Source organism: Elgaria multicarinata, chromosome 3, assembly GCF_023053635.1.
Source record: "Elgaria multicarinata webbii isolate HBS135686 ecotype San Diego chromosome 3, rElgMul1.1.pri, whole genome shotgun sequence".
Lineage (NCBI taxonomy): Eukaryota > Metazoa > Chordata > Lepidosauria > Squamata > Anguidae > Elgaria > Elgaria multicarinata.
The window spans coordinates 35,414,841-35,479,346 of NC_086173.1; the positions used below are offsets into that span (position 1 = coordinate 35,414,841).

General features: G+C 42.9%; 3 protein-coding genes across 3 annotated transcripts; 2 read left to right on the forward strand and 1 right to left on the reverse strand.

Annotated features, from left to right (window-relative positions):
* Window positions 1-1,766: 1,766 nt before the first annotated feature.
* On the reverse strand, window positions 1,767-6,469 carry C3H17orf67 (chromosome 3 C17orf67 homolog). The gene is made up of 3 exons (XM_063119910.1): window positions 6,411-6,469; window positions 5,348-5,448; window positions 1,767-1,890 (listed from the first exon to the last, which is right to left on the reverse strand). The coding sequence occupies exons 1-3, from the start codon at window positions 6,457-6,459 to the stop codon at window positions 1,774-1,776; spliced, it is 267 nt and encodes an 88-aa protein (XP_062975980.1). The 5' UTR covers window positions 6,460-6,469; the 3' UTR covers window positions 1,767-1,773.
* Window positions 6,470-11,355: 4,886 nt separating this feature from the next.
* Window positions 11,356-31,988, forward strand: DGKE (diacylglycerol kinase epsilon). Its single transcript, XM_063123165.1, has 11 exons — window positions 11,356-12,347; window positions 17,081-17,240; window positions 18,473-18,592; window positions 22,007-22,150; window positions 22,739-22,896; window positions 25,068-25,119; window positions 26,678-26,791; window positions 28,106-28,177; window positions 28,906-29,033; window positions 29,481-29,592; window positions 31,308-31,988. The coding sequence occupies exons 1-11, from the start codon at window positions 11,887-11,889 to the stop codon at window positions 31,497-31,499; spliced, it is 1,713 nt and encodes a 570-aa protein (XP_062979235.1). The 5' UTR covers window positions 11,356-11,886; the 3' UTR covers window positions 31,500-31,988.
* Window positions 31,989-49,125: 17,137 nt separating this feature from the next.
* On the forward strand, window positions 49,126-60,025 carry LOC134396632 (meteorin-like protein). The gene is made up of 4 exons (XM_063123166.1): window positions 49,126-49,234; window positions 51,660-52,069; window positions 53,366-53,425; window positions 59,441-60,025. Exons 1-4 carry the CDS (start codon window positions 49,131-49,133, stop codon window positions 59,758-59,760), a joined length of 894 nt encoding a protein of 297 aa, XP_062979236.1. The 5' UTR covers window positions 49,126-49,130; the 3' UTR covers window positions 59,761-60,025.
* The last annotated feature ends 4,481 nt before the right edge of the window (window positions 60,026-64,506 follow it).

Consider the following 64,506-nt stretch of genomic DNA (forward strand, 5'->3'; position numbering starts at 1 on the left):
AACAGCAGCCCCTTGTGAAGTCTATTCCAACCAGTAAAATGTTTAGGCAGACTTACCTATGTTGTTCCCTTGTACTTCCTTGCCCCCTTCCACATAAATTGCAGACACTGGTAGTTGCAATAAACATAGAGAAAAATATAGAGAGGTCTGCCTCTCTATATAGAGAGGGGGATGAAAGCTCCACGTGAAGCTGCTGTTTTTAGGTTTAGTGGTGCCCTTAGTTTTAGAATAAGAGGAAAGTGATGCAAAGTTAAGCTTTTTCCACAGACAGGAGTGGTAGAAAACAGGGAGGGAGGAATCATGAAAGCTACAATTCTATTCACACTTACTTAGGAGTAAGTTTTATTCAAATGTGTGGGATTCACTTCTAAATGAATCAGGCATCAGGTCAGCTTATACATGCAAAACAGGAATGGCAAGATGGATGGATCCCATCCTATGCATGAATTTCCCCTGAAATTGAGTGGCACTCAGTCCCAAGTAAGCGTGCATAGATTGCAGGCTGAAGGAATTGTTCCGGATGCAGAAAGTCAATTTCCATGGAGTTGGATCCAGATTTAGCCAGAGTAAACCAATCATGAGTAACTGAAGTCCCATCATTTTCCATGGGTCTACTTCAAGTATGATTAATAGCTTCATCCCACCAGCATTATACTGTGCAATCACTGCGAATTGCGTGCAAAGGACTCCGAAGTTTCCCAGCTTATAATCTGCTTTTATTGTGAAGTACTCCCATGCATCCTGCTTTAATTGTGCTTCTTAGCCAAAAGAAGCATTGTATTTTAGTACCCCTTTAAGAAGGAATCTTTTGTTGTTCTCTGAGCGGCTACTGGGGGCACAAGAGAATGATTCGATATTTTTAAACTTCAAATTAAACAAATGCTTACATCTGCGTAAGTTTTAAAGATAAAGAAAAGACATCAAAATTGGCACAGTAATAGATATTAAGGTGGACTTTCAGAATACCAAATTTGAATTGGATTAGGCCATCCGTTGATTTTTTATGGTTTTTTACATTTCCCCCCTTAAACCCTTTTCCTGGTATGTGAAGAATCTTAGGAGTGCCGCCGCCCAGAATGTGATTTAGCTAACAACAACAACAACAGCTTTATGCTATGGGGATAATTCGAGGGAAACGAGATGATGCTCTAAATCTGAATTCAACCTGAAGTCACTAGAAGCCACATCTATATCACTCTGGTTTCCCATTCTTATGCAGAAATTGACTTGCCCATGGTTCAGAGGACTACAACCCTACTTTTTAAACAACAACATTATCAAGAATTTCTAAACAATCTCCATATACATGTCTACTCAGAAGTAATCCTTATTGTTTTAAATGGGGCTAAACACCCAGGTAGGTTACATCCTAAGGCCAGGAAGATTACTCAAATGTATGCCAAGCTATTTTACAGACATTAAGCTCTTATCAATACTCATTATTACAAAGAAAGCTCAGCTAAATTGCTAAAATTGCAGGGTAGTATCGATTCTCCCAAAATCTTTGATGCATTAGTTGCATAGAAAGTCTTGTCTCATTTCATGTAGGTTGTTCTCTTTTTCCCTTTTTTCTGCACGCAGAAGGATGATCTGAGATGGGAAGAAGTATTAGAAGATGTTATATATACATGTATATATTAATTAATTAAGAAGCCCACTCCATTGCAGAAGTCATAAAAAATAGATTTCTTCTTTGAAAGAAATAAAACACACACACACACACAAACAGAGAGAGAGAGAGACTTACTGTCAGTGGAGAAAGAAAGTCAGCCATTACACCGGGTAAACTAAATCCCTGTTGCAATGTGGATAGCAGTGCGGATTCAACCAGTGCTCAAGAAACTGTTCTTCAGATCTCTGCTCCAGCCGTTGGAGGTAAAGCAAATGCTCCTGTTAAAAGAATTTGTATGTATTTATTTAAATGCTCACCCATGTGACACTGCCCTCCCTCAGGCCTTATAGTAATCTATCGGTATAATCTACGTTACCCGTTGGACTAACCCTCTATACTTATAGCAAATTCATTCTCTAAGTGTACATCTTTATGTCGCCAAAGTGTCACCCACTACTCCATTGGCACCAGGTTTGAGAGACCCTGGGAAAGGTGGTTCTCCAGTGTCACTCGGGGTGGGGGGCCCTCCAAGATAAGCGTAGTATGTCGTAGCTGGCAGCATTTGAGATTAATACCAATCACCTTTTTATTTAAAGGCATTTTTTTTTACTAGGATGGTGGTTTGCTTCACAGTGCTGAATTGAGTGCCACACTCCTAGGAAAAAGAAGAGGGAAAAGGGATGTCTGCAACCATTATCAGCCCATGTGGTTTGATTTGCTCTACCATACCAGCTGCCAGAGTTGTGCTTCAGGTTCCAGAACCAAATTAGGCTGGTTCAGACAGACTCAGGAGATGTCCAAATTGAAGCAGTGCTCTTCTGAAGTGCACTGAATCAGAATCTGAACGCTCCTGAAGATAAAGAACTCGGAAGGACACAGAGACACAAACAGTGTGGCTCCAAAAATGAATGCATTTCTCTCCAGGTTCTCGATGGACTTTTCTACATGAGGCTGTTAATCTGCTGCATCTACTTTCAGTTTTGTCACAGAATTGAGATCCAAGCACTACACGAGGAGTGTTTTCTTGCCTGTTTTTCCACTACATAACCTCTAGGTCGCACTGTGGTATAGCGGAATAGCACAAATACACAAGCGGAAGCAGCGTTTTCTTTTGCCTCTCAGAAATAATTCCCCACTTTCCCTGCTCTAAAAAAAACAACTGTTTACAAACAGAAGCAAAACTGGAGGATCACAATATTGTCTAAAGAATCCTCAATCAACCATGAGTAAAGGAATCACTGGGAGGGAGTGGGTATAGCTTTCTGACTGGTGACTATAACTTTGAATCTAAGTGATTAGTTTTACCAGGACTCTCCAATCCCAGTGCTTTGGAGGAAGGATGTTGAAGTAATAGATCGCAGGTCTTTGCTATTTTTCTCCCCCAAGAGAAAGAATGTTAAAAGAAGCTTGGTGGAGTTTGTGGGACCTGGAAGGATGCATCAGCTGAATTGCTTTGGTTGTCATTGATGTTTTGGTTGTTTTATGGGGTGGTGGTATTTTAGTAGATAACTGTTTTTTTCTGTTTTAGATGTGTGCTTTAATTTTGTTGTAAGATGCTTTTAGTTTGGGGGGGGGAGTTGATAAAGGTATCCAAGATATCTTAATAACAACAAGAATTATAAAGTTATTTGTTGCACTAGAGCTGTCAGAGTTAGTTTCATTAAGTTGTGAAAACAAGGGGTGAGGAGCAAAGCCATACAGTCTAATGACTGCATGGAAATGCCACCATAAACATTCATTATTATTATTATTATTTATTTATATAGCACCATCAATGTACATGGTGCTGTACAGATAACACAGTAAATAGCAGGACCTAGGCTTACAATCTAATAAGTTGTAGTAAACAATAAAGAGGGAAGGAGAATGCGAACAGGCACAGGGAAGTGTAAACAGGCACCGGGTAGGGTGAAGCTAAACAGTATAGAGTCAGAACAAACTCAATGTGCCTTAGTTTGAGGGAGGGTTGCAGTATGCTTTCGAGGGAGCTAAGAGCAGGGCAACTTCTTTTTTAAAAAATTGTGGTGGGGATGGGGGGTTTCAGGCCTGTCTCAGGGATCTGTGCCAAGAGCCCCAGATGGAGACCTTGCTGTAAGTGCATGAGGAAACGCTCCTGTTCTCAGTGCTGAAGGAAAGGCAATCTATTAGTAAACATAGAATCATAGAATAGCAGAGTTGGTAGGGGCCTACAAGGCCATCCAAACAGGGGTGCTTTTCTTTATTGTATAACATGAGGCCCTTATTTCTTCTTTAAAAGGGGGCGTGGCCAAAGAATGGAGATGATGGTGCTAAATGCGTGTGGTCAAATCAGAAGAGGTGGAACTGCAGAAAGACCGAGGATACCCTGCAAGAGAGTCATGTTCATTTTCAGGTAGTGCATTTATTACACACACAGTTAGTCTAGGGTGGATAATAGCAAACCAGGGTGGATAAAAATCAATGATTTTTTTTAAAAAAAATAAAAATTGATTTTTTTATTTAAATTGGATTTTTTTATTATTTAAATTGGATTTTTTATTATTTAAATTGGATTTTTTTTATTTAAATCGGATTTTTTAAATAAAATCCTTTTTGAGGAAAAATCTATCTAACAATAGTTTTCTATTTAAGTTACATTATAGTCCAAAGGTTATTCATCATGAAATAAGGATTAGTTTTTAATTATGTAGCATGAGGCTGTATATTCATGCAATGTTTACATTTTTTGATAAATGAATTCCATTAATCTATTCAGGTAATGATTATTTTTCTCCTTCCAATAGAGTACAGCAAAAAAGTTGTCCAAATATGAATGATTAACCTATTAAACTGGAGATAGTTCACCTCGCAATAATTTTATAATTATCTATCTATGATGTGTTTCTAATAGTATAACCAAATCAGTATTTTTGATATAACTGTAAAACTAATCTGAGAAGTTGTTATTCTAAAAACGAAACCTTCATCTGGTTGTAAATATTAAGATTATACCAGCAAGAATGAGTCTTTGGTAACTCTGAGTTGTGTAAAATATGTATTAAGCTTATAGTGAGGAAGAGTGCACTTGGGGGGGGGGGGGAGTCACATGATTAAATTGAGTCTTCCTGAGTAGTGATTTAAATTGTGATTTAAATCAAATCCACCCTGTAGCAAACTAATGGAATATATGAAAATAGGTGAAGGTAGGCAGCAGATGAAGTGCTTCGTGGGGAAGGAATCCTGGTCTCCTTTGTTCATTTCCTGAAAATGTGATATAGCAACCTCTTATATACTATTATTATTAAATAAATTGAGGATTTATTATATATATATGCTTCTGTCATTCACTTTGTACATGAATGCACACATTAAAGTATTCCATAAAATTATCACTGCCTACTGATGAAATATGTATTTCTTGCAGTGCAGTTTTGTGCATGTCTACTCAGAAGCAAGGAAGGCGCACTGTGCCTTAGCTAAAAACTGAGCCCTCCTATTAGAATGGGGAAGCAGGAGTGACAATTATTGATTTCCAAATTTGTGAAAGGGTTGAGAGGAGGTTTTACAGAATATACAGGTATATTCAATTATGCTATCACAGAAATGATCAAACTAAGATTATTTGGGAGAAATGTTCACATGCTTAACTATAGATGTTTTGAACTTATTTGAATGGAAGCTTAAAATCTCCCATACTGTAAGATAACAGTCAGCAAAACCGAACAATAAAACACCACAAATACGTATATTACTTAATTGGAATTTTTTAAAAATCACCCTCATTGGTTCATCGGGGAAACCAGCTTTTCTTGGTCTGTCTTCACGACGGGTTCTCAAAAGCTGTTTGGCTTGTTTTTCTGGTAGTATTGGCGAGGCATCTTTTTAAAAAGTAAAATGAACAAAGGTAGTTAAGCTTGCAGGTATAGCATAAAGTGTTTGGAAGGGGGGTGTGTGTGTGTGTGTGTGTGTAAAACAATATACAAAGTGTTCTTTCATTACATCGCCTTCACAAGAGGATATTACATTCCAAGAGGCATAAATAGAATCTGAAACCATTTTTAATAATAAATTAAAGCTTGTTTATAAGTTGGATAGGTTAAAGTAAACGAACCTATACAGAACACACCTCTTTTCAAAATGACTAAAATATAACAACACCATCTACTTATGTTCAGATTGACTCTTTTTCCATTGGGTACAATCCACTAGGGTTCCCCCACCCCCCTGTGTAAGCCCCAATTGGAAGGATTGCTTTAGCACAGCTCTTTCATTTCAACAGGGTTCTTGCAAGATCATATCCCAGTAGTTGATGTCCTTCATCTCTAAGGATGCTATGCAAGATAAAGCCCTTCATAACGCTTTTGCTTTGATAACATTATCAAGCCAAGGACTTCGCATGGAATATTGAACAGAGCCATAATCAAATGACAGCAGCAGAAAAGGCAAGTTTATAACATAAAAGGACCCTGTCCAACCATATGTGGAAGTACGTTCACTAAATCCAAAGGCACTTACTTCCAGGTAAGAGTACATAGGATTGAGCCCATGTAGCATGAACCTAAGCATATTTACTTCAATTGAATTCAATAGCAAACAAGTTCTAGTCTAGGAAATGAATGTAAGAGAGCAGCCAGTGCTTTGCTAATTGATCAATGACCCTACTATGTAGATGTTGAATCTTTTGGGATAGATTACTTTATGCAGAGGCTCAGTCAGATCCATTGAGAAAAATAATAATAATAATCCAAAATAGCACGAGCTAATTTGCTGTCTACAGAGAGCTCCAGCAGATAGAATACATACATATTAACACCCACCCCAAGCTTATAATAGTACCTACCTACGAAAATGATTAGAAGGGTCAGAACAAGAACAAAAGCTGTCTTCATTTTTATTCTGCTGTCTCTTGGTCTGCTCTTCCAAAGTGAATTATACCGAGGGAGGTATTAGCCTATTTGAGAGGCAGCTACGTCAGTCACAGATGTTTGTTTATTCTTCGATTACTATGACTTAAGAGTATGGTTTGGAGGACATCTGGTCCTGGGTTTTGAATATGGCTATTGTGGACTTCAACATTCTTTTAGTGCTAATGTATTCCTTGGGAAAGGAAACAGAAAGGCTTCTTTGCAGCATTACGCTTTGATTTTTTTAAAGGAAGTAAACAAGGAGGCAGAAAAAAGGTGCTAAGTACAAGTTGTGCTGCCTGAAGTGTGTGTGCATTTGTCTAGTTCGAAGAGAGCTCAAGCAACACAGAACATTTGCACCAGAATCATTATAAAGCAATCGATCCCAAAGAAGAAGAGTTCTATTCCAAAACAGGATGGACAACAATATTCATGCCTCTTTCTTTCTAATCATGTTTCACGACACTGATTTGACTTCTGTCTCCTTGTATTTATTTATTTATTATTTTATTTATTACATTTCTATACCGCCCAATAGCCGGAGCTCTCTGGGCAGTGTAGTGAAACCAAGCTCCAGATTTTCTAATAGAGAGGTTCATGGGAAGTCATGGCTGTCCCCCATTCATCCTAGAGCTGTTGGGGATGTTGGCATGTGTACAAAATATTTATTTCTCCTAGGGTGGCCAGATTCAGAGCCAGGGAACATTCATATGTCTTTAAGGGTGCAATCCTATGCATGTTTAGACAGGAAAAAAGGTCCTATAATAACTCCCAGTATTCCCCAACCAGCCATGTTTGCTGTCTAAACAAGCATGGAACTGCACCCTAAATCTTCCAATATGGCAGGTGATAAGCCACAGCTTTCCCTGACCATTCCTTCGCCAGCCCTGTCATCCATCCCTTCCCCAACCTGCTGAAATTGGTCAGGGCCCAGGGATGCCCCCAACAAGAAGGCAACAGGGTGCATGACAAGGCCAGGAAAGAAATGGGCTGGAAAAGCCACAGTTGCCTGATGCCCTGCCACATCGGGAGTGGGATTGGCCACTTGTGCATCACCAACAGAAGAGGAAATGCATCACCAAAAAACAGTGGTGCCACTAGGGAATTTTAGGCCCTGGACTTACAGGGTGCCAGCTTTAGATAGCCATTTGCATCACTTCAGTTGTGAAGCACACAATTTACATTTCTGTTCTCTGCTCTCTATCACTGTTCCATGGTTTATGATGGGAATTGCACTCCAACACATCTGGAGGGTGTGAGGTTGGGACAGGTTGCCCTAGATCCTTTAATGCTGAAAAAAATGGGACCGAGACTGGGATGTAAGTAATAATATAATAATAAAATCTCTTATGGGTCTTGTGGGTCTTGTAACCTCAAATTCAGTGCTTAAATTACAGGAGAGAGAAACCTCCCCCTTACCTTTTATGACAGCCCCTCCAGCTACTCTTTTTAAATGGACACAAGGGAACATGCTTTGGCTTAAAGGGAGGGGGAGTCAGGGGTTGGTCCTGTGGGTTTCATTGACTGGGTTTAGACAACACGCTAACCTACGTTCAGTAGTTGAGTGTGGGTTGTTGAACCGTGGGTTATCTTGATGTCTGAATCCTGAACATTTTCCACAGAGTGGCTTGTGAACCACATAATGTGGCTTATTTTTCTTTAACAAGCCCCCTTGAGGACCCATGGGGAGTCTCCTTACTTTTTCCTTATAATTCAAACACTGCTCGTTTCTCCTTCTTTTAAGGAACACCCAATTAGTTTCATCCCCTCCTCTCTGTGGGGAAAGCCAGCTGGGCATTTACATGGTTACAGATGATCATTTTGTTATTTTTCCTTTAAAAATGTCTTTTCCTTTTCTGCAAGAAAAGGTTGCTTTTTCCCAAGTAAATGTGTTTAGCATCAGGGCAGCAAAATAACTTCATTTTCCTCCAGTAGTCATGATGGTGCTGTGATTTAAGTGAGCATGAAATGCAAAACTATGCATGCTCAGTGTGATCAGGGTGGCAAACAGAGTTATTGGGAGGGGTTGCTCTGTTTGAGAAATGTAGAAGCAGTTGTGAAGCATGGCATGGTGGAGGTAAGGGGATGAAGAGAAATATTAATTCTGTGTTTCTCAACTGAAGTAATACATTTGACTAAGCCTTTCTACATGAGGATTTTATTGTGTGCTTGTGATTGCTTGCTTACAGTAGTTTATGGGTCTTTTATATTATGACATCATCATCCAGGGCCTCTCCCATGCTTTGCAAACATTGTTGTGTCACACACACCCCACTAAGAAGGAAAGTCTGGTATTATTTTAAAAGGACAGAATGAGAGCCTTCTGTAATTGCACAATTCTACTGTACCATACCACCATCTAGTGGCTATATAATGAAACATATAAAAAGGCAGAGAAAGAAGAAAAAAAACCCAGATGAAAGAATGTGTAAATGAGCTAATCTTAATCCTGCATATAACCTGGAAGCAGAAGCAGAAGGTGTGGATAGAAGTTTAATGTAAAAATGTAAAGGGCCCCTCTATAAGACCATTATGTCCAAAAATTACCTTGCTGTACCACTGACAAGGGCAGGATCTACAGTACTACTTATAGCGGTTATGACAACTGTTCAGGCCCAGGACACATTATATATACCATTTGCATACTGTTTTAAAAGTGTTATATCCTGCTTGGTGTAGATCAGCCCAAGTAAAGTATCTCTTAAGCAAGAATATAATGCCTTTGCCCATCACTGAGCAACCCCAGTTTGTCCCACGTGCTTGGAATTAGAGCAGTGCTTCCTCCACAGATAGGTGGGCAGGACCCCCAGGCCTAACCTCTAGCACTTCCCTTTAAAAGAATAAGCATTGTCTCTAAATCCCTTGACAACATAGTTTATAGAAGGGGTGGGCAAAAGGTAGATTGGGATCCAATGGTGATTTGCACTAGATCAGCAAGCATTTCTGACACCCAGTGATTTAACAATAGGACAAACAAAAGGTCTCCCACCACCACCACCACACGCACACGCACACGCACACACACACACACTCTCCTTGTGATGCTAAAATAAAGAAAGCTTGTGGAGGAAAGGAATAGATGTGTCTATGAAAGGATTTGTGGCTGAGTTCCAGCTCTGGTACAGGGAGAAAAATAATAATCTTGGGCTGAGCATGTGGTCAGAAGCAACTTAGTCCTTAATTCTCTGTGATTGGTTGTTCACGCAATGGATTTTTGGGACTGCCCACAAATGGCCAAATAAAATAAAATTATGCTAGCACTCTGGACACTGGACATGATTGTGCCCATTCATTTTCACCACCTGCTGAGGATTGCATGCAGCCCATGGCTGCATAGCCATAAATAAACATGGTTATTCAAAAGCATACATTTATTTTTCAGTACATACATTTATGAAATTGTTATATTAGCCCCGCTGAACTCAATATGACTTATTCTGAGTAGACATGCATAGGATTTTACTGTAAGGGTGTGAGATGGGAAGTCCCCAAATGAAATCTCATGATCCCACTGAGGCAAGCCTCCAATCTAAGTATAGTGATAATAATGCTAATCTGCCTTACGGATTGTTGTAAAGATGACTAAAATAGTGTAGGTAAAATGTTTTCGGCGCTATACAAACAGTAAAATTTCAAAAGGCCAAGTCAACACACTGTGCAAGCTTCCGAGTTCTCCATAACTCTCCATCAGGCAAGATTGGAATCAAAGCAAAAAAAAAATGGGGCGGGGGAGGGGAGAAGGAAAATAAGGGGGTGAATAGTAAGACTGCAGCTTCATTGAACACAGAGAGGGGCGGTTCCACTCAGTTTCTGGGACTTCCTTCCGAGTAAGCTTGCAGAGGTTCGAGGGGCTTATAATAACTATGGTTTATCCTTGCACCGTATTCCCTGACTCTCAGCCTTTTCTCAGTGCCTAATCTCCCGCCGCCGCCGCCGCCAGCATCCTTTATCCAGCCCCTTTGCTATTGGCGGCTGACGATTGGTTGCCCGTTTCCTAGCAACCCTCATCAGCAGCCTCCCTCCTGCCACGCCTACTCCTTCCTCTCCGGATCAGAGAGCTCAGCTCCTTCTGCCACTTCCGCTTCCGCCAATCATCTGACGCCGAGTGCGATGGCTCCTGCAGCCGGCCGGGTAGGGCTTGTGGGTGTGAGACCTTGTGTGGCCTGGGAAAGGGATCTAGGGTGGGAACCGGTGCTGAGGGACAGCAACACGAGGAGGAGGAAGAACAGGAATTGTTGCTGCTGGCGAATGCCCAAAAATGACCGATTAGAGCCGGGCCAAGTAACCATCCCAGGCTTGGAGGGAGAAGAGGGTGGTTGCTTCACCGTGTGTTGAGGGGAGTTTAATATAAAGGAAAAGCAAAACGATGGTGGGGAGGCCTAGAGACTATATGGGGTTCTGGGCTGAGTGAGGAGCAAAGCTAAATGGAGGCAGGTTGGAGGAGTGGTGCCTGCAATTGTTTCAGAGTCGTGTGTGTTTTTTTCTCAAGATAACTTGTTTTTATTTCAGATGTCTGAATCTGGAGCTGCTACAAAACCCTGATCCGCCATGCACAAACTTAAATTGAAAGATGGAGGGAACCCCACCCTTTGTTCCATCCTGGTTTTTGAGTGTGAAGGGTCCTCATTAATTGGCCCTTAATTAGTCCTCATTAACTGGGCCTGAGCTTGTGTGTGCATAGAGTAAGAAACAAGGTGATATAATATATAGCAAAGAGAGTAAGAAACAAGGTAGCATTTCTAGCAAGGAGAGGGAATGTGCTTTATACTTGTTTTTTTGCAATTGGGAATGGATTGGATTTTTACTGGGTGTTTGCTAAAACAGAGGACTGTAGCTCAGTGGTAGACCACCTGCTTTGCATGCAGAAGGTCTCAGGTTTGATCACTGGCATCTCCAGGTAGGGCTGGAAAAAAATATGCCTGAAACCCTGGAGAGCTCTGCCAGTCAGTGTTGATGGTGCTAGGCTAGATAGACCAATGGTGTGACTTGATATAAAGCAGCTTCCTATGTTGGTATATCAGATGAGCTATAGGAAAAAAACCCAAGGTGTAGTAAATTGATTAATAAATCAGGAAATGGAGGTCTGTCCACACTACTGGGGTTATAGGGACTAGTGGCTAACTTCTGCTTTGAGGGGAAAGATATACTTGGTTTCAGGAAACAGATGTTTAAGCATTTTTTTAGGGGTGCCACAAATAAAAGGAAAAAGTGAGGCTTGGAGGAGACGAGCAAGGTGGAAAAAACTGATGATAAAGTCGTGTCAACTATTGAAATGAACGTCTGTTCTGACTCATTTTGCTATTGAGCCAAGCTGTTGAGAGAATGTAATTATAATAGTAGCAGCATTAGACATTAGTGCCCTCGGATGTGATTTAATTCGACAGCTAGAGAGGAGATATTACATCAGTTAGGATGGAAGGGGTTCAAAGCAGCAAACCCATATCCTCTTCAGGACTGTTTCCAGAATGGAGCCTGGCCTTCTGGACTCTTTGCTCGGTGATCGTGCCTGTGCTGATCACCTTGTGGTGCAGTTTTCGTCGATCTCGGAGGCAAGGACTGGTCCAGGATATCTTGCGTAAGAGCAAGCACGATTGGCAGGACACCGACCTCTTTAGCCAGCCCACCTATTGCTGCATCTGCTCTCAGCACATCCTTCAGGGAGCCTTCTGCAACTGCTGTGGGCTGTGTGTCGATGAAGAGTGCCTGAAGAAGGCAGACCGTCGTTTCCTCTGCAAGGAGATCATAATGAGGGGTGAAGGTGGGATCCGGACCTCTATGGTACACCACTGGATCCGAGGCAATGTCCCGCTGTGCAGCTACTGTGTCGTATGCAAACAGCAATGTGGCACCCAGCCTAAGCTGTGCGATTACAGGTAATGCCAGAAGTACAAATGTGACGGTAATGTCGAGAGAGCACAATGCTGGGGATAATAGGTTTGTTCCCTTTGGTGAGACTTGACCACTGTAGTGTGCCTTTCCTTAAATGCTGTAGTTGTTGCATCTTATCACCTAACTTGTGTGAATTGTCAGACATACACTATACATATTCTCAGTCTACACGGGGTTCCTCTAGCTTTCCATGCATAAGACTTGGAGTCTTGTACTAATACAGAAGGCATGTTTACCACAGCATCATAAAACCCTTTATTTCAGATGACATCTAGTGGTTGGAGTTGAGCCAGGTTGAGGAATGAGGATTTATTTAGTATGCTTTATCTGACTTTATTGAACCATTTTATGTATGCTTCTCAGCTTGCTGTTCCCTGGTCTTGGAGGTAGGTTATGCTAGAACTTTGAATACACTACTAAAACCTAGGCCTCTTTCTGACAGGTCCCATTGGTGATAGCTCTCTAGCTTAATTTAGTGTTCACAGCAAATAGGCAAGTGTGACCTTTTACTTTGCCCTGAAACTGGCAGAACTAGAGAGACTGAATGTTGTGTTGCACCCTGTAACATTTCCTTGGGATGACTGAGAGCAAAAGCCAGTTGTAATTGCAAAAATTATTTCTTCCCAGGACCAGTGTGCTGGAATGTAGTGAGCAGGTGGGGAGGTTACTATATTTTAGTCATTGTACAGAGGAGGAAATTTGTGCACATATATATATATATATATATATATATATATATATCTTGTCCTGTTGGCAGAAGAAAAGCTTGTCCACAATTTCCTGCTGTCTTCCTTTGCCATCTCTCTCTCTCTCTTTCTCTTTTTGTTGTCTGTTTCTTTTTAAATACATACATTGCCTTATTCTGCAGGGATGGTGTTTCTCCCGCCACCCCCGCCCCATTTTGCATACATCTACTCTGTGCACTGGAAATCTTTTTAATCACTTCTGCAGCTTTTCAGGTTTTCATAGGCATTGCCCACCCACTTTCAAACATCTTTTAGAGATAAGGCCTAGAAACTAACTAACTTACTTACTTACTTACTTACTTAATGCATTTATATACCACCCCATAGCTGAAGCTCTCTGGGCGGTTAAAAAAGAAAGATACCTGGAGTTTTTTTAAAAAGATACCTGGTTTAATTCTATGAAGAGTACCACCTATTGGGGGCTCCAGCATGGTGTTCCTGGGCACCACTGTGCATGTGAACACTTCCCTTGGTACCTGATAGTCTCTTTGCTTGATTTCTTGCTGCTCCTGATTTTAAAATTGTTTTTAGATATATTTCTTTTAAAAATGGGAGACTGGCATGCTGCAAAGCAAAGCGCCATCTTTCAGCATCATCTTTATTTCCATTAATGCCTCTCAGCCCCATATGAGCTTTGTTTTGAAGAATTTATTTATTTATTTATTTAAGGATTTTTATGCTGCCATTCAGCCAAAAAAGGCTCTCACGGCAGCTTACAAAAGTATTTCTTGACAGTCCCTGCCCACAGGCTTACAATCTAAAAGACATGACACAAAAGGAAAGGGGATTGGGAGGGAGGAGGAGGAGGGGGGAAAGGAAAGCAAATTCAGGCACTACAATCTTAGTTGCAAACTTCAGCAGTTACAGGTGACAGCAGGAGGGAGGGGGCTCTCAGCTGGAGCTGGACCCAGGCACGGTGGAGAGGTGCCTGGCCACCCTTCCTCCCTCACTGGATGCCCCGCCACCCAGAAAAAAGTGATGAGCTGCAGGGTTTTAAGGAGTGTCTTGGGGGCTAAAGGGAATGGAGACCTAGAGGGACTGGGCCAGAGCAACGGGGGTGTTTTGCCTGTTGTTTTCTTTGGTATGGTCTTCATATGTTAGCTGGCTGGTAGTTTGTTTTCTCGTGTGTGTGTTTGTTTGTGTGTGTGTGTTTTGCCTGGGTTTTGTGTATGTACATGTTTCTCTGAGCATCACCAGTTTGCTTACTATGAAACTGATTCCTTTTTATTTGATTTGTACGGCTCAAACCCCATTTCTGTTTGTACTCAGGTTCTTCACCAAGTTACTTGTCTCTGAGCCTTATTAATTTGTCTTCTATGAAACAGGTGTTGGAGCAAAAAACTGGGTTCAAAAGAACAATTTTGTGTGCTCAAATCCCACCTCTGCCTTTTTGGGTGTGTTACTTTGGCAATGGATGCTTGATGATTGGCCACATCTAGTATGGCAGCCATTTTAGTTGTAAACTGCCCAGAGAGCATAGGCTGTTGGGCAGTATAAATATGATGATGATGATGATGATGATGATGATGATGATGATAATAATAATATACATTTTGTGAGACCACCAATGACATACTCTCAAAATTCCAAATGTGCTGACCAGACCAATAAGATTAGAATCACTGCGTACATACTGCCCTGGTGGTTCTTCACATTTTAAAAGTGGAAAATAGAATTGAGACTTTCTAGCAGGTTTTTTTAAAAAAATATAGCAATTCGCAGAACAGGCAGAAATGTTTTTTTAATGAGTTGTGTATACCCTGTAGTTATTGAAGCTTTTAATCTGGGGCTTGTCATTGTCCATTCATCCAACCCAACAGTGAGGACTATAAACATTCTTTCCTTTTTGAACAAAAGCTTGGGTCTTTTTCTGGGTTCTAGCAGGAAGCTGTAAGGCCCAGAAAGGTACCATGTTCACCTGGTGGACTGTACATTGCCCGTCTGTGGCTTGGAGGGCAAAGCGCTTATAGGATTTGCTTCTCTTGGATTTTTGAATGCTTCCCCCCCCCTTCCGCTTCAGTTTTTAGCCAAGCTGGAGTTAACAGTTTCTTCTTTAATAGTGGAGTCTATTCAGTGTGAATTAAGGACCTCATTCACTCTTCTCCTGTCTGAATCCCAAATATATAGCATTTCGCAATCTTTTAATATTAATAAGTTTGTAGCAAAGTACGCAATGTGCCTTTTCCAGCAAGAACACCCAAGACATGAATACGTGTTTTCCCCTTCATGTGGGAGCGTATTTATTGCTAAGCATATTTATTACAAGGTGACAACAGCCTGCATTGCTCCCTAGTCGTAGTTGATAACTGCATTTCTTTGTTGTTGGTCTTGGCTGTTCTTTAGGGGATGAGAATAATCCATCTATACTAGTGCTGTGCTGAAAATTTAGATTAATCCATTTTCGGTATTTTGTTGTTGGGGGGGGAATGAAACTCTGGAGAAAGAAGCTGGGAGAAATGAGAATTTTGGAGAATTTTCTCCTGGAGGGGCAGGGGTTTCTACATAACTTTTTAAATGTAGAAAGTTCTGATGTGTTTTTAAAAAAACCAACACCAGCAATTGCAGGAGCCCAGGAGTTCTTCCTGAATGCCATTTGGAGGAGAGGTCACATGGTCTCCCGTAGGCATTCATGAAGAACTACTAGGCTCCTCCCAAGTGCCTGGCATTTGTTTTTGCTTTTAATTAGAAGAGCCCTAAACAACCAGCTACACTTTGAAAAGGTATGTGGAAATGCTGTCCTGCCTCTCCAAAATTCTCTCCCTTGCTGTGAAAGGGGCAAAAAATCCAATAAAAACAGAATAGAACTTCAACCACACGCTGAAATTTCCCCACCCTTTCCCAACTAGCCCAAAGAGACAGATCAGCCTTTCCAATCTGGACTCCTAAGTCCCACCATCCCCGATCATTGGCTGATGGAAGTTATAGTCCAAAACATCTGGCATGCACCACGTTGGACAAGGCTGGAATCGGTCTTGCAATGCTTCCCAAAGTGGAAATGGGCTCCAAAATGGAGTAGCCACGGCTGGGAATGCTTCTCTACCTGCCCTTGCTGGCTCAACCTGACACACTGATGGTATCCTTAACCCAGGATCCTCAGAAATGGTAATAGGGAAGCTGGAAGCAAGGGTGTCCAAGTTGATTTCTCCCAGCACTTGGTGATCTCTTCAGGATCGATAGTATGGACTGGACTTCTGCTTTTCTGTTGTAATCAGCACCATAAATTAGGCCCAGGGCATGAGGGGGATGATCTCGTGATATGATGATCGCGAGATCCTCCCCTTCAGTCTACACGCAGTGTGTAACGTCCCGGGAGGATGGAGGACGTCGCGCCCGCCTTTTTTAAAAAAACAAACAAACACAGGAGCTGGAGCGTATGAGTGCTCCAGTGAAAAAGTGAGGGGGAAAAAAAAGCCCCGACCCTGCTCCCCACTCCACTGGGCAAGGAGTGCTTGAAGTGTCCTGTGCCTGCTTCCCAGCTCCTCGCTGTTACTCGTGATGAGCTGGGAAGAAACCGGGACGGCTGCCCACATGTTCCATGGTCTCGGGATGATCCTGAGACCACAGGAAAAGCCAGGATTAAAGGCATCTATCCTGGGGCAAGGGAGGGATCATCCCTCCTTGTCCCCGGGATCCCTTGTGCATCATGTGGATGCACAGGGATGATCCCGGGGCAATCCCTAGGATATCACTTCATCTAGACATGCCCCCAGAAGAGGATTTAGAGAGGTATAAGAAGTTCTGGGAAAGGAGAGAATCTTTTTATCCTCCAAAACCCATGTGACTATTCATGAGCTGAGAGAAGTAAAGAGGCAGGAGGCCGCAAGAGTTTCTTCCTTAATGGCACCAATATGCTGGCTGTAGCCCCACCTGTTCTTCTTGTGACACCTATTGAAAATGTGAAAATGCACAGCAATTGTCCCGCAATGAAACAAAGCCATGAGATCCGCTGAACTCAGTCTTCTTCTATTCAGATGCGTTTGGTGTCAGCAAACTGTGCATGATGAGTGTATGCAGAGCTCTCTGAAGAATGAGCAGTGTGAACTTGGAGAATTTCGCAGCCTCATTATCCCTCCATCTTACTTATTCAACGTCAGTCAGATGCGTAAGGACAAAAGAACGGACTACAGCAAGGTAAGCCCTGCTTCGTTCGTTCGGTCACGATGAATATAGAAACACTCAGAGTGGGTTGCCTGAGGACTCCTTGAGCTTTGCTACGGTGAGCGTGGTTAGCTGTGGCGCTGCTCTCATGTCACTCCATGCCCCGAATGATGGCACTTGAACAGAGGAGGAGAGACCAGAAACGTGTGTGTCCTTGGGGTGCTTGTGGCCAACGGAGGAGAGACCCGAAGGAAGCAAAAAGCCTTCAGCAAAGGGGCCTTGTAGGTATATACACCAGTACAATATATATAACCGCTAGGGGCAGTGCCTTTTCCTTTCATGCGAAAGCGATGGGTGCAAATGTATAATGCTGAAGGTTTTTTTTGTATTTGTTTTAAAACAAGGTGGTGTACAACCAATTGTCATAGTCCAATTTCAATAATAGTGTTAATAAAACAACAGATAAAATGCATACAACCACACTAGATCGTCACCCATTTTAAAATGCTTGGGCAGGAAAATAAGATGATATTCTATTTTTCTTGGTGTCGAAAAGATTGAAAGGGTTCTACCCTTAAAGGTGGCCTAAAAATAATTTTAAATAAATATATGTAGTCACCTTGTGAGCCTCTTTAGGGAGGGAATTCCATAACAGGAGTACCATTGCTGAGAAAGCCCTCACCTTTGTAATTGAGTAACATACCTCCGATAAAGTTGGCACCAGAAGAAGGGCCTCAGAAGAAGTCCTTGAAGTGCAGGAATGTTGGTAGGTTAAGGCCTTGGTAAGTTGCTACAGAGGCAATTGAGAATATGAATTCATTGCAAGATGAAGCAACGAAAGAGCTTATCGCTAATGAGTAGAAAAGGTACGGGCCAGGCTTTATTATGACATTAAAAACAAAGGGCCAGCTCTTGTGACTTTCAAAGTATTTGACATGATGCAAGTAACACCAGGTAAATTCATCACACCAAAATTACTGGTGGGAAAATCATTGCTGACCCTGTACAAACAAAAGTGGGTCATATGTGAATCAGCTCTTATGCCTTGCATAGGACTGGAAAATTAGTGGTTTATGCAAATGGAAAAGCCATTTGCTTCTCTGTAGCAATTCTTTTCGGACTGATTGCGAGGTTACAACCTTCCTTTCTAATTTGATAGGGAGTTCCCCAACAGTGGAATGAAGTTTGATGCATTTTCTCTGCTTTATCATACAGGTGTACATATAAAAACGTGTTTGTTGTTTTTGGTATTTTTTTTTCTGCAGCTAGCTTCCTCCTGTGGGAAAAATTGGACTCCAATAATAATCCTGGCTAATATGCGGAGTGGAAACAATATGGGGGAAACATTGATGGGGCAATTTAAGACCTTGCTAAACCCAATTCAGGTAACTGCGTTGATTCAGTGGAATTGCAAGCAAGGTGATCATGTTGCCTGAGTAAGAAGTGGAACATATTTTAACATAGCTTACGGCACCCTGCTAAGGGGTTTTAAACACACTTACTAAAGAGTAAGCCCTGCTGAATACAGTGGTTACTACTTCTGAGTAAGCATGCATAGGATTGCACTGTAAGGGAGCCACGATGGTGTAGAGCAATGGTTCCCAAAGTGGGCGATACTGTCTCCTTGGGGGCGGTGGGATTACATAGGGGGGTGTTAAGAGGCAAGGGGGCAGCAGGGGGGCGCTAAGAGGCAAAAGGGCGGCAGGGGGGCGCTTGAGGTCTTTTCCAAGAAGCACCTCTCCAGAAGGTCTTAAAACCCAGGGACGTTTTTATGGGAGAAGGTAGTTTGGTCCCAAGCCATATAGGGGAAGAATCCACACATGTATTAATACTGTTTAAGAAGAGTACTTTTAATGGTGAATTGAAATGTTTCAAAAGCACCAAAACGCTAATGAAGAGACATACCCTACTTGGTGTGCCCTGCCATGCCGGCTGCAAAACAGAGGCGTTCACTCTCTTTTCCCTCCCTCGGCAAGCCTGTGGTGGGTGCTTCAGATTTTGAATAAATATTCAACTAATTGTTACTGTTTTGAATTTTATTGTTATTATCTTCCTTAGTGGGTCATTGAAAACTGCTATTCTGAATAATGATTTTTCTAGTGTAGGGTAGGGGGCACTGGGCTTGAGTTTGTGGAACCAAGGGGGCAGTGACCTGAAAAAGTTTGGGAACCACTGAGTTAGAGTGTCAGACTAGGACTGGTTTCAAGTCCCCACTCAGCCATTAAACTCACTGGCTGATCTTGGGTCACTAGATAAGCTGAATCTACCTCACAGGGTTGTTGCGCTATTGAAGGGGAGCGGGCCCGAGAGCCTGGGAGAAAGGGCATGATAAGAATGTAGTAGTAATAACTGTGGCCTGGCTGCTTGAGAAAGCACCGTCACCTCACTTTCAGTACTCAGCTGGAAGTTTGGGTGTTCAGCCTAATCAGTGTGCTTGTGCCGTCTTCCAGTCATGGTGCTGCAGCTTTGGAAATAAACTTGTAAGAGTGATAAGCCTAGAAAACTTTTAGGAGGCAGCTTGCTGTACATGTGAGAATTTAGAGCAGTCTTCCTCAACCTGGGGCGCTCCAGATGTGTTGGACTGCATCTCCCAGAATGCCCCAGCCAGCAGAGCTGGCTGGGGCATTCTGGGAGTTGTAGTCCAACACATCTGGAGTGCCCCAGGTTGAGGAAGGCTGCACTAGAGGGACCCTTGGCCTGATCCAACAGGGCTCTTCCTATGCTCTTAGGTTCTTATGATGCTAAGCATTCTGGGAGTTGTAGTCCAACACATCTGGAGTGCCCCAGGTTGAGGAAGGCTGCACTAGAGGGACCCTTGGCCTGATCCAACAGGGCTCTTCCTATGCTCTTAGGTTCTTATGATGCTAAGCATTCTGGGAGTTGTAGTCCAACACATCTGGAGTGCCCCAGGTTGAGGAAGGCTGCACTAGAGGGACCCTTGGCCTGATCCAACAGGGCTCTTCCTATGCTCTTAGGTTCTTATGATGCTAAGCATTCTGGGAGTTGAAGTCCAACACATCTCGAGTGCCCCAGGTTGAGGAAGGCTGATTTAGAAGAACACAGAAGGAAGGAGAGCTCTAATATCAGAAAATAAAGCCTAGGACTGCACTGTAAAAAAAAAATTAAAAGGAGGGGAAATATTTAGGGTTAAATGAAAATAAAAATCTTGGTGTAATGGCAAACAGCACAACAGACTGTTTGGGGGTGGAGGAATGTCCCTGGTTGCATAAGAGCCTGTTCTTCTTCACAGATAGTAAATGACCAAAAGCAAAACAAAACTCCCCCTCTTCCCCCAAACTAGTAGTTATTTGCAACAAAGCTGTGTGGGGTTTTGGAAGTGAAGGATTTACATCTCCTCCTGCCCCCCTTTAACTTAAGCCAGGGTTTGCTAGAAGCAGTTTGTTCAAATAAAAATGTGTAAAGCAAGAAAATCTCTGTTCATTAATGAAGTGTCGTTTTTTTCACAAGCCAAGGAACCCTAAGTCACTGTGCCTACCCCTCCAACTTCATTAAAAAGCTGTTTCTATGCTAGACTGTTTTCTCTTAAGGCTGCTGCATTTGCTAAAGGAACTGCAGGTGGCTTAAACAGCTAATCGGATTGTTTTCTTACGCCTCTGCTTCAGGACAAGGAGGAGGATGGGGTGGGGTGGGGAGTGAACGGCTTTCCAAAGACGACTACCTTCGCCGAGTGTACACACCAACTGAGTCATTGTCTTAATTTACCAAGTCTTGTCTGGACGGGGCTGTGATGTGGGCATAGGGGTGGCCATTGCCTATCACTTGCGTTCAGGAGCAAGACGATGGCACCCTTGGCTCAGACAGGCCCTGCCATTTTGTCAGCTTCTGTTTCCAGTTGTTTTGGAACCTGTATGCTCCCTTACCGGTCAGCCTGTCCCCAACAGGGTTTAACAAAGTGCCGCAAAGCCACAAATCTACCCCCCTGCCCTACAGAAAGCTCACAGCATATGGTTTTAACACTTGCAAGTTGGATACTATGCTGTTGTTTTTATAATAAAAAAAATCCCTTGATTATGGTGCAGTTGGAGCAAATGTTTTGCATCTTTAAATTTGCAGTAAACTGCCCATGTGAACATTTCGTTGGAAATGTTATTGAGGAGAAGAAAGAGGTGCTGTTCCCTCCCCTCCTCTCTCCTTCATTGTCTGTTTTAGTTCTTTTCGCAATATTTTCTAAAATATTCAACTCGCTTTTGGAAATACTTGCAGCCTTCTCCTCCTGTTTTGTCACTTGAGTTTTAACCGGGGGACGGCACAGGATGCTGTGATAGAAGCCCGCTGTTCTGTAAGTTTCCTGTTTGGCTTTTGAGTTCTCTTCCTCTGAATATCAAAACAGTGCTTAAATGTAGACGAGCCAAGTTTCTGAAATTCTCCGTGCAAACTGACTGCATTTTAAATAGGCTGAAAGAATAACACATCTGATGCGTTCAGTAATATATTTTTCTCTGTTTCTCTGTCACGTCTGTGCAAGAGAAGCAGAGGAGCATCACTGCATAGGTGTAGATCAGGGGTGGGGAACCTGTGGCCTTCCAGATGTTGTTGGACTCCAGCTCCCATCATGCCAAGCCACCACGGTCAGTGGTTGGGGATGATGGGAGTTGTAGTCCAAGCCATCCGCAGGAGCACACGTTCCCCTCACCTGATGTAGATTCTGCTGAGGCCTTATTTATATCATAGCATTAGTGTGCTCTCTTGCGCATCCCGTGTGCCATTTGTTCTGTGAAGTGAAATGACTCCCGTTTTATGAATCAGCTCTTCTTCTTTTTTTAAAAAAAACTCTCTAGGTGTTTGAACTGACCAAAACAACACCTGCAAAAGCACTCCAGCTTTGCACTTGGCTGCCTTGCAATTCTGCTAGAGTGCTCATCTGTGGTGGTGATGGCACTGTGGGCTGGGTCTTGGATGCAATTGATGACATGAAGATAAAGGTATAGTGTTCCTTCTTTTCAGTGCAGTCCACAGGTTCACTTCTCCAGTATTTTCTTTGCATTCCATCTGAGAAAACCATGCAGGGACCTTACCATATGCTTTCAGATTAAATTAAGTTTCCTACTTTTTAAGCACCTCCATGCCTACTTTTTCCTTTTTCTCAGGAGTACCATTTTAACTTTTATTTGCATCTAACAGTACATAAGAAGGAAATGACACCCCTTCCTTTGTACTTTCTGTCATCAGTATTCTAAAATCCATATTAGTCTAATACCTTTATTAGATCAACCAAAAGGTCACCAAAAATGTGCAAGCTTTCAAGGTCTCCAGAGCTCTTCATCAGGCACGATGTTGCAAAAAGCAGGGTGGAGGGGGTGGGGAGATGACGATGTTCTCATTAGTATTTAGCTTTGCCATCTGCTCTCATTAGTCTCCTAGCTGTACCATTTAGAATTAGCCATTGAAACAGATTTTCAGTTAATGGTACTTAAGCCTCCTTTTAAATTTTGGGATTAAATGTGGGGAGACAGGGAGGAGGCAGCTACATACAATCGAGAGCCTTAACATTGAGTATTTCTGTATGGCAGGGGCAAGAGCGATACATCCCACAGGTGGCAATCTTACCCTTGGGAACAGGTAATGACCTGTCTAATACCCTGGGCTGGGGTGCCGGCTATGCTGGAGAGGTCCCAGTGGAGCAGATTCTGCGTAATGTCATGGATGCTGATGGAATCAAGCTGGACAGGTGAGCTACAAAGCCAAAGGTGTTTCCCCTCTAACCTCTATAAAATATTACCATCGGAAACTGAACTTTTGTGCATTGAGTTTTGACATCTGCCCTCAACTCCGTGCGTTACTAAAGCATGGCTCTACTTCATTGTCTGCATGAATTGTATCAGGCTATAACTGCTGTTATGCTGTTGATAATTTTTAATTTAGTGAAAAGAAGAAGAAGATTAAACAGGAAAAAAATTAGCGATTCTGATTTTAGCAGCAGAAAGGGTAAAGGGGGTCACGTAGGAAGCAGCTGCACATGGAAGCAAAGCTCATAATGATTAGAGATCAAGGAGCCCTTTAGTAAGCAGCTTTGGAGAAACCAAACAGTTTGGTTTTAATCCAAACCCATGATGGCACAAGTGTAGTATTGCCAACTCATACAACAAGAGCAGGATCTTCATGTTTTTAGGTGCTCTGGGGCCGCAACATAGGTTGTCTGTATTTCTTTATACCACCACGACCACCACCTCCTCCTCCTCCTCCTTCTTAAATCACTTATACACAACAAGGCCTTCAAAATGACTTTCGCTCATTACTATAAAAGAATCGTCACAATTCAAATCTACCTCAAAGTATATAAACACTTTTTAAAAAATGAAACAATTAAAATGGTAAGCAACACAATTGCCGCGCAGCACTAGATTATGTCGGTCTACATCAATTTACACGTCAGTCCTTTGCGCCAAAGGACTTCCAACCCACTCCAGGTACCAAATTTAAATCAAATGAATGAAACAAATGTCTTTTTCAACCTCCTAAAGCAAAAGGGTCTCCTTGGGGAGGGAGTTCCATGAGGAGGGAGCCACAACCAAGAAAGCCCTGCTCCGGAGCAGCCATACACCTAACCCGTGAAGACAAAAGCACTCAGAAGAAGGCCTTGTCAGATTACTCAAGCATGTGGCATTCCCTTGTGCACTCTGGGCACAAGGCATTTGGGGCTTTAACAGTTGAGAGCAGCACCTTGAATTGTGCTTGGAAACTTTGACAGGATGGTAGCCTTATTAATATCATTCCCAGTTTTGTGCTATCCTGACTGCAGAGGACAACTTGTCACTCTGGCTGCGCTAAAGCCAGGGCAAGAGCAAGAAGTTGTTTTTTCAAATCTCAGGAACCAGCATGAATTTCTGACACCAGGGAGCGGGGGGAGACCTGGCTTACCTACATACATGAGATGCAATATCACTGCCACAGCCTGTCAGTCAGAGGTGTCAGTGGGACAGCACACCAGCTCCCTTGCAGCTGTTGCAATGCCAGGGTTGGAAAAGGTCAAGGGCTGTGCCACAGTTCATTCTCCATTACTTGTGCAAACTTCTTGAAGTGGCAGTGATTCTCATATGAGTTTCTGAGCAGAGTCAGTTCCAGGAGGAAAAATGGCTGTGCCTGTGAAAGCAAGGAGGGGAAGTTCCCAGGCACCAGCTGTATATTTTCAGTTGTCATGAGGACATCCAGGATTCTTCCAGTTCAAGGGGAGAGTAACTTGGCCTATGGTGCAAGGGCTAAAGCTTTCCAATTCAAAGAAGTCAGAAGGACACTTGAGTAGCCGGGTGCATTGTCAGGAGTGGGCATAAAGGAGAGCTCCAGATGTTTGGGACTTCAGTTCCCAGCATCCCCAACCATTGGCCATGCTGGCCGGGGCTTCTGGGAGTTGACGTCCATAACATCTTGAGATCTACGTTCTGCGCACCCCTGCATTAAGTGATGCTCCCTTTAGTTCTGCTTTTGTAGCATCTGGAGGTTGGAGGCTGAATAGTCTTCAAGCAATGTTGTGGCAAAATACGGTATTGCCCCACATATTGCATTGGTGGAGTCTCTGCAAAATTGGGCATCACACATAAATATGGTCTTTCCTGGCTCTTCAAGGGGCTGATATGCAGATTCTGTCCACTTCTCCAAGTTTGGACTTACTTCCTGCGAAGAAAAGCTAGCTACCCCACTCACGTGCAGTCAGAGTTTACCCAGGAAGTCCTGAAGCTTATGTTTTCTTCAGCTGCCATGCTCCCTAATATCCAATTTTAAAATGTGACTGATTTTGTAGTGCCAGCTTCAAGATGAAGGTCAAAGTGGTAGGACTGAGTTTGAAAAGCTGGTTGTGTGCAGTGTCGTTTCTATGCCAATCTGTGTCTTTTTGGTTTCATTTAGGTGGAAGGTACAGGTAATAAATAAAGGATACTACAATTTAAGAAAACTCAAGGTACAATTTTGAAATGTATGAGTTTATATAATCAGTAGAAATGGTTTTCACTCTGGGTTGTGCAGAAATTAGACCCTGGTCAACAGTGGACCACTGGACACCATCTGGTGCTCCATCTTGAGCCTGCTGGGATTCCTGCAAAGGATGCTGGGCTTGGTGGCCCCTGGACCCAGCAAAGAACTTCTTAAGCAAGCAGTGCATACATGGGAACCCTGAATACACCTAATTGGGCTGTGGGGGGAGGGAGGGAGGGAGGTGGTGGATTGTGCACCACTCCCAAACTGACTGACGTTAGCCAGGGCAGGGTCACAGACTTACTTTTTCTCTGTTGCTGGTATGTGTTCAATTTTCCCTCCCATTGAAACCAACGGGAGAGGAAAGGCCTGTGCCAGCCTGCATCAGGCCCATGCAGAGAGCCCGATCCTGGGGCCTCCCAAAAGATGTAAGGGACTTTGGATCTAGAAGAATAAAGACCATCTCTGACCTGACCCCAGAACTTGGATATCCAGGGTGGATATGGCCCCATCAACAGAGAAGCACTTCTGCCCCATCTTAACCCCACTAGTCAGCGGATTTGGGGGTTAAGGTGCGATAAAATTCCGTCTTAGTCAATAGATTCTCTTTCCATCCTGGAAGCTTTTTTTTTTCTTTTCTTTTTTAAAAGCCCGAATACCACAGGGTCTCTTAAAACAGAATTCCTGATCACAAAGGGGTATTGCTTCAAAAGCTTAGAACTTGAACAACTGCTCCCTGGTCTAAGTACCTCAGGCTTAGTTCTTACACACGGCAACAAGAAGCAGTGGTAAGCCTGTATCTGGACTGTACCATTTCACACGGCAAGTGGAAATGCGTATGACAAAGTACTCCTCCATATATATATATTTTTAAAAATCCTGTACTCATATAAAACTAGACTTCAAGGAGAAAGTTAGGCTTGAACCCTTCAGCCTACTTAGATCAGAAGTTGGGATGAAATTACTTTAATAACTGAATGTCTAGGAATGGAATTCCTTTCACGGAGGGACGTTCCATTATTTAAGCAGTCTTCACCTGCAGACTGAAGTGGTACAGTGTAGATACACGTTTACAACTTCATATGTTGCGCATGCATACGGCTTCCCAAGACTCTAGTTTCACCGTCTATTTTATGGGAGGGTGGAACACAGAGATCTACCAGGTGGCTGTGATGCTCTCCTGGTAGAGATCAGAGGCTATATCAGTGCACTGTCCCAGCAGTCCCTGGATTGCACAAGTTAAGCTCCAGTTTTACCATTGGACTGTTTCGTGTTGTGCAACCAGATCCGATTCATTTTTCCTTGGAAGTAAGTCTCCCTATGTTCAGTGGGACTTATTTTCAAGTAACCATGTATAAAATTAACATTTTAATAGCATTTTTTTTAAAAAAAATGCTTTCTGTGTGATTTAGTATTTGTGCAAAGATGGCTCCTTAAAGAGACCTAGCCTGGCATGATGGCAGAATGTATAAACACGTTTTGTTGTTTAACTTCGTTGCATTTTGCAGGAGTTTTTTAAGGCCGTTGCTCCCTCTTTTTTGCAGGTCTTCACAATGAACAACTATTTTTCTATAGGGCCAGATGCTCTCATGGCTTTAAACTTTCACACCCATCGCGAGAAGTCTCCCTCTTTGTTTTCCAGTAGGATTATTAATAAGGTATGTTGGGCAACACCAGAGCTTGCTGGATCCGGGTTGGGTCACTGTTGGGGAAATATTTTTGTCTTTTCCTCTAAGTTACACCTAATTACAAATGAGTAAAACTGGCTCAGTTATGCATGGGCCCAAGCCATAGCTTGTGCCTGTAATTAAAATTAATACTGAAATTAAGCCATTTTATGGGGAGAGAATAAGAGTTTGAGCTATGCAGTGTGCTGCCAGTCTTGCTTCGTATCATACTAGCTGGTAGTCCAAAACCCGGCACGTTTCTGATCTACTGCCCAAATCCATGTTGGTGGCAGTCATTAGGGCCTTATTTATATGTGGCGTAGAGGATGTTTTAAGGTAGTGCAAATGAACTCCTGAACTGTAGACTTCTCATTCATTTCGTTGTGCTGAGGTTTTAGGATTACATTTCAGTCCATGTGGATTTCGGTCATGCATGTAAATCCATTGGGCCCAATTCATCAAGATTGTGGTGACGCCTATGCTCTGGCAGTAGTTTGCGGAGAGCAAGATCTGTTCCTAAACCTCAGGGCTTAGAAAGGGCTGTCCTATTAACAGCCAAAACAAAGAGCCACAGCAATATGTCTGCCGTCTAAATTTGCCCTTCTCATGAAAATAATTCCTATTGTCAGTCAGGACTAAAGCTTAACTCTGTTGTTAGGGCTTTGTTTCCTGTCTGTAGTGACAGTTTGTTTACACAAGCCAGGGGGGATAGGAGGGTTGGGGGGCTATAGGGGTGCACCATGCCATCCCTGGGGGTGCCAGTGGACATAGCTTCCCTCAGACAGGGTGGGCCCACTGTGTCCAACCTGTGTGAAGCCAGGTCCATTCACTTGTATTTTAAAAAGTGATTATGGGCAGGAATGGTGCTCTCCACTGTTTTACCAATGATTTTAGAATGGGTGTGGAATATAGTAATTTTTCAAGGATACTGATATATGTAAGGTAACAGTAACCCTATACTGAGGATTTGAAATTGGGTGGGTATTTCCACGGTTTTTTTCAGTATTCTGTTTTTTAAACATAATAATATTACGTTTATTCTTTTATCTCCATATCATCTTATGTTTTACTCCACTGTGTCCAGTTTTTTCTCTTTCACAACAGTCTCCTCCCTCTTATTCTCATTCTCAGCAATTCTATATACACCAGTTGCTGGGGAACATGGGTGGGAGGGTTCTGTTGCTCTGTCCTTCTTGTGGGTCCTTGATGGTTGGCCACTGTGTGAACAGAGTGGTGGGGTAGATGGATCCAGAGTGGTGGGGTAGATGGGTTCTTCTTCTTATGTTCTTTTTTTTTTTTTAATAGGCAGTTTATTTTTTCTACGGAACCAAAGATTGCTTAGTGCAGGAATGCAAGGATTTGAACAAAAAGATTGAGGTAAGAGGGTTGTGTTTCCTCTTGCTGTAGTTCATGTCTTTTCCTCGTGGGGATCATGCTGCTCTTTGCAAGGGAGCAGAGTCCGAAATAGAATGCAGCTGGGGGTTATTAAATCAGTGCATGCAGAGGTGCCAAAATATTGGCCTCCGGAGCCGATGGGAGTTAAAAGGATGCGGTGGGCCATCTGAAAGAGGAGTGTGCAGCTGCTCTAGTCAACAGTAATGAGATGCTTTGCTTTGCCCTCATTCCCCCTAGGTTCACATTTGTAAGGTCGTACCCAGCCACAAAATCTGTTTGCCTTGAAGCACTTGGGCCCACTTTACCCTATGCAGAATGGCTCCTTGGCTCCTTCAGAGTCCCGTCCTGGCTTCATCATCATCATCATCATTATTATTATTATTTATAGCACCAACAATGTACTTGGTGCTGTACAAAATATACAAATAAAACAGCGATACCCTGCCTAGAGGCTTACAATCTAAAATCACATTAAAACAGCCTTCCTCAACCTGGGGCGCTCCAGATGTGTTGGACTGCATCTCCCAGAATGCCCCAGCCAGCTGGCTGGGGCGTTCTGGGAGTTGTAGTCCAACACATCTGGAGCGCCCCAGGTTGAGGGAGGCTGCATTAAAACATATGAAGGGGGGGAAGGGGCATGCCCAAAAGGCTAGTTTGGAACTGAACCTTGCTAGTGCTGTTTACTAACAATCTGTTGTATATCTTTAAAGGTAGAGTTGGATGGAGAGAGAATCGACCTGCCCAGTTTGGAAGGGATCATCGTTCTGAATATTGCCTACTGGGGAGGTGGCTGTAGGCTGTGGGAAGGAATGGGAGATGAGCTTTATCCTCCGGCGAGGTAAGATTGAACTCCTGTCGTATGTGAGGTGTGTGCATTTGGTTAAGACCACAGAGATGTCTATAGCCTGCAGTGTCATTGATCTGGTGGCTCGGCCAGGGCTAAGGGAGCCTTAGTGTCTCCTTTTTTAAAAAAAAACACCAACTACCTCTTTTCTACGCTGCAGAGTGGAACAAAGCCCCAGTTGCATCCACCATTTTCAGTGGCCCCAAAATGTGATAAGATGTTGCCTCTCTTTGACGCTGCCATTTGGCGGGGTGGGTGGGTGGGGGCAAACCTGGGCCCTTCAGCCCAACCTTAGTGCTGCCACTGAGTTAAACCGTAGAAGGAATCAACATTTAAAGCTGTTTACTCTATTATGGCCTCAGTGCCCTTCTTTTATTCTGAAGTCTGTCTAAAGTTGTGTCTTTATCAGTAATAAACTCCCCCCTTTTTTTTCCTTCTTAGGCATGATGATGGGCTGCTGGAAGTTGTTGGGGTCAATGGCTCTTTTCACTGTGCACAGATTCAAGTGAAGTTGGCAAATCCCATCCGGCTGGGACAGGCCCATACTGTGAGGGTAGGTGATCTGCCCTGGGGCACGTCCACACAGCTGCTTGGGGAAGCCTGGTGGTGCTGAGCCTGGAAGTACAGGAAGCATTCTGGGAAAAGGCAACTGCCTTAGATCAAAGTTCGTCCTCAGGCCAAATCCTGCATGAGGATTGCAATCTTGTGGAACTTTTAGTTGATCCTGGCCAGAGTAGAAGAGGCCTGCTGGGCGCCTGGGTGTTGTATGATGGCATTGTATCCCTGAAGTAAGTGCTAGGAGGCGTGCTTTTGAGCTGAGACATATCTGGGCTGACTTGTCTGGTGCTTTTTTTTTCCTTCCTGGAGTGAGCGATCAGCCTCCACTGGGCTAGTCCACTAACTTCCACAGGATGCTGATAGAGTTGCACCCCAGACAGATACTTCAGTTCCGTTTTGAGTGGCATTCCAGGAATCGCCCAAACCCTGTATATGAAGATTCACTCACCACAGTCTACAGTCCTGGGGAATTCATAAGAGGAATGTTCAACCATAAAGTATCTTCTAGTCCTGGATTTCCAACCTGTCTTGTCGTGGGGAGTCATAATCAGTAGTATTTTTTTCTTTTTCTTTTAATGGTGCATTTTCTGTTTTGAAAGAAGGTCAGCTCATATCGGAAAAGAAAGAAGTCATAGGGAATCATGAATCCACTTCCATTCACTGTAGGTAACCTGCTGCTTTGACCCAGGGGACTCCCCTTTCTTCACCAATCCAAGCAGCGATTCGTTCAATATCATACACTAACTGCAGCTGCCCGCAGTCCATCCCTCACTTGCCACCAGAACTTTTAATTCTTTCCAAATCATTTCCCGAAATGAATGAGAGCCTGTCATTTGTCTTGTTTCTTGTGCAGGACAGGTCACTCCCCAATTCACCTCGATCTTTTCCACAAGCTCCTACCGGTGCCCACCCCCCCAGTAGGGGTTTATATTTGCCTCTAACTTCACTTTTGCCATTTAATAAACGACCTGGGCTGAGCCGCTAAAGCAGCCTTGAAAATTGGTTTACTAGTCTGCAGCTTTCTTTTGCCAGCCTGCTGAAGAGGCTAGTAGCCTGCTGAAGAGGCTAGCCTCAGAGGAGAGGAAGCTTCCTCCTCCATGGCCAGCATGGAAACGCATGCTGCTGGCCTCTCCATCAGAACTTAGTGGGACAGAGTGACTGAGGGAAAAAACTGACAACTGGGTTGAGAGGGGGAATTTCTTGGAGTGGCTGGTAAGAGGGAGGGTGGGAGGGAGAGACATAGATATATAAAGCGTCGAAAGAATCATCTCGTTCTCTGAGTAAGTGTTAAAATTTCCCCAGGGATGGAAGTGAGAACTGCCTATAGACATCAAAGGTTTTAATGTAGCTTGGATTGGGGGCAGGAGTAGGGGGGGGGACACCTTCTACCAAGTGGGCTGGTGGAGGAGGGTTACAGGAAACAAAAAATCCCAGGCAGGAAGGTCAGCAGAGGATGGATGGAGCTCTTCCTGCCTCCTCCACCAGCCTGCTGCAATTCCCTGTCAGTTGTGAAGGAAAGGGCCTCCCTCGCTCTCCAGCCAGCGCACAAACCAAGCAGGCTGGTGGAGGAGGGATGGAGAGCCCCACCTGTCCTCTGCCGGTCCACTCACCTTGTTGCCTAAAGATGTTTCGGTATGAGCTTCCTGTACCAGTCCAGTCATCTGGTCCACCCTCTCTACAAATGTTTGTCTCTCTCTTTTTAAATTCTAGTTGATCTTGAAGACCTCCAAGATGCCGATGCAGGTGGATGGAGAGCCCTGGGCTCAAGGGCCTTGCACTGTTACCATAACTCACAAGACTCACGCACTGATGCTTTACCACTCAGGGGAACAGACGGATGACGACGTGTCCAGCGTATCTGAACAGGAGCTGGCAAAAGATCAGACAGATGAGGACACATAGGTCCTTGGCTGAGTTTTGACATGCTAAAACGGTCATGGTAATTCTGCTTGGCTTTTGCTGAAAAGCTTAGCGCTAAATATTCAGCCTCCTATAAACCTCTTAAGGCCACACCATCTCTGTACTTGCAAAATGGCACAGGAGTAACAAAGCCATGCTTTTAGTGATTTAAGCAAGTTAATCCAGGCTTAAATTCGGCAAGCACTTTCGCTTTGGTGTGTAGCGTCAAGCTGAAGGGGGTGGGGGGTGACCCTTCGCCGAAGGCTCTGCAGGCCAAATGCCTTCTCCAGTAGGCCCTCAGAGTTTGTGCGTAGTTCTGTGGAATAGCCGCCATTGTTCACAGTTCGTAATTGTGTAGATCTAGCTTTGAAGAGTACATAAAAATATCATGCTCTCATTTGGGGTCACGTGAGCTCAGTGCAGGCTAAACACTGCCTGTGCAGGTACACCCCATGAGCTCAAGTGTTCCTTTCCCTCACCCTCTTACTCACAAATTCCGTGGGTTTTTTGGAGCGAACGGTGGTACAAGTAGCATGTCAGCTCCAGTATTTTTGCTACCCATGGCTAGCTTTAAAAATGAAACAGTGGGGGGAATTTGCATATGAGAGGGGAAAGGTGCATGACCTCCCAGGACACTCCCACTGGGTGAAGGCTATGTCTTCACCCAGTCATGGCCAACTTCATTTTCAGTGGAATTGCACTGAGCGTTACTAGGGCCTAATCTACACCAAGCAGAGTATTGCACTATGAAAGCGGTATATAAAAGGCAGGAGCCATACCAAGCGCTATGAAAGCGGTATGTGTCAATGGGCCCCAACAGTTGTCAGTGCACTTCAACACCACTATAAAGCAGTAGTGTGGCTCCTGCCTTTTATATACTGCTTTCATACCGCTTTCATAGTGCAATATCCTGCTTGGTGTAGATTAGGCCTAGATTTCACAGATGACTAAGAATCACTGCGTATCACAGCAGTTTACATAAACTGCTGAACAGAGAGGTCTAGAGTTGCTCTTTGGTCATCTAGCCAATCAAGGCCTATTATTTACATTATGTTCTGGCTTTCATTGAAAAGTAGTCAAGGTTCTCTCCTATATTTATCTTGCTGCCTTACTGGCTAATTGGAGAGTAAAATAATGTGTGTAATCTCTGAATCTTGATTCTGGGAGACAATAGCGATGGATAGTCTAGATCAGGGGTACGCAGTGTAATCCCTGCAGGCACCAGTGTGCTCCCAGACACCTTCCTTGGTGCCAGCCAAGATCCCCTTCTCCTAATATTTCTTTTAATTTTTTTTTTATATTTTCTCACTGGCAACTGGCAATGCTTCACAGTGAAGTGGTACCATCTTAATTGCCCATGAATGCCTCTGGGCAGGTTACTTGTCCTTTATGACTAGCCATGCCCACGCATGGCAGCCGTTTTATGATTGTGCCCAGGACAATTTCACAAATTTCCAAATAGGCCCCAAAAGTTGTCTATTCCAGGTCTGGATTGAACTGTTCAGCCTAATGTAGATATACCTTGTTTGACCCCCTACAGAGTATTCATTGCATACTTTCCTAGGAAATATAAGCTGCTTATAAGATTTGCAAAATGCAATAACCAAAGGATTGCCAGTTATCGGACTTGTCCCTGTGACTGGAGGGAAATGGAATCCAATAGAAATGCCAGAGAATTTCTAACCTGTCAATGATGCACTGATTCTGCCCACATGATCAATGCTGAAGCAGCAAAGGAGAACATTATTTACTATACCTTTAGGCTGGATTGTGAGTTGCCCTTCTGCAAAAGGAAGGGCTCCTTCTGCCTGTGAAGGGGGCTGCAATCCAGCAGAGATTCCTGCTGGAGGAAAGTACGGGGAGAGGATTTTCACCCATTCCCCCTTCAACCCCAACCCCTGCCACTTCCCACATGGTTCCACAGGGTCTCCCAATTCTCCAGAATAACTTTTCAGGGGGCTGCACGGTGGGAGGAGGAACTGGCAAAAATCCCACTGAAATGAACAAACTTTTTACAAGGCTGAAATTCCTATTTCTTTCAGTGAGATGTACATAGGACACATTCCTGGCAGATTAAGCTTTTGGTCGTAACACTGAATTATTCTTGTCACTTTAGGAAAGATTCCCAAGTGTGTGTGTGTGTGTGTGTGTGTGTGTGTGTGTATCTAAAATGGTTCTAATGCAAATTATCCAGTTGGGTGGTATAATTCCAAGTTCTAAAACAATAGTTATAGCTTAAATTTAGGACTGCTTAGCTCATTTGAGTGAATGAAAATGTCAAAATGTTTTGACAAATCAGGCAAGTTTCAATATTAGCAATTTATAATTGAATAGTCTTGTCCCAGTGCCTGAGACATTAAAAACAAGATTTTTCGTTCCATGCAGTTGATTAAATAGGAGTGACAGACCAAAATCTTACAAGCAGCAAGGGTGTGGGTGGGTTGGGATTTGTTTGGGGTTTTTTTGCATTATAGCTTTTTCCAATGACAATTAACTTTGGATAGTCTTTTTCATCAAGTAGAGGTATGCTTAAGCTATGAATAGCTTAACAGTTTGCTAGAATAAGCATCTGGCTCAAAAACCATTTTCACCCATGAGCATCTTCTGTTGCACAAGTTGGTTTTCATCTATGAATGGGTTGTGTAAGCATTGACAGTGGGGATGTGCGCACACACAGCACTGGTCCAGAACTCTTAGTGTCGGGGGATCATTGCAGTATTAGCCTCACAGGACCCATGGGCAGGAATCTGGTAGGACATCTTCGCTGAAAGAAGATGAAACAGGCCCTTGCTCGCTGCTTACACCTCATCAGATGTTACACAATTCTCGTGTACGTGCTTAAACAGATAAGTGCAGTAAAATGATGCAAATGGAAAGCCATTATCAGGGTGCAGCTGCATCCGTGCATTGCTTTGCCACCAATAGGGCAAGGAATAGGTTCTGAGCCACTAGGTCGGGTGGGCAACTTTTAGGGGCTGTATTGTCCCACTGGGGGCCACACCCCACCCCAGCTGTTCCAACTAGGTGAATGTTGTGTTTAATGGTAAATTAACAGAGATCTAGCCATTCAAGTTCTGCTCTATTTATTTGAATGATTCGCTTATTTTTGTAACCTATTTATTTAAGTACTATGCTCTGATCTTGAGTGTCTTGGTGTTTACATAGGCATAAAAGTGGACCATGCCTCGGAATGGACTTGCTGAATATGTTTCACTGTTTCCTACTAAAGAATGTGTTAATGTTAGTTCAGTACCTTGGAGGTGGCCATGCACTTTCCCCTTTTGTTTCTTCTGTTATCTAGAGCATTTGATTATGGCAGAACTGTAAGGAAAGTTCTCGCTTTGAGTTGCTCCCTATGCAACCTTAATCACTTTCCTCTGGCTGTCAAAGGAACAAGTTAAGCAGCAATTAGGATCTGTAGAATGAAGTTGTAACACTCTAGGTCTGGTTGATACATTCTCAGATACAGGAATGTTTTATGTTGTGTGGGGCAATGAGTAGACCTGTCTCTGCTATGTAATGCTGTATACGTATGTATTTCCAATGTGCAATCTTCACTTTCTCCTCTTCCCCCCCCCCTCCAAGAAGGAAGGGTGGGCTGATCTTGCACATAACGCTGCACTTAGATCTGATCATTGGAATGAGCCTGTGTGCAGCCTCAGGCTTGCACACTCCCCCTTCCCCAATAGCTGAGAGAAGGTGCCAAGTTTCACTTTCAAAAGAGTTCTGGATTCTTGTTGTGTATGAACCAAATATTGTGGCTTATACCTAACTCTGCTTAGTTTCTAAACAAACCAGCTTCAGAAACCGTGGCTTGTTTAGACACTGACCAAAGTTTGTTAGAATTGTTTATACATAATGACAAGCCAGGATTCTTTTGAGAGTGAAACTAAACACAGGCAGTCCTCCTGGCTGGATGGTAGGAGAGAGCACAGGAACCTGAGACTTTGCTCAGGCTCATTCCAGCGATCAAGTTCTAGTGTTATGTACAAATCAACTCACACTTTGACCTCAGCGTTGTATGTGGGCAGGGGAAAAGAAAGAGAAGACATGCGAAGGCATGCTCTAATGCTGATAAGCCAACTGAGCTAGTATCTCTGTGCATATGATCTGTGTGGCGCATTACGTCAAAAGAACAGTACATGCCCGCTACTCAAGTGCACAGAGAGGAGTTTCAGGATAATGAGTGAATGAACCAGGCCTAGTGTTCTCATTTATTTATTTATATCAATATTTCAAATACCGTCCTTCGTTATGAAACCACGGGGCAGCGCACAGAATTCTTGTCTGATTTCTATGTTTCCGTCAATTTGCTACAGAACAGACTCTGAACCGCCCAGAGAACTTGTGAATGGTTCAGGGACCTTCAGCTATTGGGCGGTATAGAAATGTAAAATAATAAATAAACAAAGCAAAACAGGAAGTAGCTGTTTAATTGTTTGAACTACTGAATCTTGAACAGAATTCTAACACAGAGGGTTAGAAGACTCCCCAAGTGCTGCAGTTGCCCCATCATCCCAAAGGGGGTGCTCAGCTACTAAGTTACAACTTTCTCCTGTAAGTTCCAGCTTTCTCTTGAATTTACTTCACCCCACTCTGCGGTTTACATTATGGGCAAATTCATAAGCGCTTAGATTTTCTGAACATTTCTTCTTCGTCGTCATCATCTTGCTTTATATGGAACTAAAATGAACTAGGCTGTGGGTCAGTTTATAGGAGATACTGGTTTCTTTGCAAGAGTTCCTGATCTGAGGTTTCGATGAAATGATGACTGTTGGCTCTGTGGCTGGCCCATGTCCTTACCTTATGCCTGTGTTTCCCTTTGGGCTGGTTTACATATCTCAATTACATATAGGCGCAGCTTGAAGTAGTCTCCCCTTGATGAGCTGCTCCTCTTGACAGTTTATTGCAGTGTAGAGTGACGTCTTTTCATGTGGCACACCCTGTCTAGTCTTTCCAGCATCCATTAGTGGCCCAGAGGGTCTCCATCCAATTGAGATGATTGATGTGACTCTGTGCCACCACTGTCACTGCACGGGACAGTTGCCACTTGGATGCTGCCTTTTTGGTGAGTGTAATAGGTAGATTTGGCTCTTGGCTGCTAACCTCGAAATGTTAAGCGGAAATCTAAACCCAAACTAGAGGCAAGCCAGAATGCGCCAAGGAGATGAATGCCCTTTGCCTCTTGTCATAACATGGAAATAGATGGCAACTGTCCTGGATGTGGCAAAACTAGCAACATTTGTGCAAAGATGCTGTAGCCACATACTCTTTTCCTTGCTATCTCCAATGGCAATTGGGTCTCTGTGACTTGCTTTATTACCCAAGAAGCTGGCATGGGAAGTGGTGAGCAAAGTTCAGCTACTTAGGTGAATAAAAATGGGTTCCTTTAAAGGGCTCTCTTCCCATACTTTGAAGTAGCTGCAGCCTCCATTTAGTCTTTAACCAATCCAGGGTTGAAGTGAGGATACGGAATAATGGGCTCAAGTTACAGGAAGACAGATTCCGGCTGGACATCAGGAAAAACTTCCTGACTGTTAGAGCAGTATGACAATGGAACCAGTTACCTAGGGAGGTTGTGGGCTCTCCCACACTAGAGGCCTTCAAGAGGCAGCTGGACAACCATCTGTCAGGGATGCTTTAGGATGGATTCCTGCATTGAGCAGGGGGTTTATTTATTTATTTATTACATTTTTATACCGCCCAATAGCCAAAGCTCTCTGGGCGGTTCACAAAAATTAAAACCATAAAGAGCATAAAAACAACCAACAATCTAAAAACACAAATACAATATAAATATAGGCCCTTCCAACTCTACTATTCTATGATTCTATGAGTTAAAAGTTGCTGCTCTCGGGTGAATGGGACTTCATGAACTAACCCTTTAATTGTGGACAAGAGTCAGAAGCACACAGACACACATTCAGTCTTACTTTTCTGAATCTCTTTGCTTTAAACCTTTTTTTTAAAGGACTTTTTTATTATGTGAAATACTTCATTATTAAAATGAAGTGTTTTGAAGCACTGAAACCTGAAAGCCAGATACTGTTCAGGTCCCTTCTTTTTAGAATAATTCATATGATATATTCTTTTATCAATGATTCTTAATGTAGTTGGGTAAACTTAAGCCAATGTGTGTACGTGTTTTTTAATTTTAACTTAAATTCAAACTTATGAGTGCTTTTCATAACTCTTTGTTTCCCCTCACTCCAATCCCTTCAAATAGTGTTTAATCTTATAGAAAGTAGAATTTGGTCTCACTCTGACATTAACTTCCCCTGGTCACATCATTCAAGTAGGAAAGCCATGGGGAAAAGAGCGAAGCGTAGGGGTTCTGCTAATACTGGATTGTTTGGATGCAAATCCGCTGCACAGAACATTCCAAGGTCCCAGAAGTAACCCATATGTTCTGGGTATCGGGTTCACAGCTCACTTATCTGAGGATTTCTGACCTAAACCATGATAAATTGCTCTGTCGTCGAAACTCACAAAGCCGAGTTCATAATTGCAGGGCTGCTCTCCTATCCAGACGTGGTGGTCTGCTATCTACATAGGATGCCCATTCACTTGGGTGGAAGGAGCAGATTTCTGAGCACAGGAATATGCATGCAATTGATGCCCCTCTGTTGAAACCAAAGGGGAGCCTGTTGCAGATAAGAAGATTGGATGTGTGTCTTGGAGCTCCCGTGCCTGGTACAAATTTGATGGATTGGGACAGTGCTAGACTTCCTGCATGGAAGAAAATGGTGTGCTAACTTCTAGAAATTTAAGTCTTTAAGGAGCAATTAATGGTAGAGCTGGGGGTTTTAGGAGAGGCCCCTCTTCCTTCCCCTCTGTAACATACAGCCCAGTTTGCTGTGTGCCATTAAACTGAGCATTCCCTTAATGTGTGTCCTGTTAGCAGGAAAACGTTCAGCATAATGATTCAAGACAAATTGAAGTAGACATTCCAAAGTGCTAAAGCGGAGGGGAACCCAACACAGAGATGCTGTTTTCAGCAGCAGTCCTGTGGGTTTGGTAATGATGAGTTAACCCTGTGTGCTGTTCTGTGGTGTGGATCAGCTTCAGCTGAATCAAAAATCATTTGACCTGTATTGAGTGACTGCCCTGATTTGCCAGGTAGTTCCCCATTACAGATGAGAGCTCTTCGTTTGTTCGTTCTTTAGTACAAGCACCGCACCTTTCTCAGGTATCTTTGTGTCGATATATTTTTGTTGCTTGAAGTATTTGCATTCTAGGGTGTGCTGTATTTCTGGATACACACTTCTATCTGTTGTCTTTAAATGTTAATTCTTCCACCTGCAATATATGCTTTCTTGAATTCTGTGGAGCAGAAAAGAGAGTGCTAACTTGATGTATATGTAACTGTCCAGTTCGCATTGTCGATGTTCCTAACCGTACTATTTTATTTAGTTCTTTTCATTTTAATGAAACATAGAAAATGTACAAAAATGATTAGAACAGGGGTGGGGAACCTCAAGCTCATGGGCCAAATCTACCCTCCCCGGGGTTGCCCAGATGGCCGAACCCCTTCCCCCGGGGCCATTCTCTTTAACCCTGATTGTTTGGTGGTCTCCTGGCTTTTGCCTCTCCTTGAAATGCCTCTCCTTAGGCTTAATTACTGAAGTTTTTAGCTTCAATAGGCTGATATTTTTAGCCCCACCCCTTTTGTCTGTGGCCCAACCCACCTCTGGAATGTGGCCCCAGGGCTGAAAGAAGCTCCCCACCCCTGGATTGGTGCATGCAAGTAAGGACTGCTTATAGGGTAGGGAAGATGCTTCAAGGCCATGTCTCGGTTGATGCCCTTGAAGGTTTAGATGCTCTTGGTGTAGTACAGCCTCCCCTCAACCTGGTGCCCTCAAGATGTTTTGGAGTTCTACTCCCATCAGCCCCAGCCAGCATGGCCAGTGATCAGGAATGCTGGAAGTTGTAGTCCAAAACATTTGGAGGGTATGGGGAAGGCTAGTGTAGTGCATGTAGCAATCCCCATTGCCCCACCCATGTTCACAGTGCTTCCTTGTCCATTCATGCATGATAGGGACCGTTGTGGGACCATTATTATTCATACTTACCCAGAATTGTGCTTTTAAACTGGGGATATCTAGCAAAGACAAGAGGGAGTTAGTTGTCCTTTTCTAGGAAAGCGTCCCATGTTTCTAAACACTCATTCACGGTGGAGAAACAGAAATGAGGGCATCCACATTGTGGATGTGTCCTAAAGATAGCGCAATAAGGGGAAGCCTGAGATGTCTACTGTTACGAATGAGGAGCTCTGTTATTGTTCTCAGTTTTGCTATTCTGTAAGACTCAATTCAGAGGTGCAGAGAAGCACATCAGTACCATGCTCTCATGGATCTGTACCAGTCTTGGAATCCATGCGGTCAATTGCTTGTTTGGAAGCATCCCTATGTTTAAGGCTCTCCCTCCATGTGAAATGTTAACATATCAAGGAAAAGACTATGACTAGCATCTATTTCATTTTGAACTCCTAAAAGTAAGAGTTGTGGTCTGATGTTGCTAGAAGCATTCTGAGATGGTAGCGTCCATTAGGTTGGTACCAGCGCCTTTGAATCTCATCCAGATTTCACGAATGGCAATGTTTCTAAAGTTGCCGTTGTGTTGTTGGCTGCCATCTGGAGTTTAAGATGATTATTTCAAAGACTTTTTCATTTAGGGTTGGTTCATTCATCCAAAAATCCCTAAATCGTTGCCACCAGGAGCATGAGAGGCCAGCACCAGTTTGTGTTTTTGCTGGGGTTGTGTTGAAGTGTTGCTTATGTGAATCAGTACTTTCACATGAGCAATGTATCCATGGCCGCTCATACTCCCATGATGGTGGTGCATTTTTCTGAGGCACCATTATTATAAAAATGGGGAGTGGGAAAGATGTTTTTCCAGGTGGAGAAACCAATTCACACAAATTACGCCTTGTAAAGAATGTCTGCTTCTTGTTTTGTAAATACTCTTTTTACGAAACCCTATTTTCTTACTTCTGAGACACCTACTGAATTGCTTAGTGTTTCTGTTGATCAGTCCATGAGTTTCTCTGTGTAAAATTTCAGCTGAAGAAAAACGTGTGGATTTGAGTCCGTCTCTGTCTGCTCTTAAGTGAGACAGTAATCTGAATGCCTGTCTGTTCCCATAAGCTGTAATAAAATAAGTTTGGCACCTAATGTTTCTATTTGTTTTATTCAACAAGATCTTTTTAATTTTAATTATTTTACCTAACCTATGCCACTTGCATTTCTATAAATAGCGCTGAGCCGGGGGTGGAGATTTGTGTACTTGATCCTTCAGGGAGAATGCAACCCCATCCAATACTGGTCTCACACCTCCATCCAGATCAGCAGGCTTTCCCCACCTCCAATACTTCCATTTTAGTTTGTTTGCCCTCACCTATCCCCAAACTGGCTCCAGGAACCTGCTCAGGGTTTTCACAGCCTTCTGGGAGGAATCAAGAAGTAGAACTGCATGTCATGGGATTGGGAGAAGGAGCAAATGTATCAACTGGCCCATAGTCTGAAAAGCATTTTCAAATTTTCTAATACTCATGGAATATAAACTTCATCCCCTTTCAAAGGAGGATCACTCATTCACCTTTTTCACTTGCACTCGTCCTGTGTTGGGAAAGCATCCCAATGATAATCCCATTTGGCATGTATTGTATATGGCTATCTTCTGGTCCACAAACAAACAAAAAACTAATGGGGTTGTGGGATTGCTGGTGGTAAAAAAGAGGTTCAGAGATCAAGTGCTTCAATATTTTCTGATGGCAGCAGATGGGCTGGTTTTGAGTGCAGAGGACATTGGGGCTGAATGAATCCTTCCAGGGGGTCACTTCATCATGGTGTCAGCATCCTCCCAACATCCTTTCCTTTCTGCTCCCCTGAGTGGGTTTAGACAAAAGAGGAGCTTCAGCATCTCAGCGCCCGATACTGTGCCCATGTTCAGACCTTTTAAAAGACTATTTGCATGTAGCTTTTGATTCCGAAGTGAGGTCAGGTCAGATACATTCAGCCTCCGTTTTGCGCAGAGCAACAGCATAATTGTCTCCATCAAACTGTGGAGATCATTATGCTGCCATTGTTAGCGCAGGATCTTGTGCCAGTTTCCCCCTTCTTGGCCTGTAGGCACAGAATTATTGTCATACGACGTAGTCCAATGATCTCAAAGTTCGCCATAAGAGAAACGCACGTTTTCTCCCCTTCAGAATCACTTTGTCACATGACATTACTTTTGTTGAGCTGAAAGTATACAGTGTCGTTTATTTCATACCATGCGTGGACTGGGTTTTTTTTCCTACGTACATGCATTTAAAGTAGTACTTACGATCACTGTTTAAAATCAGAAATCATTAAAAATGAACCAACTAAAATGAAATCTATTGACATACAATCATGACTAACATTTAACAAGCTATGATCAAGACATGCTGTAGTATTTCATATTTGTCATGGCTGGCATGCTATGGCCCTTTGTATCCGACAGTATTTAATATGCAATGATAATATATACTGTATTATAGTTAATATATTAATGGTGGAGGAAAGATTGCTGTTGCTGCTTCTTCACCACATGAAGAGAACTGTGGTTCCACACTATGAGCAAATTGAGACTTTGTATGGGGATAAAACACATACGTTGTCCCGTGTGAAAATTGCACAATCTGCTATGATATCATATATTTTGGAATCTGTAGCCATTAGATCAGCCTTTAAGATACTCTTTTACAACCACTGAGAAATGAAAGCAGAAAGTTAGAACCTTGTGAAAGGAAGTTCTCACTAGACTGTGAATTATTAAAGGAAACTGCAGTTCTTCCAACCTTGCTAGGTATGCTGATCCTCATAGTCAAGATGGATTAGCTTGTGCTTCTCAATAGAAGCCACCTCAACTCTGTTCTGTTGCATGGAAAGTCCTTTGCTGTTGACAAACCTCTTGTTGTTTTTGACCAAGGAGAAAACTAACTCCAACTCCAAAGAAGGTCCACTGGGATGCGTGAAAGATTATGGGTTAGCCAAGACACGGCTGCTGACCTCTTCCCAATCGAATTAATGCAGAGTTTGTGCTACAGCATGTGGTAATAACCACCAAATCTACTGCTAGTGTATATTCATATTGTTCTATGCTGGTGCCCTCTGTGAAGAAACATTCCTCTGTGTCATCTGCTGAACTCAAAGTTGCTTGAAAGACATTGAGGAGCTCCTTCCTTGGCTGCCACTACTAATTCTCCCTCTCCATCCAAGGGAGGGAGTTGGTAGGTCAGCCCTAAGCAACGCTGAAGCAATATAATTATCAGGTTTCAGCTGTCTTGGCAGTGTGATATCTTCACCATTGGGGCATGCTTCATGCCCCCTACTTCACATGTTTCTAACCAGAACTCTGCCTAGGGTAATGCATGCGCAAACACTCAACATTCTTTTTGTAAACCGCCCAGAGAGCTTCGGTTATGGGGCAGTATATAAATGTAATAAATAAAAAATAAACATTCTCGATCACATGGAAGTTCCTTCACAATTGTTACCCCATGAGTGAGGTCCATGTGTTTTTATATGGGATGATGGCTTATTGAAACTGCAGTGGGTTGTAGTGCATGCCAGTGGCCATTTTGAATATTCAAACCACAGGCAGTCACCATAGCTTATTATGTCAAGCAAACTTGGCAAAGGTAGCTTATGCAAGGGCTAAACATCCCTTGCATAACCCATGGGCTGTTTTACCTTCTCATAACCTACACTTGCCAGGGTTGCACAACACGATAAGCCACAGTGACCATCCGCCATGGCTTGAATATTCAAAAGGTCAGCAGCGCTCAAGCACCACAGGCCATCATGGGCTGCAGTAATCATGCAAACGTGTCATTTTACTGTGTCACTTTAACAATGAGGTGAATATTTCCAGTCCGCTGCCAGAGCAAGCTTGGATCTTATTCTTGTTAACTGCATCTTAAGAGAACATCTGAAACACCGACATAGGGGACGATTTTGTACTACTCACATTCATTTTGGTGGGTTTTGTGGAAGAGAACTTTCCAGTGGAAAATACGGGAGACACAAGAATTGAAAGGAGGTTATGCATGTAACGGAATTGCCTACTACCCTAGGAACAGATTGCAGGAGCCCAATAATTAAAGGTTGCATTAAAGCCACTGAAGAGCAAAACATTTTAATAATCTTAGCTTTCTATGTCAAGTATTACCCTTTTATGAATCTTTCTCGAGCCATTACCTTCCATCAGCTAACACAGTTGTACATGTCCTTGTACGGTGGCCTTGAAGTATTTTAAATAAACTTAATAATGGCAAAAACAACTTTATCTACTCTTCCTACATGCAAAATAGGGAGTTTAAATATTTCTCTGTCTTCACCTAACTACTTGGGTATTCTCTAACTGGGCTCCTTTTTATTACGCCTAATTTAATATTAGTTTTCAAGCAGTAACCATTGGTATTTTTCACTGTGACATGCTTGTGAGATGTACTTGCAAATTGGAGGAGAAACCTTTGGCTGGGGAGCACTCTGCACATGCTTAAAGCACTGTGGCCTTACAGTGAGCTTTTTAAAAAGCTTCTGGGAACGAGGTCGTGCACATGCTCCAAGACACGTCCCTCTTCTAACCTTTAAAGAACACACTCTTTTTATATGCCCTCTTACTTGCATTTCCATTCTCACATTACATAGTGAGCGCCTACTTAGGCTGTTTTACTGTAGACGTTTCAGAAGCATATTGCTGATAGTTTAAGAAAAAATAATAATAATTTATTTCTTACCCGCCTCTCCCTCTGGATCGACCCAAATACAAAACACCATAAAATACATATAATTGATTAAAAACATATAAAACTAATACATTATTAAAAGGCAGACATTATTAAAAGGCTTTTTAAAATTCAACTGGGTAGGCCTTCCAGAAGAGATCAGCCTTTATGGCTTTCTTAAATTCCGGAAGACTGTTAATTAGTGGATTCCGTTGTTTCTTTAGTGATCTTGTTCCAATAATAATAAATTTATTTATTTATTACCCGCCTTTCCCTCTGGATCGAGGCAGGCAACAACACTAAATAAAATATAATACATAAAATTAGTTAAAAGCATATAAAACCAATACAATATTAAAATAACAATCACATTACTACGTAGGTTCGCCTTCTTGTTGCCTTTATTGTTTCTACTTGATTTCAGAATAAACTAAAATGCCATGAAGGAGGGAAAGGGCCTCTTTCTGAGGCCACATATGACCGTCGACGGCATAAAATGCCCCTCTTGGAGCTGAAGAGCAACGGGCGGCTCTGAGCTGCCACTCCCATCCCTCCGTGCAGCTGTGGACAATGTGAGAACATTCTGTTGGCAACGAGGTAACAGATGGCCTTAAAGTCTTGCTGCCCGTGAGCCTTGTCTTATTGAGAGGGGAGCGAACAATAGCGCAAAGAGCCGAGCATGTGCCACCCAACAGTGCACAGAGCCATTGTTGGAGCCCGAGTGCAAAATCCCAATTCCACGCTTAAGGGCGGCCCGAAAGGAGCCCCGCTCCTCCGAACCTGCAAAAGAGCAGCTCCCCATGTCGCACATTGAAACCAGGGAAGGGCAATGCATATAGAAATCTAATTATTGGCAGGCACAGAGCGAGCTTTTAGCATGATAATCACTGGGCCCCCAGTGCTTTCTTGTGCACGGACCCCTGAAAGGTGACGCTGAAAGCAAAAGTTAAAGCCATTGAATTTCCATCAATCATTCAATGTTCGCTTTGATTGCGCTGACAAGATCCTGTTTTGTTGGCTCTTAAAGTGCAGTGAGAAACTCTTATTAATCACTTTAAGATATTTTTTTATTTTAAGACAAAAGGAGGTTGTCTCCTCATTAGCCGCCAAGCAGAGACAGAAGGGCCGAGAATAGAGCTTTGTGGAGCAGAATGGGTTCCAGTGGACGATCCGCTCGGGAATGGCTTCTCCGCTCGCCAATATGGCACTGCAGATTTCAACACTGTGCGATAATTTCAAGGCCAGAGGCTGACTTGATGGACATCAGCCTAATTCAATGGCCAGATGTGAAAGCCAGGACCAGAGCACAATCCAGCGACATTGATTTGTCACAACTCATTCCTGCAATGGGACCTATTGCTTACACCAATGGATGGGAACTCTTTTTTGGCCAAGGGTCCAATTGGTCCCAGGTTGAGACATTTGGAGCCATATGCTAATGAGGCAGGGGGTACAGCCCAATAGTGGGGGGAGCCACTGCTGGCAAATACACCCACCTACCAATAATTTCTCACTCTCTCTCTCTGTCGCTCTCTCTCTCTCTCTCTCTCTCTCTCTCACACACACACACACACACACACACACACACTGCATTCACACAGAGCAGACACCTACACACAGAGTTGATTCACATGCCCCTCACCATTTCCTATTGGAAAAGCATGTACAAGCCTTATACAGTGAGATCCTATGCATGTTTACTCAGAAGTAAAGTCCCATTGTGTTCAATGGGGCATGCTTCCTTAGTGAGGCTTAGCTGCAACTCCCTTTTGCAAGAATGTGGCCTTGGAATGGTTTAAAACAGTAAGGTGGATTTGGATCGAGCCCATATGGATAAATAAAGTGTGTGTGTGTGTGTGTGTGTGTGTGTGTGTGTGTGTGTGTGTGTGTCTTTCTATCTGTCTATAACAGTTATTCACCCAGAACTGAGTGGCTAATTCAAGAGTAAGCTGTCTAGAGGAGGCAGTGAAAGCTCCTCCCTTGAAGGATTTCTAGGAAAGGCTGGTGAAGTATCTGTTGGGAACGTGTTAGATGAACACCGATGATCCATGCAGGGTCAGCTTCAGATCCTTGTGAGCCTCTGGGAATTGTGCATGAATGCACATGCATCCTAAGTGCCTAGGGATTGCTCTTCACTCAACTCAATGGGCCCTTCTAATGAACCCCATATGGATGCTCAGTTTCCTTGGGTGCTAGCACATGAGCATCACCAGAGGTCAAGCAAACATTAGGGCTCCAGCATAGGAACTTAAGGCAATAATAATAATAATAATAATAATAATAATAATAATAATAATAATAATAGCACAGTGTAGCATAAAGCTCTTACTGCCAGTAACTAAGCCTTAGGAGAGGCATCTCAACCTTTTAGGATGGTCAAGGGGTAGCACTGCACAAAAGCCCAGAAACCACCAAACAATAGTGGTTGGGAGAAAGGGGTGTGCCCATTTCCAGAACCCTGGACGGCTCAACTAGGAACCTTAAGTAGGAGTGGATCCCCCAGAAAGGTGTGTGCCTGTGATGTGGAGAATTCCTTAAAGAAACAGTGTCTTAATGGTTCATTGAATGAAAGTATACCCCTGGCCTAATACCACAATACATATAAAAGAAGGGTTGTGGAAATATCAATACTTTAATGAACCCTATAGAATACTAATGAACAATCCACAAATGCTATTGCTGCTGCTGCTATTATTATTATTATTATTATTATTATTATTATTATTATTATTATTATTATTACAGGTGGTGTGCTTTTCAGTCCCATATTGATTTCAGTGGAAGAGACTTTGCAGCATTTGCTTTTTAACTAAAGTGCAACCATATGGTACTGCAAATTGATCAGAGCAGTAGAGAGGTGGAAGAGTTTAACCTATTCCTGCAGGCTGCTTTTCTGATCAAAATAATCCTCCTCAAATAATAGCGGAGACCCAGTATCTTTGTTCCCACAGTTGAGAAAGCAGTTGTGGGGAGAGGGAAATTGATTGGGCCAATAGCCCAGGAGAAAGGGTCAAGAAGCCCCTTCTCCCAATGCCACTGTTCTGAACTATTTTGCATTTTCCCCTCCTTGCAGCTGCACTGTGCTAGTTGCACTGGTTACCACTGTGTTTCTGAGCCCAATTCAAAGTGCTGGTTTTGGCCTTTAAAGTTCTAAATGGTTTGGGACGAAGTTACTTGAAGGACCGCCTTCACCCATATCATCCTGCCTGCATTTTATGATCAGAAAGAGAGCCCCTTCTCATTTGCCCACCTTGAGAGCGATTAGGTGGGTGATCACACGGGAGAGGGCCTTCTCAGCAGTGGCCCCACACTTTTGGAATAAACTCCCACTGGTGGTCCACCATGTACTATCCTTGCGGGCTTTTAAGAAGAACTTGAAAACATTTTATTTTACCGTGGACTTCTCATGATGAGTACTGTTATTGTTGCTATTGCCATTGTTGTTCTTGATGGTTTTATTGTTTTTAATTACTATTTTATTGTGATTAAGTTGTTATTGCTTTTAACATTTTAACTGTTTTTTATTTTTGTATTTTATTTTTGTATTTTATTGTTGTAAGCCATCTTGTGAGGGCTTCTGCCCTGAGAGGAGGCCAAGAAATGTTTTCAATAAAAATAAATAAATCAGTGTGTCTTTTTTAAAGCTAGGAGACTTCAGTATTAAGTCTAGTTTGGCCTTAGAACCTCTCCTTGGGATCACTGAGGCTTAGACGTCCTTGAGCGTTGTTGTACTCATGTGTGATTATAATGAAAGTAGCACAGAAAGCAGTTGAGAGAGGCAGCTTAAAATTGAATGCACATTTTGACAATGTGTTTGTTTAATGTTCCCATTCTAGACATGGGAAATGCGAAAACCACATCCTGCTTTAAATGTTGTTTTTAATATTGTATCTAAATATATTTCAATACTGCGAACGGCGGAGGGATTTTAATATATTCAGCTGTATATAAATGCCACAAATGAATACCAATATCTGCCTCACCACTGAACAACAGCTACCCACTTTAGATTGAGAAACTGGCACATAGGTGCAGACAGCAGGTGTGTCCTCTACTATTAGGTACACATTTAGGGCACTCCTACAACCTGTACGCTTTGCGAGGAAACAAGATACTTTATGTAACCACAACTGCAAGGCTCAGAATGGAGGCAATTCTGCTGGTTAAAGAGGCAGAGCATTTAGAATCGCGCTCCACTCCGAGCAAAAGCGTCAAGTGCAAACCGGTGCTTATTTATTGTTGGGTTGGATTTTATGTGTTTTCCTTTGCTACATTGAGTGGACTGTGTTGGTTGTTCTCTTGTTCTTAACTGCCGGGAGAGCATTCGTGCTGCAGGTTGCTGGAGATGAATGTAGTCATCAATGAATAATAACGAGGCAGGCAGGCAGGCAGGCAGAATCAGAATCAGGATTCTATTATCGCAAGAGTGCTTCGTGCTCCCATGTGTATCTACGTCTGTCTGCATTTATGTACGTATGTTGTGTGTGTTGGAGGGGGGGGGGGAAGGTTGCTCTGATAGAAAAAGCAGCCTTTGTGTCTGACGCCGTTGTTGTGATGCTCTGCTCAGGAATAAGTGGGAGTTCTTAGAAATAAGGGACATCTGTCAACTCAACCGCAGATTATACTCCTTAAAATGCACGGGGGCGATGGGGGGCTGGGAGGGATGCCCATTTCATTCACCCCTGCTGCTGTAGCGAAGACCACGCCACTTTTTCCAGCGTTCCCCAAGGAGGGCGTTTCCCCACCCCCCCTCTCCGGGGGCCAAACAACGAGCCCTTTTGCAAAAGCCCAGCCCGGCCCCTCTCCTTCCCTCCTCGTAGGAGAGGTTGTGCCATTCGCTCCACGCTGGCTCTAGCAGAGGCTGCAAACGCCACCTGATGTCCCTGGGGCGGGAGATCTGGAGCAGGCGCTCTGTGCCCCCTCTGCTGCTCTTGCTGCTGCTGCCGCCATGCGCCGCCGACTACTGCAGCTGGAAGGGCAGGTAAGCAGGGATGAGGAGTGGGTCGAAGGCGCAGAGGCGTGGAAGCAGGCAGGCATCCAAGGGGTAGAAGCGGGCGGGCATCCTCTTACTTTGCATGACTTCTGGGCAGGGTGGATTTGATTTAAATCACCACTCAGAAAGACTCGATTTAATCATGTGACTTCCCCCCCCCAAAAAAAGTGTACTCTATTCATTGAATTTTTTGAAACTTAGCACTTAAGAGGTAAGGAGTTGATTCTGTGTACATAGATTTGCAAAGGAACAATGGGATTGTGATCTCTGCAGACACAAATTTTAAATTTTGTTTTAACTGTTTTATTCTGTTTTTATTTTCATTTTACCTTGTACACCGCTCCGAAATTTTTCAATGGGGAGCGGTATATAAATATTCTAAATAAATAAATAAATAAATAAATTCGCAGTTTTGAAAACTGTAAAACCAAGCATCTGTGATAACATCTTCTAGATAGAGAAATTGCCCAATAATCTTACAGAAACCTCTGGGAGAGCATGACGTTGTGAATGGATTAATGGAATTCATTTACCAAAAAAATTAAACATTGCATGAATATACAGATTCATGCTACATAATTAAAAACGAATCCTTATTTCATGATGAATAACCTTTGGACAATAATGTATCTTAAATAGAAAACTATCTTTAGATAGATTTTTCCTCAAAAAGCATTTTATTAAAAAAATCTGATTTAAATAAAAAAAATCATTGATTTTTATCCACCCTGCTTCTGGGCCTTCTGGTGGAATTGGCGCGGCCTTTGCACACGCAAGCCGACCCAGATTGTTCGTTTGCTGGCCTTGCAGCCGGATTCGAATTCTCAGCTGCGGAAAACTCAACATGCCAGAAACCAAACAAGAGACCATGAATATGGACATTTTCTCCTTTGAGGAACATGATCACTGTCCCGTGTTTTATAAATATCCCCAACCTTCGTAGGAGCAATTGACTTCGCACCCAAGACTCACATTTGAATTCTCAACTTCCTACCAATGGCAAATCAAAATCTGTGTTAATTCAAACTGGGGACATTAAATTGCACTATAATCGTGCAATTCTGTACATGTCTACTCAGAAGTAAAAAAAAACCTTGAGTTCAGTGGGGCTTACTCCAAGTTAAGTGGCCACAAGGACTGTAGCTTTAAAAAATTTTGGGACAGGGTCTAGCTAAGGCTAGACAATTTTAAATACTGTCACTTTCAGTAGGAGTGACTCTGCCATTGAAACTAATGCATAACTGTGGCTGGATTGTGCTGCAATTATTATTGTTTTCAATAATTACTACTTTTCAATTGAATGGAAGGAATCTAAATTATTTTATACATCTTAAAGCTATGTTTTAAAGTATCTGGCAAATTTAAGGACATGACCCTACCAAAGTTATTTTTTAAAAGTCCCATTAATTCCAAAGGAAGCAATTTAAACTTGCCTCTCCTACTGAAATTAATGAGATTTTTAAAGGGTTGATTCCCACCCCCCACATCACGTCCTCACTTTCTGCAGTAATTAGATGTGTCTTATTCTTGAACAATACATTTATAATTGCATATTAGCTTAGTAGAATCAAGCACTCATGCGGATTCTAAATATTTTATTTAAAAAACTGAAACTTCAACATTTCCCCCTAGCCCCATGCTGAATGTATTCATTGTCTAAATAGAAGTGGCCGTGTTCAGGGCTGTATTCCCACACCTGTAGATGCTGAGGGCACTAGCAATTTGAACTTGCACCCATTAGAGGCGTTGTGATATTTAATGTTTGTTTAGGATCCTAGCTTCTTGCCTACTTTGGATTAAAGACTGAATTTATAAGGGTCTGTGACAAAACTTTTATTCCATGCTGGCTATAGCTTCAAACCAGAGATGCATGAATACATGAATGAGCATGTATGTATCAATCAGATGATCAGTGTGGTTGGTTAGCTTTGATTAAGTCCCTCTACTTCTGAACAGGTGATTGGCTCTGCTAACTCTTAAAGCATGAGCATTCGATGGCCCTGTTCAGACAACACACTAAACCATGCTGCTTAAACACAAAATGGTTAATGGAATGCATTAAGGTTAATGCATTCTGTTAACCATTTTGTGGTTAAGCAGCATGGTTTAGCGTGTTGTCTGAACGGGGCCAGTGCAGCACTAAGAGTTCTAACCCAAGGCCCTGGGTGTTGGGTACAGGAAGAACTTGTGCAGTACATCTTTATTATTATTATTATTTATTTATATAGCACCATGTGATTCCTAATCCAGCAAGAAGATCCGCACATGGAAGCCATCTTCCTTTCACAGATCCTTCTAGCTGGTTGTAGGTGTTTACTCTGCAGTGCTGGACTGGGAATAGAACCTAGGTCTCTCTTTCGCTGACAGCCTTATGTCCCCATTGATTGTGGTTGTTAATCCCATTGTTTTCTAGCGGTCTGAGCTGGGAGCCCCACTCCCGCGCAGTGGAGCAGGTCCACCTGCGCTGTACCGAGGGCTTCCTGGAATGGATGTACCCAGCGCGAGCCCTCCGCGTCATCTTGGAGCCCAACCTCTCAAGTGCCCGGCCCACCACAGTCTGCATCAAGCCATCCAGCAACTTTCAAGGTGCCAACATCTATGTGGAGCGCGATGGGCAGCTGCACCTGTTGGTGAGTGAGGCGGAGGAGCCCCGCCTGCACCACGTATCCTGCTTCAGCACCACAACCCCTCAGCGGGTGGCCCTCTTCCTGCAGGCCAGTCCTCAGAGGGACATCAGTCGCAAGACCGCCAGTTTCCAGTATGAGTTGCTTAGCAACCAGAGTGTCACAGGTCCAGACTTCCAGAAAATGGCTCTTGTAGAAGGTAAGGCTGGGAACAGGAGGTGATGGTTTGTTTAATGTTGTTGAAATATCTTAGTTTCATTTAATATTTTCATTTTTAATATTGCTTAATGTTTTGGCCTCACTGAGCCCTCAAGGAAGCTTACAGTAAATATCCCCAAACAAAGTTTTGAATGCCAATCCTATATATAGATATAGATATATATATAGATAAATAGATATGATATTTCAGCATAAAATCAACAACAACATAACATCACAGGAATACAAAAGGTAATAAAAAATTAAATATCAAAAGTATAAATATAATAATTATCCAATAAAAAATAACAGCATCAAAACTAAAATAATTGAAACACAAGCCAGTCACTCACTCAGTCACACTGAAAGCCCTCTAGAGCAGAATACCTTTTGCTGTTTTCCTCAAAGCCAGAAATGAGCAGGCTTGACAGGCCATCTCAGGCAACAAATTCCATAGAACAGAACTAAAAAGGCCCTCTCTTGCGTCCCCACCAAATGCACCTCTGATGGTGTTGGGATGGAGAGAAGGACCTCCTCCAGAGATCTTAAAACCCAAGTAGGCTCGTATAGGAGCCTTTTAGATAAGCTGGTCCTATAAATATGGGCCTTTATAGGTCATAACCAGCACTTTGGATTCTGCCCCAAAGCGAATGGGTAGCCAGTGAAGCTGTTGAAAGAAGAGTGTCTCATGCTTCCCTGTAACCATTTCTAGTCAATCGTCTGGCTGCAGCACTCTGGACCAGCCTTATGAAGAGCTCATTACAGTAGTCCAAACTAGTGCATTACTGTTCCTATTATTTATTTAGATTATTTAAAATGCCCAGATGTTGTCCTGCCCATTTCTGGAGAACTCTAGAACAAAGGATTATATTGGATGATGAGAAATGGCATACATTTCTACAGGATGAAAAATCCAAGGGAAGCAGAGAAATATTATATCTTTTCTGCCACTTAGCAGGCTGTTAAAAATTGGCGTAGTAGGTGGCTCCAATCAGGTGGCTATGGGGGACAGTTACCAGCCTATGTGACTATTACTTTGAAAACGTTATGCAGCCTATCCTCCAGATCTATTGTGAGGGCCAATGAAATAATGATTGGTAAGTCTTTTATATGTTAAAGATATCATGGAAATGCTAAGTGTTGTACAAATGGCTCTGCTCTAAGAAGTTTGCCTTCACGCTGAGCTGCATCCACGTTCTGTTGAGGTCTCTGGACCAGGCTCACTGTCCTTGACCCATTCGAGAATCCACTAGCAAAGCCCTTTATTTTTCCACTTGATATTTTTTGTCTCCTCCAGCCATGTGCCGCCCTTGTGACAACATGGAACTTCTCATGGCTATTTGCAGCAGTGATTTTGGTAAGTACACTTTGCAGAACTTCAAGATACTCGGCTATACTATGATCCTACACATACTTACTCAGAAGTAAGACTCACTATGTTCAATGGGGCTTACTCCAGGTCGTGTACATCAGATTGCAGCATAACAGTCCTCTTGCTTTCATGCAGATTGACTGTTAAGTAGGGTAAGTCATTCGCCTAGCAGAAAACGCTACTTTTGTGTTGTAACGTATACCTTTTCTTTGAGCAAAGCAACATGGGACTCAGGCCCAGTTTAGATGCTTAAGACATGGTGAAGATTCTGTTCCCATGGTCGAGCAGGCAGGTGTGCCCCCTTCACCATGCACTACCATCATAATTTGTGATGTGGTACTTGCACACATATGTGAACCAAGTAGCACAGTCTCGTTTCTCCTTCAGTGGAGGGACAATTAAACCATTTGGGCTTCTGTACATATAGGCAGCTTTATGACGTGTCCCAGTCACATGTTATGTTGTGAGCAGTGTGCGATGGAGAGGAATTCACCTGTCCATCTGGTCGGAGTGAGTCCCCTATTCCTTTGCTCAAGCAAAAATGCTTTTTGAAGGTAGAATGTTCACTCGATTGGATTCTTTTCATGGGGCTCAACAAGGATACTGCAGGGATATTACACATGCATGCCATTTTGTATGCCATCACTACAATGGACATACTAATTCACTTATCTAATTTGGGGGCATATTTTTCAATCTGTGCAATATTTTTGTTTGCTCTTCTGTAAGATGGGACTGTCAGAGCCAGTCACGCACTACACCTCAGTTCTGAGAGCATTTTCAGGGGGCTGGAGGGGATGTTGTGGGAAGGAGGGGGGCACGGAAGTCCACATCTGCCAGCACAGTTGATACAATTTAAATCTGAATCCAACCCACTTTGAACTTGGGGGAGGTGGGGTGAACATGTCTTAAATAAATCAGTCTGCAGGAGAACAGATTCAAGAGTGGTGTGAATGTTTCTCATTTAGATCTTTGCAGGCATATATCAGCAGTTTTGGTCCCCCAAGGTGGCTTGAAATTAAAAGAATTAAATAATAAATGAATAAAACAAGAAATATAATAGGGCCTTTCTGTGCCACCACAGAAATAAAACAGTAAATATAATAGGTCCTTCTCCTATAACAGGTCCAGCAATGGTTTTGATGACAAAGATATCTGGATCAAGGGCTCAATATACAGTAGATGTTAATATACAGTAGGGATGGGGAAAGTGGTTATAGATTAACACACACACACAATCAGCTTGCCATGTGCACAGTCCATCTTTTCCCTGGAAAAAATAGTTGCACAGATAGCTCCATATATTTAGAAACAGAGTGTCGGACTTGCTTATGAGCAAAAAAGAAATCACTGCATTGCTGCTGCTATTGTAATAATGCATGTTGCTATGACTTATGTGTATTTTTTTCATCTTTCCCCAACTGTATCCCATTATGTTGGCATTGTTGTTCTCTTCCTTCAAATGGGTTTTAAAAACCCCAACGTTTATATCCTTGTTATTCCTTGGGAAAGCTCAGAGCTGCTTAGATGGCCCTCCAGGCAATGTCTCAGCTGCACACTGTCCAGGTCCACACTGGCTTAACTTTAGCCATGTTCCTAGGGCAGGTTTCCCCAACCTGGAGCCCTCCAGATATTTTGGATTCCCAATTCCCATCAGTCTTAGCCAGAAGGCCATTGGACAGGAATTCTGGGAGTTCTAGTCCATAACAGCTGGAGAGTACCAGTTTGGGGAAGGCTACCCTAGAGCATTGTTCTTCAACAGGTAGATCTGGACCCATAACTGGGTTGTGCTTCAATCCAAGGTAGTTTGCAACAATGGCATTACCATTTAATGGTCTCTTTTTTTAAGGTGTTGTCTTGAAAGGAAGGAGAGCGAGAGAATGGCCCCATTCAAAAGACACCTTAAACCATGGCTTTAACCATGGTGAATAAAGCTTTTCGCCTTATTCACTGCGGTTAAAGCTGTGGTTTAAGGTGTCTTCTGAACAGGGCTAAGGGGAATAACAGTGAGAGGAGGACAAAGGGGTATAAAAGAAGAAACAGAGATGGACATGTACTGTAAAAGAAAAGTTAGAAATGGGTCCCATGTTGGTGCTAACAGTGAGTCATAGGTCTAAAAAAATAGGTTATTAGGACAGTGGTTGAGTATAAAAGCTTTGCATACAAAAGGTGCCCTCTGTTCATTCCCAGTCATCTCAAGATAAAAACAAGGATTAGATAGCAGATCTTGGGAAAGACCCTTCTCCTCTGCTAAGACCCTGGAGAGTCACTTGCCAGTCGGAGAAGGAATGTATGAATTTTGAAAAAATCCGTTCCGTCTGCATTTCTTGGATTGTCAGGTGCCTTTTGTCCATTGACATAATATGTCCCCCCACAAAAATTTCCTGAACTTGCATTAATGCACAAATCCCCCCCCCCCAATGCACAACCTCCCTTGAAATATGCCTTTTCATGTTTTAGCCTAAGTGGGGAAGTGTGTATTTACAGCCAGTGTTTTTGTTTTTAAAAAACTTATTTTTCTATGACTAAATTTGCCTAAAATTCTGGGAAGGGTGGGGGAACAGTCTGCAAGTCTATGGAATCCGTGCAATTTTGGAAAAGCCAGTCTGCTGTGGAATCCATGGGCGGGATTCATAGAAATCCAAAGTCATTTGATTCCATTGCAGATTTGTCTGACATCCCTAAGGCAGAGTGAAAGGTAACTGGGCTAGACAGAGAAATGCTGTGACGTGCTGTACAGCAGCTTTCCAAGTATGAAGACTTGGAACCATACACTGAGCCAATTTTTTATTACTCAGCTAAAGCTGGCTGGTCAGTTCCATTCTCCTCTTGCTTGCCAAAGCAATCAGACCTCCTGTTTTTACTTGATGAAGTTACCAGATCTCAAGCAAGGCACACTTCTTGCTGGGCCCTCTTCCCACCCCTACCCCCACCCCAGGAGACTGACAGATGTGGTGCTGAAGGGCACACAATGGGGGGCAGTTCTACATAAAGCACCAATAGACCAGAAGCAATAGCCCTTTGAACTGACTCTATTTATGGCTTGATATCCCTGTCCTGAGTTCACCAATCTCCACCATCAAGTTTTTTTGGGATTAGAGAAAATAGCTGCTAATGAAAGCGTAAATTACCCCCCCCCCCCCAAGTGAATTGGAGCTTTCTGGTTCTTAAGACGGAAGGTCTTCAGTCACTTGACCATGGGCTGCCCAGTAGCAACTTGGAACAGGAGGAACAAGAGTATTATAGCTTGTCAATACACTTGACTTCATCTGAGTAAAAATGCTCAAGTCGGATTGGTGTGGGGAAGAAGGGGGCAGTACAGGGGACATCTGTTGTGCTGTGCTCAAAGGCTAGCGTCTCCCGGAAATTGGATTAGCCAAGGAAGGTCCTGAAATCTTCCTAAATACGTTCTTTGTGCTCGTGACATGAGTGAGATAATTACCCCCCAAGGGGAAGGTTTTTAAACGATGCCTGATCTTGCAAACAAATTCCATAATTGATTATTTGATTTTTGATTACAGCAAATAGAAATTGTCCTTTGAGAACTGTAAGTCTGGGAAAGGCCTCCTGTCTCACTTGTGACAGCAGTAGAGTCAATTTATTCAGCCAGAGAGTCATTTGGGTTGTGTGTGTTTTTAATGGGGAGGGGTGCTTATCAAGTAGATGACACAATAGTCATCTAAATGCTGCTCCATGGACCTGAAATCTTGATTTAGAATCTAAATTTTGTAACAGCCTTCCCCAACCTGGTGCTCTCCAGAAGTCTGGGGCTACAACTCCCATAATCCTTGATTACTGGCTATGCTAGCTGGGGCTGACGTGACTTGTATCCAAAACCAGGTTGGGGACAGAAGGCTGTTCCAAAATGTAGATTCTAAATCAATGCAAACAGCATAGGAGCCATATGTGATGGATCATTCTAAGGGACACTTTCCATCTGAGATGGCAAAAAATATAGAAGTCACCATGTACACAAGAGGTCAGTTTATACATCAGCTTTCCCCAGCGTGTCACTCCTCAGATGTTTTGTATGGTACTACAACCCCCAGCGTCCCCAGACACATCTGGAGGATGCTGTATTGGAGAAGGTTATTATGTATGCATACCGCTTAGTTTCTCCACATCCAGTTATCCATGAGGACTGACAGCTGAATGTATGGCTCTGTGAGAAATGTCATGAAAGTCTCATCTGTGGCATTTCATCTGATGGCCCATTTGCCCACGGAAGTCATTACTTGATGTTGTAGTGATCATGCGAGGAGCATGCATGGCTGAACCAGCGGAATACCTACGAACTTTAAAGAAATTAAGTGGAGCAAAATAATCATAGGGCTCAAAAGCATACAATGACTCAGACAACATAAATGTAGATGTTCTTTTTTAAAATAATAATACATGCTGCCTCTCCTAAAACAATTTAAAATACTCCCCCCCCCCCCCGCACAACTATAATGGCTCCTAATTGCCCATTGAGAGCATGCTGATGGCCTTCAGAGTTCAGGAGGACAGGAAGTTAGACTCACAGCCACTCTTTCCCTCTGCAAATGCTGCTTCTGGGATTAGGCCAGGAAATCATGGAGGAGAAATAAGCTACAGTGGTTTATTCCCCCTCCCAGTGCTTCCCATGGGGATGAGCATAATTAGCCCTGACAGCACAGCTTGTCCTGTTGTGTGAACCCAGCAAGGATGCCTTGCTGCCATGGGTAACAAGCCACCCAGAACCAGCAATAAGCCACCCTGGCTGGGTTCACATGACACAACAAGTCAGAGGTGAGGGGCTGGGGTGGATTACAAACCACCCTGAACCCCATGTTTTGTTCTAGGGTTTCAGAGTGTTTTGTCCCTGGGATACAAAGAAGGAAATCCACCCTCTGCCTCAGAGGCCGGTCAGGACAAGAGATGTGCTTTTAGACAGGATCAAAAAAATAGCTTCGGCTGTGGGGCGGTATATAAATGTAATTAATTAAATAAATAAAATAAATGTTGCACTAGAGTAGCTTTCCCCAACCTGCTGCCCTCAAGATATTTTGGACTACAACTCCCATTAGTTCCAGCCAGCATTGTCAGTAGCTGGGGATGGTGGGAAGTATAGTCCAAAACATCTGAACTGGAGGCCACCAGATTGGGGAACATTGCATTTGAGTTCCTTAAATGGAACCCATTTTCTTCCTCATGAAGCAGCTGTGTTGATTTGGACAGGGGCCAAACCACAAGCGACAGCCCCAGTCCAATCCTTCATCCCAATGGAGCTGCTATTATCCACTGGGGGAAAACACGAAGGCTCAAAAGTTGTAGCTTGGTGTGCAGCACAATTTAAATTGGGGGATCATTCTCTCCCTGTGCATCCCCAGTCCATATTATTATTATTATTTATTTATATAGCACCATCAATGTACATGGTGCTGTACAGAGTAAAACAGTAAATAGCAAGACCCTGCCGCATAGGCTTACATTCTAATAAAATCATAATAAAACAATAAGGAAGGGAAGAGAATGCCAATAGGCACAGGGTAGGGTAAACAGGCACTGGGTAGGGTAAAACTAACAGTATAAAGTCAGAACAAAATCAAGTTTTAAAAGCTTTAGGAAAAAGAAAAGTTTTTAGCTGAGCTTTAAAAGCTGAGGTTGAACTTGTAGTTCTCAAATGTTCTGGAAGAGCGTTCCAGGCATAAGGGGCAGCAGAAGAAAATGGACGAAGCCAAGCAAGGGAAGTAGAGACCCTTGGGCAGGAGAGAAACATGGCATCAGAGGAGCGAAGAGCACGAGCGGGGCGATGAAGGGCTGGTTCTTGAAGATTATTCTTATTATTCATTTCTATTCCACCTCATAGCTGAAGCTCTCTGGGTAGTTTACAACAATAGGTAGGCCTTAAGTACTATGTTAGACAGGACTTTGGTCCAAGAACTTACAAGGCATCTCCTTATATCACGGGTAGCAATCATAGTAACGAAGCAGCTTATCCTTTAAGTATCCATCTCTGTGTATTGCATTTACCTCTAGTGGTGAGAGGATCAATCCAAAACGTCACCCACGATTCGGAGAACCACATGTCCCGGGTTGAAGTCGGCGTGCAGCGAGTCTACAGGCAGAAAAACCGGATCTTCCAACAAGACAAAGCAACTGGCGAATGGAGAGGGCCCATCAAAACCTTGCTGCAGTGTAAGGTGAAGAAAGGGCCTAGGGACTTTCTCTTCACAGGCAATGAGCACTTTGGCGAAGCTTGGTTGGGTTGTGCCCCAAGATTTAAAGACTTCAGTGCTGTCTATCAAAAAGCCAGAGAGAGAGGAGCAAATCCCTGCGAATTTCAGCTTGATGGATGAGTCATTGCCTGTCATGATCAAAACAACTGACTTCAGGACAGTTTTGTGTACAGAAGAGTGGCGCTGATCATGAGAGTTGGTGTAGGAGGACTGTCAAAAATGTGCACGAGTTGTTGTTTTCTTAGGGAAGAGAGTCGGCGTGCTTGGGTGAATAGAGGCAGGTTTGCACCAGGAAGAGTTGGCTTCACATCTCGCCTGCATAGGCTCATTGAGAGCTCTTGGGCAAGTTTTGACACCACGGTTCCCACTCTGTAAAACACAAATAGTAGTGACCTACCTCACAGGGTTGTTGTGAGGATAAATAAAGTTAAGCACTTTGCAAATAAGAATAAAAAACGATGAGCAGTAATTGCAATGGCTCTAACATTGGAAGCACGTGTTTTGAATTTCAAAGAGAAAGTGAACTGTTTTCATGGAATAAAATCCCATTTTTATACTGGATGTGAGGCCCAGCTCTTTAGAAAAGATGTAGTTCATGGATAGTCACATATGTATATGGGTTTAAATTAGAGGGTGGGCAACTTATAGGCCAAAACATCTGGAGAGGCACAACTCCCATCATCTCTCACCCTTAGCTATGCTGGCTGATGGGAGTTGTAGGCAAAGATATCTGGAAAGCTACAAGTTGGTGAAAAGGAATGGTGTTGAATTCCATATACTGTACTATATCCAAGTACATACTTTGATGTAGATGCCAAGCTCCTGAGTGAATTGCTTTCTTAAAATGAGCAAACATCTTGCTTTTATCCCATTGTGTGTGCAGAGTTGTCCCCTCCATTGAACTGAATTAAGTCTTCGTGGGTGGTGGTTGGAGCAAGGTTTTTTATTATCAACACAGAGGCTTTTGCTTGAATTGAGATTCTCCTTTGATGAATACAAGCAAAGAACAGGCACATCATCATTGCATTGCAGCTAGTCCCACTCCACTTCACTGCCTGCTTTGTGCAGGAGCAGGAAAGCAACTTAAGTGATGTTACAGCAGCCATACTTTGTTTATGAGATACAACAGCATGGAGAAGAGAAGCTGCCACAGGCCTGCTGTGTTTGACAGAAAGTACCCAACCTCTCCAATGCCTTGTTTCAGCCTCATTTTTGAAACAGCAATGGCTGCTAAGAGGAGGGTCTCCTCCAGTCCTTGCCCTCATGAAGTCAGCTGAAAGACCAGTCTAAAGAACCTATTCCTGATGGTCAAAGCTCCACAAAGCCAGGAAATTGGAAGCTAAGGCTGATGATGCCTTATCTGATGTGCCCCGTGATCAGTCATGATGTTGAGCAATGTCACGAACTGTGCTCATTTACCACTTGCCCTCTATGCACCCACGCTTTCCCCAGGTGTTTCAGTCCCAAATCCAGACTGGGAGGATGGAGTGTCTGTGACCAGTGTCACTACACGGTAAAACAGAAATACATTGGATTTCAAGCTTATTTATTTTGGATTGCACCATTATTATTATTATTATTATTAGTAGTAGTAGTAGTAGTAGTATTTATTACTTCTGAATGAGACCAAAAAAAGAATCATTCAACACCACACTGAGATTTCCACCAGCAAGCACGCTGAAAGATTTGTGGGGTTGTTTCCTAAGATGAGATGTTTGGTTGCAATAGAATGGGTTTGTCATCTGAAAGGAAAATATTCACTCTCTACCCCTTTAAGATTTCCACCAGCACACATCCTGCAAGACCAACCTGTAGGCCTGCTGTGTTTGGCAGGGGCCACCCAACCTCTCCAATGCTGCATTTCACCTCATTTTTGAAATGGCAATGGCTGCAGGCCACAAAGAGAGGGGGTTTCCCTCCCTGCCATCATGAAGTCACTGAAAGACCAAACAGCTTTAAGAATCTATGATGAGTTTTTGAGTGATTTGGACCAACCCTATAAATGGCTTGTGAATAGAAGAATGTGTAAACTCCACTCCTCTTATATAAAAGAGTTCTTACTTAAGCCATACTGAAATGGGATCCTTCTACATACAGTTGCTCTTTTTATATGGCAGCCAGCATAATGCAATGTTATGCAAACACAGAGTTTGAGATTTCTGTTCTGAAGAGGGATTCAGCTACTTTAGTTTTATCCAATATTTTCTCTTACTTTATAAGCAGTATACTATTCACCTTAGCTCCCAACCTTCAACTGATCATGAAGAAATCTATGAGTTTTTAGGTTGCAGTCCTGCACTTAACCAAATACAAGTCCCATTGAACTCAATAGAACATACATCTCAACAGTCTACACAAAGCAGCACTGTCGGTCTACTTTCTGGAACGCTGCAAGATGGCCATTTTGCATGAAGTCAGCATGCCAACAAACACAACCTAGAATGCCAGACATTTTAAGTTTCTTTGGGCCCAACTTATATCACTGGACAAAAAGTAGGCAAATGGAGGTTGCTGTTCCTTTTAGCTGCTCCCGGGGATGGGGGTTTGCATTGTTGCCCCTACTGAAGCAGAAGCCTTGGCTGGTGCCCAACAATACTGATCCCTTACAGCAGTCCTGGACACTTTCATCTGTTCCTTACATGGGTTAACTTAAGTCACATTGATTTCAGTAGGTCTGCTCTATGACTAAATCTGAATCCAACCCACGGTTTTCTGTACTGTTTGAAAAATATTTGTGAGTACAGGCTAAAAGCATTGTGGGAACTTTGTATAGCTAAGGGTGCCACACTGGCATATCTAGGTTTATTGTGTACGATCAGGGAGAAGCAGCCTTCACATGTTATGGAAAAGTCTCTAAATCCACAGGGCAAATGTAGAGACCAAACTGTAACACATGAAACAGCTTTTAGACTTACTTTGCACACAGCATTTGTTCTCTGCCATTATTGGTGGGATGGAAATGCACAAACTGGCCATGAGTTTGCTTTGCTATGCATGAAGAATACAGACAAGAAAAACTGTTGTATGGATCAACTTCTCATACACCAGCTTTAGATACCCTTCCCACATGGAGAAGTGTCACATCACAACTACACAAAATAAAATAACCCTTATTTCAACTACATGCGAGACAGATTCATTACAGTGGTAGAGCCATTGGCTGTCACACCACAAACTCAAACAGTGCTAGAATGCTCTGCTGAATCTTTCCATTGCACTAGCACTTGTGCATTATGCGTGCACAAATGGCTGTGCAAATGTTAACTTTAGTTGGGCTCTCGCACATTATTTGGAACCTAGCTTCCACTAACGCAATGTCATTTGTGCTACTAGAATGACACAGTTGGATACTGCCCCATGCATTTAAACTCCCAAATGGTGGTGGAGGGGTCGGGAGGGAGCTGGAGAGGGCCTAGACTTCAGCCCAGACGGCCAGCTCTAACAGCACCACTGCTTACCATTTAAATCTGACCCAGGCCAGCCCACCCCACTTTCCATGTGTTTAGGTGAGATCCAAGATCCAAACGTGTGTGCATGCCATCCTCACAGCTAGTTAAGTAGTTCTCAACATTGTCACCCGTGGAGAATTTTAAACTTTGCCTTATCGTTTAAAATTAACCTTAAGAAACCTCTTGGGACTCCACAAAACAAAAAAAGGCAACCTTGGTTATCTGTTAGTGAAAGACAAAGCAAACTTCCAGGATTCTTAAAACCTCTTATAAACGCATAGTTTTCAGGGCTGCTATGCTCAGATGGTTTGATCTGTTTAGAAAAACCTTTTAAATCAGGCATTAAAAATAAATAAATTTCAGGGCTTTTAAAAAACTACAGATAGCAAGTACCTTAAAAAAAAAAAAAAGGTAAAGCCACTCTTTCTGCACACACTCAATAAATAGCAATGGAAAGCAAAATCAGTACAAAAGTGTCAAAATATTTTTTTTAGCCATTTATGGTGAAACTTCGCACTAATATAAACAAGTTTCATTTACAATCATTAGCGCAGGAATTAAAGTTAAAGCTAAGATATTAATCCAGCAAGAAAAAAACATTTTATAATATGAACCATGTGTAGCCTTTGAAGGAATGGAATTTTGATTAGTATTTTTTTTTTGCTTCTTGTGTGTGCACACACAGACACAGTCTCTGTTCTTGAATGATCTTGAATCATTTTGGAACCATGAATCCCTAGCGTTGGCATTTTCTCCTAAATTATCTCCTTCTTTTCAATTAGCCTTTATTATTTTAATGGAAGATCCTCCCTCCCTCCCACAGCTTTTGGGGCTTGCTCACATAATTGCCTATATTTTATGTAAATGGAATTGTTACACCGTAAAATGATATACAAATGTGTCTACCACACAAAGTCCAATAAAGGGCCTGAATAAACCTATTATTTACAATGTAACAGCATCTGATAGCAGCCTGGGAAACACAGACCTGACAGATGCGGGCCCGTGACAAGGCCTGAAAAAAAGTGAATGGGGAGGGCTCCAATAGACCACAATTAATTGACTTTTAAAATAACTCCTTTTTTCACAGTTCTACTTGGCTGAGCAGGATTCACAAATTGCTGTCTTGAACTTTTTAATGGGACAAAATAGCTGCCAATGAAAGTCTAAATGACATGGACTTTGAATGGGAACAGTACAATGACCACACCGTGACATGTTTTTAACTGACATATTGATTATTTGAGAAGTAGCAGCCACTCAATTGAAGACAGAGGAGAAGAGGAGGTGAAGGAGGGACAGGGGGAGAAACGGAAGCAATGGGGGGGGGGGGAAGCAAATGCCATTTCTAAGGTGGAAGATTCTTCCCAAATGTGAAGTAAAAGCCTAATCAAAATGGTGTCCAATGCAAGGTTTG

What these genes read in the sequence shown, in the direction of transcription:
- C3H17orf67 (XM_063119910.1), bottom strand. Translation starts at nt 6,459, where the DNA reads ATGAAGACAGCTTTTGTTCTTGTTCTGACCCTTCTAATCATTTTCGTA. An exon ending in CCTTCTAATCATTTTCGTAG is followed by an intron (nt 5,449 to 6,410) that starts GTAGGTACTATT and finishes CTTTTTAAAAAG; the next exon opens with ATGCCTCGCCAATACTACCA. An exon ending in TCCCCGATGAACCAATGAGG is followed by an intron (nt 1,891 to 5,347) that starts GTGATTTTTAAA and finishes TTCTTTTAACAG; the next exon opens with GAGCATTTGCTTTACCTCCA.
- DGKE (XM_063123165.1), top strand. Translation starts at nt 11,887, where the DNA reads ATGGAAGGGGTTCAAAGCAGCAAACCCATATCCTCTTCAGGACTGTTT. An exon ending in CCTTGCTAAACCCAATTCAG is followed by an intron (nt 18,593 to 22,006) that starts GTAACTGCGTTG and finishes AAAACTCTCTAG; the next exon opens with GTGTTTGAACTGACCAAAAC. An exon ending in CCAGTAGGATTATTAATAAG is followed by an intron (nt 26,792 to 28,105) that starts GTATGTTGGGCA and finishes TTTTTTTAATAG; the next exon opens with GCAGTTTATTTTTTCTACGG.
- LOC134396632 (XM_063123166.1), top strand. Translation starts at nt 49,131, where the DNA reads ATGTCCCTGGGGCGGGAGATCTGGAGCAGGCGCTCTGTGCCCCCTCTG. An exon ending in GAAAATGGCTCTTGTAGAAG is followed by an intron (nt 52,070 to 53,365) that starts GTAAGGCTGGGA and finishes TGTCTCCTCCAG; the next exon opens with CCATGTGCCGCCCTTGTGAC. An exon ending in TATTTGCAGCAGTGATTTTG is followed by an intron (nt 53,426 to 59,440) that starts GTAAGTACACTT and finishes ATTTACCTCTAG; the next exon opens with TGGTGAGAGGATCAATCCAA.